Raw genomic sequence first — 72,089 nt, 5'->3', positions numbered from 1 at the left:
CGCATATGTTTGCTCAAGCAATGTTTGCTCTTGTTTCTTTTTTTTTTCCTATTGGAGGCAATGGCTATAAGATGTCCGCACATGACTGCCTTGTGAGCCTCCCATATTATATAGTCAGGTACCTCATTGTTATTGGGGTTAAGCTTAAAGTAATCTTTGAGGTGAGCTTCCAGGTTGGTGACTATGTCTGGGTCGGATAGCAGAGATTGGTTAAGAGACCAACGTTGTTATGGTGCTTTCGATATTATAGATAAGGTGATATATACAGCATTGTGATCTGACCAAGGGATAGGGAGAATTTTAGCGTCAACTAGGTTGGAGAGCAGATTAAAGTGTATGAAACAGTGGTCAATTCAAGTTTGTGTGTTATACGGGTGAGAAAAAAAGGTGAACCCTTTTTTAATGGGGTGGGTTTCCCTCCAGCAGTGCGCCAAGTGGTAGGTTTGGAGGAGGTTGTTGAAATGTTTGGCTTTACAGAGATCTGAGGAGGATGGGTGCGGGTGAGTAGGGTTATCCCTGTCTAGGTGAGGTCTCAGCATAAGGTTTGAGTCGCCACAGACAATCAGAGTGCCAACGGAGTGTATCTCCAACAACTCCATTAGATGATTTAAGAAAGGGAGCTGATCTGTATTTGGTGCATAATAGGAAGCAATGGTTACTTCGGTATCTTGGATGGTTCCCAGTAATAAGGTATCTGCCCTCTGGGTCTGCAATTTCTTTCTTGCAGATAAAATTAACTGATTTTCTAAATGCTATGATGATCCCTCTTTGTTTTGTTATAGCGTTAGTAGCGTAAAACTGTGGGAAGGTGCTGTGGAGGTATTTGGGGGCATAACCAGCAGGAAAGTGCGTTTCTTGTAGGCAGACGATGTCTGCATGGGCTCTGAAGGTTGAGAAAGCTTTTGTGCATTTCATCGGGTAGTTTAAAGTCTGAACATTCAGGGATAAAATGTTAACAGACATTGTTCTGGATGTAGAGGGTTACATAACTTAGTTCACATGCTATAAACAAAAAAAGTGGAGAGCAGTGGTAACTCGGCATAGGAGAGGGAGGGTGGGGGGTATCAAAGAGAGAGAAGGTTGTGTTAGGTGGAAAATGGAGAGAGGCTATCAAAAGAGCAGATAGCCTCAGAAGTGTAAAGAGATGCTGGGAAGCATCAAGTCGCGCCCGTGGGGTGCCAAGCATTTGACTCTCGTCGGGAGCCTGTGGGAGCACATAGTGGTTCGGGAGTAGCAAAGTAAGTTGCGGAAGTACATTCCGCCATGTCACCAGTGCCGATAGTACGTGTTAGGCGCACTATGATTTTAACTCATGCGGTCTGTTCGATTTCCACTATTTAAGAGAAGTCATCCCGTCAACCCCCGAGGGGTCCCACGAGGGAAAATGCCGCAGTGGCGGACCCAGCCAACGCGCGATGGCCAGGACGGCATGCATAACTTATATCCATCATGGGCCCCCCCGGGGGACAGGCGCGGCGCCCACCACCCCACAACAATACCCAGAACACTAAGGGGCAGGTCACCCCACCAGCCCCCCGAAGGAACCCACGAGGGAAAATGCTGAAGTGGCGGACCCAGATTTGACGTCATTCTTAATACTTTTATAATTGTGGAGACCTGTGCTGTTTTAGCATTGACATTACGTATTTGAAATTTGGACACTGTTCTCTCACAGCAGCGGTCATTTTTAATTACCTGTTGGTGCTGATTGTTTTTTACAGAACTGATTACCTACCTGTGTGGATTTCCACAAAACATGCACTGTTGGTGGGCCTTGAGGACAGGGTTTGGGGAACACTAAGTTAGAGCACAAACTCTGATCAGCAAAACACTAAAACTACCTGGCTATCTGTGTATGTTCCCCCTTGTACCAATGAAACAGCTCTGATCCATTGAGTCCTGAAGCCCCCTTAGGACCCCTGAAATTATCCTCTGGAATCTGACACCAAGACATTAGCAGCAGACCCCTCAGGTCATGTAAGTTGTTCACTTTCTGCTGCTTTCCATTGACTGGGGCTATTGTAATGAGATAATCAGTATTATCCACTTCACTGTCAATGGTGTACTGTCATACAACCCTTCAGCAATACTCTGCATTGAAAAAAAAAAAGTCCCTTATTTCAGGTGTTCCTTGTTGGCTTCCATTCAATCCTAATCTAACCAGGGGGTCACAAATAGTCTGACAGCCTCTACCCATAAATCCAGAGTTACTCAGCAATAAGGAGATTCTTGTTTATGCTTTCTTCTTTGGTGAATACTCAAAACATAATGCAATATATTCTTTCACTAAGAGTGAAGAGAACTCATCATGATCCATTATTAAAGCTTTCTGGTAAGCCTCAATCTTACATGAATTTTAAATGTATCTAACTGGCAATTGAAAAATCACAGTGGAATTATTACTGCACAGCCACAATACACATCTGTCTGACATAATCAGGGTGAGGTGCTTGATTTATAGACAAGGGCCTCAATTCACTAAACTTATCTCCTGTCTTTAATAACTCTTCTAGAGTTGTTACCATGGTGATAAGGCATGTAGTATTCAGGAAACATTTTACCTCAGGCAAGCCTAAAGTTAACTCTTCTGTCTTTAAATTAACTCTCCAATCCTTAAAATAACTCTAGAGTTAAAGACAGGCTGTTAATTAGCTGCATATGAAAATACTTACAGAGGAGGTAAATTAACTACAGAGGAGGTAAATTAACTACAGAGGAGGTAAATTAACTACAGGAGAGGTAACTTAAAGAGTAACTGTCAGGCTGCAAAAGCTAATTTAAACCTCTATTCTCCTGTGTTAAACAGTTTAGAAGGAAGCCAAAAAGGCAATACTGCAGTTAAAAATCTCTCTTACTTTAGATGTTTGCTGACAGCAAGGCTCCGTATTCCCAGGCTCCTAAGGAGGACGCAAGCCGAATAACAGATACTGCAAAGCATTCTGGGGCCCTCCCCTGGCTGCTAGTGAGGCTCAAGTTTCAACAGCATGTAACAGTCTAGCTCACAGCACTAATAAATCTCGGGCAGAGTACACTGCAGGAGTCCGCTATTGTTCCTAGCCACATGGCTAATTAATATTCACTGCACAGTAGTGTTATTCATTACCAGCGTTTGTGAGAGTGGAATCATCAGGAAGCAGGCAGGACATGATGACACATTTGGCTTCATAAGAGACAGACAAACATGGAACCTGCCATGAGCTGTCAGGAGCATCATTCTCTGCAAATACTATATAAAAATTATGTGAAGTACAAACATGGACAGTGAAATGCATATGTAATGTAAGTACAGCCAATCTTTAGCTACTGATATATGTGTTTATTTTCTCTGAGACCTTATACCTAACAGCTCCTCTTTAAGGAATGAAGAGGTAAGATAACTCTCTCACGTGTGGAGGTAAGTTTTCTCTTGCCTTATTATCTCTAGCATGATCTTAGTGAATTGAGGCCATTGTCTGTTTAATTATTTCACACACTAGTATCTGAAGGGTAAATATATTGCATAAATATGACAAATCACACCCAAATTATTTTGACGATACTTGAAAATTATGCTGAGACTCAAACATCACTGCTACACCTCTGTATAGAGAACACGTGTCGAACTCCAGGCCTGGAGGGCCAGATCCATGCCAGTTTTTAGGATGGACTGAAAAAGAGAGGAATGTGTTCTACCAGATGGACCACACCTTTCCTGATTCAGACCCATCAATTAATTTGAGCTGTGCCAAAAATGTGTGAGGACCTCATTCCTAGTAGGACCAGTTTGACATACCTGGTATAGAGGAGAGGATCCAAACACTTGTCATGGCTGCCACAATGCTTTCAGTGCCGTTAAAACTACAAGGCAAAGCTACTTCAAATAAGCACAGAGGTATGTTCATGCAGAATCCAGATACCTCTGCGCAGTGTTCAATCCTCTTCTAATATTGATTGTTGGGTATATACTATCTACATTTGTTATTTGGGGGAGGGGAATACATTGTGACTAAGTGTTATTTGGGGGACACACAGGGGGTACTTCCTGTTTATATCATTGTGAATGCATGCTGTCTAATTGTGTTTGGGAAGGGGGGCACTTTGCTGATTTCTGGAGCACTTTACATCAAGGAAACAGTGACCGACAGCTACAGATAAGGTTCAGTGAGAAGAGAAGTTCAAAGGGTCATTAGCTCTGCAAACCACACTCTGTATTTTGAACTATAAGACAAAGAAAACTGCAAATATGACAATATGATGCAATGCTATAAAATGCCATACAACTGAAAATAAAAATATGAGACTAATTTCTTTGCTACTAATTTTCTATTCCTTATCCTTTTTTTTCGCTTCAGTGTCACTTTTTAAGCTGACACTCTGCCTAATTATGTTGTTTTGGGGGAAGAGGAAGTGCCTGATTACAATGTTTGGGAGAATCTACTGCCTAATTGCCTAGGTAATATGCCTGTTTAATAATGAAAAAATAATATTCCAGAAGTGATTTTTGTGAATAGTATGTCCATTGTCTATTTTAGGCTTGGTTTACACTTGCGCGAGTGGCAGCTTATCCGCACAGTAGGGTTAGCTACATCCAGGAATGTATGTGTCCTCTGCCTGAAATCATTTTGCAAGTTGGTGACGTTTGTAATGGAAACACATGGGACAAACCTGGGCACAGTAAACATTTGACATGTCTGAATGAGTTCATGCTTTCCTATGGGAAACCATGGGTCTGTTCTGTGCATCTATTGGTCCACTGCTGCCCAGTGCCCACTCTAGGAAACGGTCTGGCAGCTAACCTGCAGAGCTTTATCACTTCTCACATATCAGTTTGATGATTAGTGATTAAAATCTAATTCTCTCAATTCTTTCTATTGGTGGCCAGAGATGCCCTTAATATTCTGGCATCCTAGCAACGCCCCTGCTATCTACACAGTAAAAAAACAAACAACAAAAAACAAACAGTGTGGCAAATTACTAACGCCAACCCTGAGCTCTTCCCAGCCCTCTCTCACTTTAGAAGCTGATATTAAGCAGAGGATTGCCACAATTTATATAGGCTCTCAATAGCCATCAGCAGTGGGGCTCTAAAGTGGAGGCTACAGACTAATCTGTCTTCTGAGACCCTTAAACATTAGTATGAAAAGCTTAGAATGAAAAAAAAGAGATGGTTTTGGTAGAGTTTGACTTTTGAAGTCTGCATGGTTCTTCCCCTGGAACCCATCTAAATGGGCATGTGCACACCAAAAACCTCTAGCAGATCCACAAAACGCTAGAGGTTTTTGAAGCTGTTTTCAGAGCAATTCTAGGCATGTTTAGAGAGATTTTCTAGCTTTTTTTGGAGCGTTTTTGTGTAGCAGATTTCATATATTGTTACAGTAAAGCTGTTACTGAACAGCTTCTGTAAGTAACAAAAACGCCTGGAAAACCGATCTGATCTGGCGTTTTTCAGAGCGGTTTTCCACTTTCCTATACTTTAACATTGAGGCAGAAATGCCTCAGAAATCTAAAAAATGCTTAACCCCGAGTTTGCGTTTGTGGACAAAACGTACCGCTCTGGTGTGCACCAGCCCATTGATATACATTACCCAAGCAGTTTTCAAACAGCTAGTGTTTTTAAAAACACTCCAGAACCGCTCTGGTGTGCACCAGCACTATCAACAGCTTTGATATTAGCATAGTGTTTCTTTTGTTGATTGTGGAACTCTGCTCGTCTGGATTAATCTGGCTCATTTCTTATAAGTCTTTACTACCTGTTTCTTGTAGTCCTTTGTCTTCCATCCTCTTCAAGCACATCTACTCAACTAATGTTCATGCTGTTGGCTTCATTTCTATTTACCGTATACACTCAACTGGGGGTGCGCTGACATGGGTGACATGGATAGTCACATCGGCCACAGCAGAAAGATCCTTGTTTGAATTTGTGGGTTGTATTGGGAACCGGGGATCTTTCCATGCCTACTTTGTAGTTTTATAATAGAGACATATTGGGGGTTTACTTGTTTTTCGGATCCAGCTTATGTCCATTCTAAATGTCCATACTAAGTTTTTATTGCTTTAATTTGCAATCCAGTCTGGTTTTTGTAAGTATATATCAATTAAGCTATTGGAAGGGTTGTAGTCTTTTGAATTAACGCAGATGTGTCGTAACGATCGGTGTAACGCAGAGAGGATCTGATTACCGGTGATCTGCAGTATCACCGAGAATACAGATATATACCCGATTATTGATGATCTGCAGTATCACCGATAATCAGATATATCTCTAACCTCTGGACATCTGAGTAATGAGAGTGTTTGGTGTAACAGGAATACTTTGAGTAATGCACCTGAGGAGCAGGTGCCCAACAGTAAGGAGTACTGTACAGAAACACGTTCCTTCCGCAAGCTTGAACCTCTCCCGAGGGTGGGGTCAGACTAAGAGGAGGAAGGACAGGGTGTGAGTGACACCAAGGAAGGATGTCACTCACAGGTCTGTGAGCTATCTCTAAACTGAGGAGATAGCTCTCGAGGTCGGACAAGCCGGGTCGGCAACAGACAGACAGATCAGGGACAGAGACAGAAGACAGATGCGGAATCCTAAGACAAGCAGAGTTCAGTAACAGAGAATCAGATATATCAAAGTACCTAATCAGAGATCAGAAGAGTAGTCAGGAAAGCAGAAGGTCATAACAAATAATCAACAATGCCTAGTCTTGGGTGTGAACTCCGTGATCCTCAACACCCTGGAACTAGTCTGATATATAACAGAGTGATAATACAGTTCCCTAGTCTTGGGTGTGAGTTCCTTGATCATCAACACCCTGAAACTAGTCTGAAGTATAACAGAATGGTAATACAGTTCCCTAATCTTGGGTGTGAGTTCCTTGATCATCAACACCCTGGAACTAGTCTGAAGTATAACAGAATGGTAATACAGTTCCCTAATCTTGGGTGTGAGTTCCTTGATCATCAACACCCTGGAACTAGTCTGAAGTATAACACAGAAAATATCACAGATACTGACAAGGTCTGAGTGCTACCACGTAGTGATCGCAACGCCAGACACCAGAGAAATGACCAGCACCCAGTATATATACACCAGCGCTCTTCAGCGCCTCCCCTAAGTGCTGAACCAATGAAACCTGATAGAATTGTCAGCTGATCGGCTGTATCAGCTGACACCCTTCTGACTGTTATAAAGGCTCTGCCTTTCAGCGCGCGCGTGCGTCATTCTGAACCTGTGTGGACTATCAGTCCCAGCCACACCAGACATGTATTGTAATGTATTTGTTGGTTTGAACGCGGAGCCGACCGCACCGCTGTCAGAGCATGCGGCAGTTCCTCCGCGTTCGGCCATACTGCTGATGGCAAACCTCCGCGTCGGACGTGGAATCCGCTGCCAAGTTCACTGGGCATGTGGCGGTTTCTCCGCGCTCCGTCAGGCTTGTGGATGCAGGCCCATGCGCGCAAACAGTCATGTTGAACGCGGAATCAGCCGCCTTACTCTGAATACTTGCGGCGGCTTTTCCGCGATTTCTCACATGTATTTTCTCACATGTGTGTGTTTTCAGGTGTAACTAAGGACCGATTGGTCTAAAATATATATGGTAACTTGTTTCTTTCAGTGATCCATTAACCAAGCATATGTGGATAGCAGACAGACTGAATGAGTAGTGCAAGGTGCACAAATCTTGCATTGCCTATGTTGGTGGCATTTGATTACTAAAAAAAAGGCATTTTGTTTGCCACCCTACTGTATCTACAACAGATTCCATGTTGGTTTCTAGCCATACAAATGGCTCTGGGGATGGAGGTTTGGATTGAAGCTGTGGAACAGAAGCATCAAACATTCTTCCACTGTTATCCACAATGTCCTATTCAAAGAAAGAAGTTTTTGCGAGACACCCACGGCTATAATTACTAGGTAACTCCAGGTGGTGTTGATCCAGGGATTTTATCTGATTGCCATCTGGAGTTGAGAAGGATTTTTTTCTTTTTTGGGGCTAATTGGACCATGCCTTTAAGGGATTTTTTTTACCTTCCTCTGGATCAATAGGGATATGTGAGGGTGCAGGCTAGTGTTGTATCTTATTTATTGGTTGAACTTGATGGATGAATGTCTTTATTTTTTAACCCAAATAACTATGTAACATACTTTAGGACTCTTCTGACATGCTGAGCAGTGCCTGGAGCTTCTTGGAGACAGTCTAGGCTTGAGCTGGCTCCCTTAAAGATGGCCAATCAATAACCCGGCACAGATGCTGGCTTTAAAAGAGACACTGAAGTCTCATTTTTTTTACCTTTTTTTTCTTATTCGTCTTTCTTCAGCATTAAATTCTAAGCTGAATCGCCACATCCCTGTGGCAGAAAGAGTTATTTATAGCCATGAAATTGGTGTTTCAGGTGTGTGGTTCAGACACTGCTGCAGCCAAAGAGATCAACAGTACTGCCAGGTAAGTGGTATTGTTTAAAAGGAAATAAATATGGCAGCCTCCATATCCCTCTCACGTCAGGTTTCCTATAATGAAGGATTGTGGTGGATTTCTAACCACTTGTAAAAACTGTTGAGACTGAATAAAATATTTATTCAGTCTCATCAGTTTTACAAGTGGTTAGTAATCCACCACAAATATTTGCTGATGATATAAAAAGAGTCCATTTATATTTGGTATAAAGTATCCACAGGACTGTACATTGTAAATCTAAAAAATACATTACAGAATAAATGCTTAAAGTGGACCTGAACTCAGAACTTCCTCTCTGCTCTAAAATATAAACATACTAACTTTTAAAGAAAAACCTTTCTTTGTTACAGCTGATACAAATCCTACAATACACCTGTAGTCTGTCTACTTCCTGCTTTCCTGGAAGCAGACATATTGTTAACATCCTGTGTTTACCAATTAGCTACTCTGCAGTGGAAGCCAGTTGATTCAGCTGACATCAAATTGCAACTTGTGATTAGTCACAGATGAGGGGTAATTAGAGAGGCTAAACCCTCTAAGTACATACATGTAGGGATGGTCGGAAATGTCGATTCTCGATTCTGCAGAAATTCCGATTTCCGCCATTGCCGATTACAGATTTCACAGATTTCCGATCGCTTTCCGATTTTCGAATAGTGATATTTAATTTTTGTTTACATTTTGTGCATTCTCTGATTGGCCAAATACTTTCTAGTTGTTTCTGCATTCTCTGATTGGTCCATTTGATTTCGAGTTCTGTGATTGGACTATACTTACCAAATTGCAGTAATGCAGTATTTTCTGCAGAAATCCAATTTCCGAGTTCTGTTTTCCCGAGTTCCGATCATAAATTTGGAAATTTCAATTCCCCGAAATGCGAATGAGCATCCCTACATACAGGGTGTATTTCTCTATATTTTCCTTCTGTCCTGTGCAAGAGTTCAAGTCCACTTTAAGTTGAAAGCAAGCCAGCTGTTGATTATAAGCCTGGTGGGATGGAGTCCTCTTCCTCTTCTGTGTCATGTTTTTGTCATCTTGCATTTGTAATCTATACCCCTTGCTGATTGATTGTACATGTACAGCTCTGTGTAATATGTCAGCACTATGTAAATAATGGATTAAAATAATGTGTGGCTGAAAGGTTTTACATCGTGAAGCATCCAGCTATATGCTGCTGTAATTGTTCACAATAAAATCCTTGCTGAGTGCTTGTTTGAGATAGTTTGATGAAGATATACTATATATTCTGTATACTTTTGGTCTGCGGTGTACATCATTTTCTGCCTGTGAACTTTATGATGTTGGTAAAACAGTTATATGTAAAAGTGACTGTTAATAGGAACATAAAAGATATGTACATTTCTAGAAGTTCAGGCGGCTGTACAGCTGATTTGTTTTGTGAATACTAGGAATAGACCAGTTGTTTTGCAGGTTTGGAAATAGTCCATTACCCCATCTGCACCTCCAGGTAGATTTTAAAATGTCAGCAACTGTGCAGCGAAATTCTAACAGTAGTAATAATGTAGCTACTTTCCAGTAAGTATAGATGTAATTTACAGTTAATGGGTGCTGCTTTGCTTAGCTTGTTATAAAGCAAAGTAGAAGGACTTGCCAAACATTTGTATTATTGATAGTTGTGTTTTAGTTTGTTCAGACTTTTTAATTGTTTCTTTTGTATGTAAAATTAATAAATAACAATATTTAGAAATAAAGCTAATTCCTGGATTACAATACTCGCTGGGCAGTTTTACTAAAATTTCCAGCTGGAGAAGATAAAAGGTAGCCAGAAGATTAAATAGATTCTTAAATAGAATCGAGGATGAATGAAATACTCTGTTTAATCAATGAAAAGTGATTTGGTATCGGTCTGAAAATCTGAATTCTGTAAATTCTGTATATTGAGCAGGATGGAAGATTTCAGTTTATAGTTGAGAGGAATCAGCTGTCATTTTAGGTTGCTTGTAGTGTGGAGTAAATATTACTATTTGCGAACATGCGCTTTGATGGAGATTTCTTTTCACCTTCGAGAGATCAAAACACATATTTGATAATCGATTGGGTAGATTTCTTCCAAATTATCAATCTTCTCAATATACTGCTAATAGGCTTTGACTGATTTCTCCTTGATCAACCTGACATTTGATTGGGAAAATGAATGATGAACACATGACTAGCTTTTGTCATGCTCAAGACCTTTCCTGTATTTGTTAATAAATTGTCTACCAAACACCAGGTTCACTTGGGGACTAAATAGCCCTATAAGGGTATTAAAACTTAATTGCCTTTAATATTAAAAGTAATATGTATACCAATCAAACTAGGAGAAAGAGAGACTGGGAGGGTCCTTGTTTACCCCCCCCCCACCACCACCACCACTCCAAACAATGTTTCATGGAGCGGGGTGTAACTATCTCCCAGGTCCCTTTTAAGAATACCTCGCACTTTAAAACATACAAAATCTCACAGCTTGGCTTGTTTGTGACACGGTGATCGATCTGGGAACTCAGCATTGTATCACCACTCACCACAACAAAGTAAAGTCAAACAACTGGCTAACTGGTCAGCCGGGGTGGTGTGGAGGATCAGCTAGACCTTAGTCGTGCTCATACATATATGCAGTGAACAAAAAAAACCATGAAACCTGTGACTCAACATGTATTACTGTAAAGGCGTCCTCCTCAGTTGTACAGGTACATAGCAAATCCCCCAAACAGTCACCACCACCCCCCATAAAGCTCAAGTCATATAGCCCAGCTCTGACACTACAGTGTCCCTTTAAAGGGACTCTGAGCACCTCTCATGAGCATGCCTTTAAGACTCTGACCAGTACTGCAAAGTACTTGAAGATGCATACCTTTCTGTAGTGTGTGCTCTCTTCTTTCATTTTATCCCTGAATCGCCATTCTACACCAAATAGTTTTCATTTGATTTCAATTTAAAAATCGCGGCTGCCATCTTGGCTATGTTATAACTTCCGGGTCACCACTGTCTTCTCTGTTAGAGAAGTGCATCACTGAATGAAGCAGGAAGAGGAAGTGACACGCATGGCCATTGCAAGAGGCTCCTCCAGCGTTTTGTCTGAGCGGTTTGCAAGCGGATTCATGCGTGTTTTTGGTCGCGTTTTGCAACATTGTATTTTTTTGCTCAGCGGCTGCGTAGCGTTTTGCGTTCCTCGTTTTTATCCTGATTGGTCCTGTGAATTATTTTTCATTTTGTTACAGTGTGCTGAACCGCAAAACGCTAGCAAAACCGCTCAGTTTAAGTTTTTATCTAAGCGTTTCCGCTAGCGTTTCAACACTTTACATTGAAGCGCTAACGCTCCCAAAATGCTGCACGTCCTGCGCTTGCGTTTCTGGGAAACGCAAACGCTCCTGTGGAAGTTGCCCCATCCATTAACATTAGCCCAGCGTTTTGGCAAAGTGCTAGCATATCGCAGCGCTGCCAAAACGCTGCCAAAAGCACTCCTGTGGGTTCCAGCCCTAAAGGAGCAACCAATGTGACTGCAGGGGGACAACCACTACCTTTCCCTCCTCCAATACAGGGTCCATACACCAAATCAGGTGGGTTTTTTTGGCTAATGGCTACTCTTGTTAACGGGTCAATGGGGAGGTGAAAAAATGGGATCACCTTACGATATATAAAACTTTGTTACGAATACAATAAAATGGAAAAAAAAATAGGAGGTGATTTACCTCTCCAATGAAACTAACAAGGATAAACAAAGATTTTTATTTTTGCACATGCAACACGTTTCGTGGGTACTCGCCCACTTTCTCGGGCCAGTGACAGTGCCACTTTAAATAAGCCAAAAAGCCAGAAGCGACTCTTGTTATACTGTAGGTGTAAAAATCATAATGGCCAGACTTGTTTTATGACCCTTGTGACTTGGGCCCCAAGGTTGTGATGGTCGCTAATGGGAGGGGTGTGAAAATTTGGGGGTCCCATCAAAGATTTTCATGGGGGGCCCAGGATTTGTAGTTCTACCCCTGCTTCCTATATCTACATATTGTGGTATATAGATATGTAACCTCACCATCCCAGTGATGCTTAGCCTAGGCTATGATGTCACATGGCCTTCTGTCCCAGTGCACTCTGGGATGCTGTTACCGCTCACTGCACAGCAAACAAACATTCTGCAGTGATGCACCTGCCAGCAGTAAATATGTCACCATCTGTGATAAATTTAAAAATATAAATCAGGGTGAGTGCAGATTTTACAGTGGGCAAACATTGCCTAAATGATTTATAAATTAATATTGTACAAAATAAGCAATTGTTATTAAATGATATCTTTTAGGCTAGAGAGCCAAGCAGTTTGGGTTACAGTTAGTGTAAGGTTAGTGTCAGATGTAGGCCAGTGAGGTGGGGAGGTAAAGGTTAAGCTATGTAAATAAGCAGGACTTTTATCACCCAAGATGATCAGTCATGATTCCTTGAGTCAATATCTGGAAAAAGTACCGATTTTCTTGGTCGTCTTTTCAGTGATCTGCTGTGTTGAATCATAGGCAAGGTTACAGGATCAATGGCAGGAGAGCACTGAGGCAGCATTAATAAAAATATGATTAACACCAATGTGTTGTGCACAATTAAATGGTGCCATAAGACAGACACCACAAACCAATATAAATCTGGGTCAAATCAGGCCAGATAGTAAATGGATTAAAGCAATCCCATTAGTTTAGCTCTATGCATCATGACAATGGAGTGATGTAACCCCGGTATGGGTCAGCTATGCTTCTATGTCCGTATTTTATCAATAAAGCTTTACCACCCAACCAGTGCAGCAGATTATTCTTCATTTTGTGAGTGGCCTGGGGTTGGCTAACCCTTATCCTGCTCCTGGTGGGTTCTATGTGGTTGTAGCGCTGTCATCTATCCTCTTGTAGATTTTTACTGCCATCTGTGTAAGTGACAGCAATATATGAAAAACAATTATAGTGCATTTTATCCTGAGACAAATATGCAATCTTTATGTATGCATACATTTGTATTTTTACATTTTATATGATCGTGGCCCTTTAAGGACTGCCTGGCCCCATAATCGAAGCGATGGCGACTGTTGTGCCTCTTTCAATACATTTTAAGAAATAACCAAAAGAAAGTTACTGAAGTCGGCTACAAGCTTACATGGTTTGACATCAACATTGAAATATATGAATAATATAATGGCTTTGCTATGTGTAGAGGTGGATAAATGCCTACTGCCCAGTAGTTATGTCGTTAATTAGTAGGTAGTAAATCATAACAAAATATAGCATGCTGCAGTGCTTCAGGGCTGCCATCAGGGAGCACAGGCACTGGTTAAGTTGCAAGGCAAACCACCAATTTTATTCCATCCCCGGTACAGACAGATAATTAACAAGCTCGCTCACTTCCTCAAAGTCCAGACACCAAGTAACTTAAGTCACAGTAGACACAAGTAATACCCAACAGATAAACTTGCCACCATTGAACCCAGAGGCACAGTGAGTCACCTACCTGATAACCCTGGTGGCTGCCAAATCCTGCATCTAGTGCCGACCCTCCACTTTCTCTTATGCTTTTGGTACAGGGAGTTACTGAGCACATGGCCTACAGTGAAGAATCCTAAGAATTACCCTTCTGGATGTTTTACTGTCAGTAAAGTGAATGCTACTGTATGCAATTACTCCCTGACCTCACCCACCTCATTCCTCTGCTCCCTCTTCTGGCAGGATCAGCTCTGTGGTCACAAGAAAGGTTGGCTCATGCCCCCTCCCAGCTCCTCTCTGATTGTTTCATCTGGATCATGATGGGATAGAGTTTATCGACTCACAAAACAGATGTCAATTCTAAGTCATTAGGAAATGTGTTGTAGATATAAAGCTGAGATAAGAAGTGTGGCAGTTGTTTATAGACTCATAACTCCCCAATTAATTCCCCAGAAACATGGGGTTATTTAAAGAAATATGGGCAATCAGCTATGTAGTTACTGTTCAATGGAAATGTCCTAATGCGTTTCATGAACATTTGCCAACTACCTCTGAAGGTCTATAAATAGAGAAGTGTTATCTTTCATTTCCAAGGCACCAACACAAGACAAAAGTCAAATACAGTAGAGTTCAACTAACTAGCAGTCTCAACCAATCAGCAAAATTACCGGCAGTATTCACAGTGGTTAAGGTCAACTTCTTAGGCTGTTTGTGGCCTCTGCTGTGCTTAACCTTTCATCTGCCCTGCCTCAGCCTGCTAAACTTGGGCTGCCTAGTGCAGCTCAATGCAGAGTGGGACAGGGAGCGCTTTCATATTTACCTGATCTGGATGCAGGTTCGGCTTTCCTCTTCCATCACCAGGGTCTGATGATCTGATGATTAGGGTCATCTCCTCTTCCACACTGAGCGGCAATGTAATTTCGACATCATCTTCTGGGTTCCGATCACTTGTAATATCGTGATCGGGACTTGGAGGATGATGTCAGCATTACAGTGGCCGCTCCGTGTGGAAGGGGAAACCACCTCTGTAATGCTGACATCCTCCTTCAGGTCCCGATCACATTTAATATCATGTTAGTAGAAGAATACAGAGCGACACACTTGTCTTTTGTCTGCACTGTTCTGAAGAAGGGGACCCTGAGTGGCCCCGAAACAATTGTTAACTTATGTGTTGACGTGATCTGGAAATAAACTACGCTCATTGAGAAGCTGGTGTGCTGACCGATCATCTTTACTACATTTAATATCATGTGATCGGAATGATGTGGTGATGGTGATGTCGGCATTACAGCAACGCTCAGTGGTGGAAGAGGAGAGCTGATCCTGTACCCGGATCAGCTAAATATCAATCATTCCCTGCGCAGCTCTGCATTTTGCTATGAGGCCCCATGATATCTAGCCAAGCCCCTGGGGTGAACACAGGGAAGAGGTTAGGTGTGTGTGTTAACCATTGTCAACCCTCCCCAGTTAGCCATATGAAAACAGGTAAATGGGGGGGAGGGGGGCTTAGGATAATTCTCTTGATTACAGAAATACTGCACAACACTGGTACACTTGAATGCTAAATTTGTCATCCATTATCAACTGCAAAAGTATGTAAGACAAGAGTTCCTATAAATATACTATCATTAGCCTGATTTATGAAAGCAAGAGAAAGAAGTTACATTGGCTTCAATTCACTAAGCATTACCACATTCAGTAATGCACAAAACAGCTATCTAACCGAACATGTTTCCAAACACAAATGAACTAAAGGTGGCCACTAACGATACAATCTTTTTCATCCAATTTTACCAAAGCTATGTAGTATAAGGTTAAACTGAGTTAAAGGAATACTATCAATGCCCAAGTGTTCTAAAATGACAATGTACAAATGTCTAAGTAGCTGTGTAAACATTTTCCTACTTTTCATGTTAAATATCAGAGGCAAAAGCTGTAATTTATTGAGGGTAGGATTTAGCTATGTTGGGACAAATCAATTGCAGAAGGGGTGTCTGCTTCAGTGCACAGCCAGAGTTGCATATCAGACTACAGAAAACCAATATCAAACATCAAACTCTGAAAGCAAAAACAGTATGAAAAGCTGTGACAAATAGTTACATTTCCTCTGCTCTCTTCAGACACGTCAGTCAGAAACACAGGACACAGAAGTTGCAGCTGTTCTCTCTGTCACACACAGAGTTACACATAGAGTTAACTGATCAAGTGTGAGAGGAATTTCCCCTCTCCGCATGGCTCATTCTGCCGTCAGTTTTGGCGTCAGTAAAGTTTGAAAGTATTTTGATAACCGTAAACAAAGAGATTGCTACTAAAATGTATACACCAGTACTTAGCAGCACTTCCCAAACAATTCCTGTGTCAATTGAAAAAAATATGTGAATCGATAGTAATCCTATTGAATGGATCATTTAGGCAGTTACCTTATATTACATAGAAATGGTAAGATTGGATGAAAAAGATTGTATCATTAGTGGCCAGCTTAACCACTTAAGGACCGGGCTACTTTTGAAGGATCTGTGCTGGGTGGGCTATTCAGCCCACAGCACAGATCTTATTTGCAGCAGGGCAACCAGACTTCCCCCCCCTCCCCTTTTTTTCCCTACTAGGGGGATGTCCTGCTGGGGGGGTCTGATTGCCGCCACTACCTGCGTGTTGCGGGGGGGCTCCTCAAAGCCCCCCTCCGCAGCGATTTCCGGCCTCGTTCCCTTTTCCCTCCCTCCCCTCCTTCCCCTGGGCGGCGCAGGACGGTAATCCGCAGGACGCGGCAGCGCCGTATGATGTAAACACCGGGGATTTCTTCCCCGCGTGTTTACAATTAGCCTGCGAGCCGCGATCGGAGGGTCGCAGGCTGTTCACGGAGACACCCCCTGTGAACTGACATGGAAAGGCCGCTCGTCCGTGTAATTCCACTTATGACCTGCCGCCTGTTGGCGTTAGGCGGTCGTTAAGTGGTTAAGGCTGTTACGCATCATACTATTTTTTTTTCTATTCAAGAATTATGATAAATTTTCCAGATTGACTATAATTTTTGTAACACCTGACCAGTGTATCACACATCAGTTAATTTTTTTTCCAATTATGAAACAAATGATCGAAAACTCCCGAAAACTGCTTGGGTTCATAATCAAATAATTGACAATCAATCCTACACCATCAATTTTCTGAAAAAAGAATCAGAATTTTCCGCCGCTCCCACTCACTCGACTGACATTGAAGAAAAATGGAAAATTTCTCACAAAAAAATAATTAAAACTTTTAATTTTTCTGTACAACTGATCATTTTTATCAAAGATCAAGAAAATAAAATCTTTTTATTGTATTGTGGCCACACATGAATGATAAATGATTATAAACAATCTAAAAAGATTGTTTGAATGCTATTTATTCTATTCAATAAGATTTATTATCTATTTATTACTTATTTTTATTTAACCACTTGATGACCCACCCTTTGCCCTCCCCTTAAAGACCAGCGCTGTTTTTAGTGATCTGTGCTGGGTGGGCTCTGCAGCCCCCAGCACAGATCAGGGTGCAGGCAGAGTGACCAGATCGCCCCCCTTTTCTCCCCCCTATGGGGATGATGTGCAGGGGGGGTCTGATCGTTCCTGCCTGCCTGAGGTTCGAGGGGGGGGGGCACCTCAAAGCCCCCCTCCGCAGCGAAATTCCCCCCTTCCCTCTCCTACCTGTCATCCCCGGTGATCCGGGCTGCACAGGACGCTATCCGTCCTGTGCAGCCAGTGACAGGATGTCCCCTGTCACATGGCGGCGATCCCCGGCCGCTGATTGGCCGGGGATCGCCGGTCTGCCTTACGGCGCTGCTGCGTAGCAGCGCCGTACAATGTAAACAAAGGAGACATATGTCTCCTACGTTTACATTTAGTCTGCGAGCCGCAATCAATTGAAAAAGAAGACAGTTAATTGATCACTGTCAACTTTTCAGTTAGAGTTTTCGTAAATGTAATCATTTTATGGAATTGAAACATCCCTTTAGGCTGCTTTCACGGTGGGACGTTACAGGTGCACGTTAGAGCAGCCTGTAACACACTCCACCGCACAGCAATGAAAAATCAATGGGCTGTTCACAGTGCCCACGTTGCGTTACACAGTAACGCTGCACGTTCGTTTGAAGTGCAGCATACTGTGCGTTCTAGCGGCTTAAGCTGCGTTAGACTGTATGCACATGCTCAGTATGGGTTTTTTTTTAATTTCAGGGGCGGAGAGGAGGCGGGGAGAGGCCGCTACGTTGCCAGGCACATGGCTACTTGACATTCACTGCACTTGCAGTGTTTACTTCTTGGAGCGGCCGCTGATTGGCTAGCGGGACCACGTGATGCGGAGAGCTCCGCTCACGTGGTCTCCGCAGTGCCTCCGACAGAGCAGGCGCACCAAGAGCTGCTTGTAACGCGACTCTTGGTAGCGTCCTGCTCCAACACTACCAGGCGTTGCGTTGGGGCACGTTATGTGCCCTATAACGTCCCCTAAATGCAACATCTTGGTGAGAAAGCATCCTTAACGATCACAGTTGAGATTTGTGTGAAAGGCATTTTACTTGTCACGTTTGGTTCACTTCTAAAATTAAAACAAAAATACAATATATTATTAATACAAAGCAATTTTAAAATTTATTAAGTTATCTTACATTCTGCAGCCATAAAACGTTTTCTGCACATGGCAAATAATGCAATATTGCAACCACAGCAACAGTATATAACTTGGTGAACAACACACACCAAATTTCCTTTTAACAGCCCTGGGTGGATCATGTGCAGACACAGTAATTTACCACTTCCTCTCTCAGATGATCTGTCTTTCTCACATATCTCTATGATAGAAGAAAGCGAGTGCAGGGATGCTTGATTATCTTTGTAATGCATATAGTTGCCCTGAGGCAGGGAACACACTTGACTTTCAGTTTTCCGCGCGCGTTTTTCTGCATACTTTTTCTGCACACCAAGTGTGTTTCCATGCAGGAAAACGCATGCGTTTTTTTCACAGCAGCTGATGTAATAGATAGAGAAAACTGCCAAAATGTGCAGAGTCAGGATGCAGAATGTCAGTTTTTTTTCTGCGCGTGAACAACTCAGTAAGTGTGTACTAGCACATTGATTATCATGAGTTCTCAGTTTTTCTGTGCAGAAAACGCGCACGAAAACAGCCAAGTGTGTTCCCTGCCTCAAGGAATCATTATTTTAGTTACACTAGTTTAAAAATGCTGAGAAGCTTATCTGTAGCATTTAAGCTACGTTCACAGTGGTGCGTTGCATTGGAAAATATAATTGCTTTGCTGACGCAATGTGATTATATTGTAATGATACATACACATCGGTATGTTAGAAGTGCGGTGCGACTGATCTGTTGGCATAACGTAATGCATGCAGTGCATTAGCCGTACAGTGAAACATACTGTTCTTTCTATCCACTGTATGCTTCACTTCAACGTACGATGCAACTTTTACCCTCTTTTGCACAGTTTTTACAGGGAATGCAACTCCCCACTGTGAGAGTAGCTTAAATGTTAGCAATATGATAATAAGGTTTTCAATCTTAGCCAGCTGTATACTTTTAGAAACCCCATTTTTTATCTTTCTCTGTATGCAATACTGGAAACAGTCCACTGTAGCATCATGGCATTGTTATTATGGAACTTTAGGGAAAGAGAGGATTTGTGCAGGAAATTCATCCTTTTGCATCAGTCCTGACTCCTCCTCAGAGACCAGACAAAGAGTGTGTTCAATGCTGAGCTTAGGCCCGGTTCACATTGGCGGTCGCTGTCCGGAATCGCCGTGCCGGAGTCGGACCGCATGCGGAACGGACGGAACGGACGCACGGCACAGCAATGAAAGTCTATGCGTCCGTTCACATGCGTCCGTTCCGTCCAGACCGGAGCCGGACCGGATCCGGACTCCGGCGTAAGATCCAACATGCGCTATTTTTTGGTCCGGCTCCTCCGGCAGACGTATCCGGAGCGGAGCCGGACTGTTGCATCCGGCCAATACAAACCAATGAGAACCGGAGAGCGCACAACACACTGGCCGTAAAAAACGGACGCTCCACCCCACCTCCCATGCTTCCTCCATGCTACAGCGGCCATCCTGGACGGGGACACATGGGCCCAGCGCCCACAGAGTGGAGCAGCAGCGACCTCACGCTGGAGCTCCCCGGCAGCAACATGTCCGATACGTCTGATAACGAGGAGGTGAGGCCCTACAACGACCCCAGAGCTTCTGCCGACCTCCCAGACCCCAGGTATTATTATACAGCTTGTTATCTCAAACGGATCCGGACCGCAACCGTGTTCATACCGCACGGAAAACGGATGCAAACGGACCGGATCCGGAACGGATCCTGATAGGAACCGTACGGATCAGGTCCGGTCCGGATCCGGTGCGGTCCGGACATCCGTTCCGGTTTTTAAAAAAACGCAAGTGTGAACGGGGCCTAAGCTGAGTCCAGGCATTGCTTGCCTCTGATCTTTGCATTTTAGAATATAAAAAACTATGCAGTTCAGTTGGCTCCGTTGTCAAAGATCAGCAGCAGGTGGAGCTATCAATATATTTAGTACAACATCATTTTTTCAGATGAGCTAAGAAAAGCTTCCCAATTTTTTTCTATGGGAGCTTCAGGTTCATAGCTCCTCTCCTGGTTCTGCTCAACGGCATCAATTACTCTGAAGGTGGCCAGATATCTTATGGTCAGGCACATCGAAGGGCACCAGAGTGTCGATACTTATGCTAGAGCAACAGAAAACACCTCTGGTGATGGCTTATCTTGGGGAAACATTAGTGATCACACTAATGTTTCCTACAAGATTATTGGCAGCCAGGTGGTATCTTCTGCTTTAATAGGCACTCCTTCTAGGTTGTACCCTGATCTGACTATTTCTCAGGTCTATCAGTAATAATGTCTCTTTTATGCATGGAGAATATTATTTGAAAATAAATAAATCTTATATCACACATTCTGGTAACCCTTGGTTAGCTCTGCAGGTTGTATGTTACTTGTTGAAGACCATAAGGGTTCGTTTCCACTATTGCGGTGCGGAATCGCCTGGATTTCACCGCTGATTAAATCGCATGCGGATGCGAATTCTCATGCAAATTCGCATAGGTGAGGGTATATACGATTTTAACCATGTCACTGCCTGTGTGAATTTAAATTGATACCTATGGCAACCATTAGTATGCCATAGGTACCAGCAAAAACCGCATGGGGAAAACGCATGCGATTTCCCTATTAAATACATTGTGTGCGATTCGCCTGCATTCCACACGCAGGCGAATTCTGCAGGGTGTTCCGTGCAGATTTTCTCCGCACAATAAAACGCTCCCGCAGACGCATAAGTGGAAACAGGCACATTCACTTATATTGTCTGTGTGAATCCGCATACGCAAGACGCATGCGGATTCGCGATAGTGGAAACGAGGCCTAAAAGAAGCCCTCAGATAAGCAGAACCTACATATAGGCGTCAGTCCAGAATAGATACTACAGTGTACCATTGTTGCATTATACATATTAGTGTGCTTATATTAATATATAAAACATTTTCCAAGTTTGTGCAATCTTTGTTTAAAAAAGCCCTTACATTTCAAGCTGCTTAATAGTATTAGTTCTTGGACTTCCAGGTCCAGCTGAAGTCCTCTTATGAAATCTACTTTACATTCCAAAGTCGTATCATTATTTGCTTGATCTGCGTGGTCTTTCTTCATATGGAGGCACTGGGTCCGGACAGATACTAATACAGGAGTCACTCGATGCCTTGAGGATTGCTTCTTCATAAGGAGGAGGCAAGCAAATGGTGAAAAAAGAGGCATCTGGAACCAGTGTACAATACTGGAAAGGCTCTGTGGTCCAGGATAACGTGGAGAAGAAGTCCATTTCTCTTTCTGGAGCGTTTTCCTGAAAACTTATAGCAAAGATCTGGCCTTCTGAGATCTTACGTCGACATCTTCTGTAAAGGAACAGCATACAGAACCCTATGACCAGTAATGCTGTTGTAGGGAGGATGATGCACAGGAAAGGCTGAAGGTCTTCTTTGGTGGAATTGATTTCGTTGGAATGCTTGCTCTGCATGAGAAGAAGAATATAAATTTTACCAATGTGTATACTGATAACATCTGCGTTCATTTAAGAACACAAACTGAAGTGAATTATTTCTGTTCTACACTTTATCAAGACACAGCAAGCTATCAAAGAAAATACTGTAGGTCTCATGTGTTAGGCCTTTGCTGTCAAATAGAGGCATTGAGCAACATGTGCAGCTTATGAGCTTATCCAAGAAGGGCCAGTAAATGATTTTGACAGGAAATCTGATAAAGGGCCCTTTCAGGCTTGCAATATGTGTACTTGGCATATCAAAGGACTTTGTATGCATATATCACACTATGCTTAAAACCTGGTACGCACCTTCAACTTTGATTGGCCAATCACTGACCAGTTTTACCACCTCTATGTAGTATGAGAGTTTATCTACACAATCTGCGCACAGTTTTCAATCTGTTGACCCTTATGCTACATGGAGGTGGTAAAATTGGCAATTCAAAACTGAAGGCATGTACCGGGTTTAATTCCTTACACATACTATCCTTAAAGAGTCCCAGCAGGTCCCGAGGAACATATCATACAAAGGATTACCTTTATTAAATGTTTGTACCAATCAACAGCAAGTTCCTCTTCTTTTAGGCTGGTTTCACACCAGGATGTTGCGTTTTAGGGGACGTTATGGTCGCATAACGTGCCCCTAACGCAACGCCTGGTGGTGCGGGTGAGGACGTTAGAGTGAGCCGCGTTAGGCGGCTCTATCCGCATAAGGTCTATCAGAGTGGCGCTTATTGGCCGGTGGGACCTCTCTGCATCTCGTGGTCCTGGCGGCCAATCAGCAGCCGCCAGTGCAGTGCATATTAAGTAGCCATGTGCGCGGCTACTGTAGCGGCATCTCCCCGCCTCCTCTCGCCCCCCACTGAGCATGTGAAAACAGTCTAACGCGGCTTAGCTGCGTGTAAAGTACTGCATGCAGTACGTTATGTAGATGTACTGCGTTACAATGTAACGCAACGTGGGCACTGTGAACAGCACATTGATTTTTCATTGCTGTGCGTTGGGGTGCGTTACAGGCTGCTCTAATGTGCGCCTGTAACGTCCCACTGTGAAACCAGCCTAAGAGTACATGGCTTCTCTGCAGAGTGAGGGCTAGTTCACACCAAAAATAGCTAAGCATAATCGCAAACACTTAGTGCTTTTCGTCTCCCCCACAGGAAGTACACTTTGAACTGTGTGTGTGTGTGTATATATATGTATGTATGTATATATATATATATATATATATATATATATATATAATATATATATATATATATATATATATATATATATATATATATATATATTGTAACGATCGGTGTCAGCACACACAGAGAATCTGATTATTGGTGATCTGCAGTATCACCAAGAATACAGATATATACCCGGTTATTGATGATCTGCAGAATCGCCAATAATACAAGTATAACTAACCTTCTGGACACCTATATAGTGTGAGTGTTTGGTGCAACAGTAATGCTTTTCGTCTCCCCCACAGGAAGTACACTTTGAACTGTGTGTGTGTGTGTATATATATGTATGTATGTATATATATATATATATATATAATATATATATATATATATATATATATATATATTGTAACGATCGGTGTCAGCACACACAGAGAATCTGATTATTGGTGATCTGCAGTATCACCAAGAATACAGATATATACCCGGTTATTGATGATCTGCAGAATCGCCAATAATACAAGTATAACTAACCTTCTGGACACCTATATAGTGTGAGTGTTTGGTGCAACAGTAATGACTTTGAGTGGGACCACCCGAGGAGCAGGTGGTCCTTGGCAGTCTGAGAAATACCTCCCTCTGGGAAGTGCGAAGACCTTCCAACAGCCTGAGACTTCCAAAGGGGTGGAGACCCAGGCTGAATAGCAGGAAGGCCCTGTGGCTAAGTGACACCTAGAAGGTGTGCGTCACAAGCAGGACTGGAGACTAATCTCTCAATGGAGAGGGATAGCTCGCAAGGTCGGGCAGGCTAGGTCGGCAACACATGGGCAGATAAGGTACAGAGACAGAAGGCTGATTCGGTAACCAGGGACAGGCAGGGTTGGCAACAGGTAATCAGATATGCGTAGGTACCGAATCAGAAAGCAGAAGGATAGTCAGGAATGCAATAGGTCATAACAGATATCAAACAATGCCTAGTCTTGGGTGTGAGGTCCGTGGTCTCAACACCCTGGAACTAGTCTGAAGTATAATACAATGGTAACACAGTATCCCTAGTCTTGGGTGTAAGGTCCGTGGTCTCAACACCCTGGAACTAGTCTGAAGTATAACACAATAGTAACACAGAAGTAATCTGGCTCAGTGTGAATTCCCAGGTCCTCCTGGTTCTAACACACTGTGGGATCTGACTATGGTCTGAGTGCTTCACGTAAGTGTTCGCAACGGCAGACAACTTGAGACTGACCAGCAATAACTATATATAGAGCGGCGCCACCCATCGCTGCTCAACCAATAGCCACTCGCTCTGAGATCAGCTGATCCCTCCTCGTTTGTCCTCTCAGCGCGCGCATTCTTCAATCTGTGTGCACTAACAGGCCCAGCCACATCAGACGCACGCTGCCGCGTACAAACTGCCGAGCTGGACACGGAACCAGCCGCCTCGCTGCCAGTCCGCGCGGCGGCTTTTCCCCCCCCCCCGAGGAGTGGACTCTGGACACTTCCCACCAGGCTTTCCAGGATGTGAGTCATGGAATTCCTTCTTTAATTACTCTGCGTGCATGCGACAATCTGGCACCCAAGTTCCCTCCTCTATGCCATATCCCTTCCAGCGAACCAGATACTGCACGGAGTTCTGCACTAGCCGGGAGTCCAGAATCTTTTCTATCTCATACTCAGGTTGGTCATCAATCAACACAGGGGGGGGGGGGGGGGAGCGGAATCCACGTGTACTGCCGGCTTAAGCAAAGACACATGGAATGATCTTACACCTCGCATGCTGGTAGGGAGATCAATAGCATAAGTGACATTATTAATTTTTCTGGTCACTGGAAAAGGACCTATGAATCTAGGGCCCAGTTTGGGTGACAGTTGTTTCAGAGCCAAATGTCGTGTGGACACCCAGACCAAATCCCCTGGAGAGAATTCCCATTCTATGGAACGTCTCTTGTCAGCCTGTTTCTTCTGGTTCTGAAAAGCCTTCCCCAAATTTCTTTTAACCATTCCCCAAATTTGTTTCAAGGCCCTCTGCCAATCCTCCAGGGCTGGAAATGGAGTAGATGCCACTGGCAATGGGGCAAACTTGGGTGACCTTCCCGACACCACCTGAAATGGGGAAAATCCTGAAGAGGAACTTTTCAGATTGTTGTGTGCAAATTCTGCAAATGGCAAAAACTTTACCCAGTCGGTTTGTGCATCTGCAACATAACATCTAAGAAACTGTTCCAGGGACTGGTTGACTCTTTCAGTCTGGCCATTGGTCTGTGGGTGGTAGCCTGATGAAAAGGAAAGATACATGTCTAACTGATGGCAGAATGCCCTCCAAAACTTAGATACGAATTGGACTCCCCGATCTGACACTACATTTTCCAGAATGGCATGCAGCCAGAAAATGTGCTGGATGAAGAGATCAGCCAATTCCTGGGCCGAGGTGAGTCCTTTCAGGGGGACAAAATGAGCCATCTTACTGAATCTATCAACTACCACCCAAATGACCGTCATGCCCTCAGACCTGGGGAGTTCCCCACAAAATCCATGGACAAATGGGTCCAAGGTTCACTCGGAACTGGTAACGGCTGCAACGTTCCAACAGGTGCCTGACGGGAGGGTTTGCTCCTAGCACATACTGCACACTCTCTTACAAACTCCTTACAGTCTGTTGCCAATGACGGCCACCAAGCACATCTAGCAAGCAGGTCCTGAGTTCTGGTGGCCCCAGGATGCCCAGCATTCTTGTGGGAATGAAACAGCTGCAACAGTTGTAGGCGAAAAGGCAATGGCACAAACAGAACCCAGTCAGGCTTCCCCTCTTGAACATCCTGTTGGAATGGACTCAGAGTGACAGTCCAGTCTTTCCAGGTCTCAGTGGCTGCCAAGACCACCTTCTGAGGTAGAATGGTCTCAGGGGCTGAGGGCTGTGCTGTCTCAGGCTCAAAAAACCTGGATAAGGCATCGGCCTTGATGTTCTTACTACCAGGGGTATACGTAATTACAAATCTGAATCTCGAAAACAACAACGACCACTGGGCCTGTCGGGGGCTAAGTCTCTTAGCGCCCTCTATGTACTCTAAATTTCCGTGTAAACTGTGATGGTGTGTTCTGCCTCCTCTAGCCAATGTCGCCATTCCTCAAAGGCCAACTTGATGGCTAGAAGTTCCCGGTTGCCGATATCGTAGTTTTTCTCCGTGGGTGAAAACCTACGGGAAAAATAGGCACATGGGTGGATTTTTCCCTGCAGACCAGAACGCTGAGACAATACAGCCCCCACCCCTACCTCTGAGGCATCAGCCTCCATGAAAAGGGAAAGGTGACATCTACATGTCTCAATATGGGTGCAGAACAGAACAGTTTCTTTAGAGTGGAAAAAGCAGCATGGGCCTCTGTGGACCAGTGGTGAGTATCTGCCCCTTTCTTGGTGAGACTGGTGAGAGGCGAGATTACCGTAGAGTACCCCTTTATGAACCTCCTGCAGTAGTTGGCGAACCCCAGAAATCTTTGGAGTGCCTTCAGTCCCACAGGCTGAGGCCACGCCAAGACAGCAGAAACCTTTCCAGGGTTCATAGAGAGGCCAGAGGTCGAGATAATGTACCCCAAAAAGGCGACAGAGGTCACTTCGAAAATGCATTTTTCCAATTTGGCAGACAGCAGATTCTGTCTCAATTTCCGTAACACAAACTTAACATGTTTCCTATGTTCTGAGAGGTTGGATGTAAAAATCAGTATATCGTCTAGATACACCAAGACGAACCTGCCCAACACCTCCCTGAACACCTCGTTAATCAGCTCCTGGAAGACGGCCGGGGCGTTACACAACCCGTGGGCATCACCAGGTACTTGTAATGCCCATCGCGTGTGTTAAAGGCCGTCTTCCATTCATCACCGTCCCTGATACGTACAAGGTTGTATGCACCCCTCAAATCCAGTTTCGAGAAAATGTTTGCATTGGTGACCTGAGTAAACAAATTGTCAATTAAAGGCAAAGGATAGCGATTTTTTTTTTACTGTAATCTTATTTAAGCCCCGATAATCAATGCAGGAACGGAGGCCTCCATCCTTCTTTTTCACAAAAAAGAATCCTGCCCCTGCTGGTGACCGAGAGGGACGAATAAAACCTTTAGCCAAATTTTCTCTGATGTATTCTTGCATAGCCAATTTCTCTGGCCCAGACAAATTATAGAGATGACCTCTAGGGGGCATACAACCAGACCTGAGATCGATGGGACAATCAAAGGGACGGTGGGGAGGAAGTTTATCCGCTGATTTGGGACAAAACACATCAGAAAATTCTGAATACTGGCTTGGCAAACCTTCCACCTGAATCTTGGTGTTACCGAAGGTTACCTTCGCTAAACAATGATGATGGCAAAGGGTAGACCAGCTAGTTAGCTGACCTGAAGCCCAATTGATCTGAGGGGAGTGAAGTTGTAACCATGGCATGCCAAGAATGATCGTGGAAGTTGTCATCCGCAAAACCAGAAATTGTAGACTCTCTCTATGTAACACCCCCACCGTGACCCTTAACTCTGGGGTCTGAGACAGAGGGTATTTACTCTGCAGAGGAGAGTAGTCTACTGCAGTGACCAGAATCTGTTGATTCAAAGAAAAAATAGTAATCCCCAATTTCTTCGCAAATTCGTAATCCATAAAGTTGGCTGCTGAGCCAGAGTCTAGGAAGTCTAGTCTAGAGAGATGAATCTACCTGGCTATCTGGGGTTCTCTTTGGACAACTGTTGAACACAAAAGACAAGGCCATGTCTGGCTACATATCCGTAAGCAGTGGCTGCATGGTGTAATGGTTAAGGGCTCAAATCTCAGCTCTGTCTGTTCAGTAAGCCAGCACCTATTCAGTAGGAGACCTTAGGCAAGTCTTCCTAACACTGCTACTGCCTATAGAACATGCCCTAGTGGCTGCAGCTCTGTTGCTTTGAGTCCGTCAGGAGAAAAGTGTGATATAAATGTTATTTGTCTTGTCTACTTTTTCTCTTGTATTGAGCATAAATGGTAAATTTTAGGCCAGCTTCAGTTACTACTGTTGTGGTACAGTGGTTAGTGTGCTTGCCCACCACACAGTGAGACCCAGGTTCAAATCCCAGCCAATGTGAGTTGGCTTTTATGCTACAAATCCTTAAAGGGAACCTAAACAGAGAAGGATATGGATTTTTCCTTTTAAAATAATACCAGTTGCCTGAATTGCCTGCTGATCCTGTGTCTCTAATACTTTTAGCCACAGCCCCTGAACAAGCATGCAGATCAGGTGCTCTGACTGAAGTCAGACTGGATTAGCTGCATGCTTGTTTCAGGGTGTGATACAGCCACTATTGCAGTCACAAAGATCAGCTGGACTGCCAGGCAACTGGTATTGTTTACAGGAAACATCCATATCACTCTCAGTTAAGGTTCCCTTTAAGCAACCTAATGTTTCTATTGCATTGAGCATGAATGGTACATTTTAGGCCAGCTTCAGTTACTACTGTAGTGGTACAGTGGTTAGGGTGACTTGCCCACCACACAGTGAGAGCTGGGTTCGATACCCAGCCATAGTATGATGTAAACTGGTTTTTGAAATAGTATAATTCCCTGGCAGATGAGACCCTCCTCCCTCCGGTAGGAGGGAATAGGTAGAAGAGTAGAAGGGAGGAGGGAGGAGACCCACAAGAGGCTAATTAAAATCTCCCTAGCAGAGTGTGTAGCAGCTGTCCCATAACTAATTAGTGTAGGCAGACAACTGAGTCAAATGGTATAAGGACCTTGCTTGGAGGAGGGAGGGTGGGTGGGCTTAAAGCAGTGAGACCAGTGTGTTTGGCAATAATGTGTCTGCTGACAGTGATATGGAGGGTCAAAGTTTTGCTCAATAAAGCATTATGGGGCGGATTGAACTTCCGCAAAAGTTCCCCTGATCCAGGCGCACACGAACCCCCAAATTTTGCCTGGAACCGTTCGCAGGCGAACTGTTCGCGACATCTCTAATTGCTTCCAGTACAGGAAGAGTTAAAGGGAATATCCGAGCTCATAAAAAAAAAAACATCTACTACATGTACATGTTGGCTGTAAGGGGCTGGAGGAAGCCCCGGGTAAGTAGATGGTTTTTTTTTATGAGCTCAGACATTCCCTTTAAGAAACTTCAGTTGTTATCTATGCAAAAGAGTTTCTCTGAGCTCTACAACCAAACTTGGTCAGCTAAAGTGTTGTTTTCTGAAGCACTTCTATATCAAAGAAACAGTGAAAGATAATGTCAGATAAGATTTTACTGCAGGGAAGTTCAAAGGGGTCATTAGCTCTGCTTTATTTCATAGTTTAAAATGCAGAGTGTAGTATATAAACTGAAAATATTAGAGAATGATGCAATGTTATAAAAAAGCTATAGAACTGAAAATAAAAATAGGAGACTTGTAACATCTGAAACTATGACGGCTGCGGATACGCAGGCTATACCCACCGCCGCCTTTGTTCCCTGTTCACAGGCCTTATCCGTCCCGGCGGCATCCAGCACGCCGGGAACGGCATTGTCTCTTGCTCATAGGGTCTCTGTATCGCGCGGGCGCTCACGGAGACAGGACCTTTATGCTGGAAGAAGGCACGTCAGCTGACCTGCCGGTTGGCTGATGTCAGGAGTGACTCGCGCTGCTCGGATTGGCTGATTGCTAGAGAGTGTGGCGCTGGGCTCTCCTCGGCTTCTTAAGCCTTCACAGATCATTGGCAACTCGTCTGCTGTTGCGAATACACTCGTGTTAGCGCTCAGACCTAGTGAGGTTCCTGTTGATGATAGATGTATATGCAGTGTTTGCGATATACATCTATCTATAGTTAGTTATTATTACATTGTACTCTGATAACCTGTGTATGATTCTGGCTACTCTATGACCTTGCTATTGCTAAACGATTCTGTACCTCTGTCTTTCTGACTTTGGTTGCTGAACCTCTGCCTGATATTAACTATCTCTACCTGCCTGTTATCGAATCTTGCCTGTCTGACTACTCTACTCACCAGTGGGCCCTAGCCACTGGTGAGGTGCTCTAGCTATTAGAACCTACCAGCCCCTCTGGTAAGGTTCAGACTTACTTGCAAAGCTCCAGTGACTGTTAGTACCTTACCAGCTCCTCTGGGAAGGTCAAGTTAAACTATTCAGTCATTTGTGCTGTTAGTACCTTACCAGCTCCTCTGGTAAGGTTTAGCCAAACTTTTTTAATTCTTTCATTATTAGTACTTTGCCAGCTCCTCTGGTAAAGGTATTGTTATTTGTGTTGGTAGACCCTCCAGCTCCTCTGGAGAAGTCTATACTGTTGCACCAAACACCACACCTTACTCTCAGCTAGCTATACTAGTATAATTGGTGATACTGCAGATCACCACATAATTAGGTATAGCGTCTGTATTATTGGTGATTCTGCAGATCACAAATAATCAGACGTCTAAGTTGCAGCACCCAATCGTTACAAGACTCTTTTCTTTGCTACTAATGTTCTATGAATTATCCATACTACACATACAATTCATACGTTTTTTTTCACTTCAGTGTCACTTTAATTAATGTTATTTTGAAATAACAATATCAGCTATTTTCTTAAACCTTTTGCGGATGTAGTTAATTGAACTTTTGGCCTTTGTTATCCCTGTCAGGGTGTAGATTGCAATTTCTGATCGCCAGGTGGTCCCATCCCGTTGCTCTTTCGCTGCTGCAGTCCGCTTGCTCAGCTGTCTAATGACATCTATGCTACGTATGCCTGTCAGGAGCCGATTTTATTGGCTCCTGACCCTGTGATCACTGTCAGCCAGTCACAGTCATTACAGTACGAATTTGGGAGAGGGGGGAGGGGGAGGGGGCGGTCAAAAGGCCCAGGTCCCTAAAGGGAATGTCCGAGTAGGGGAAAAAAATGACATTTACTTACCCGGGGCTTCCTCCAGCCCCTTGCAGCCGACATGTCCTTTGCAGCAGCTCCACTCCCAGCCGTTGGCTCAGGTCCCCGCCGGTTCAGAGGCTGACCTTGCGAGGTCATCTTTTACTGTGCCTGTGTGAGCGCCGCTGTCAATCACTGGCAAGTGGAGTGGAGTGTACTGCGCTGGCACACCACATGTGAATGATTGACAGCGGCGCTCGCACAGGCGCTTTTGAGGACGTGGACGTTTAGATGCATGGACCCCGGGCTGGAAGCGGAGCTGCAGCAAGGGATATGTAGGCTGCATGGAGCCCAAGGTAAGTAAATGGTCATTTTTTCCCCCTGCTCGGATATTCCCTTTAGAGGAAATATCTGGGCTTTATTGAAACACAAAGTGCAGATTCTAGGCTAGAAATTAAGTGCAGTTTGTACTTATGGCTTAAAGAGGAACTGTCACGAAAATCTTAAAATTGAAAACACATACAAATAAGAAGCACTTTTTCTCCCATTATAAAATGAGCCATAACCTCCCTGCTCGCTGCACAGTTTTTTGGCAATTGGATGGAAAAACTGCCATTCAGTAAGTGCTTTAACCCTCCTCTTATGTTAGGGTCAGAACCGACCCGTTTTCAGGCTTTGAATGTCTATAAGTATCACATAAATTTATTTATTGCATCAATATTTTTTTACTTTGTCAGGAACCTCTATTTGAACAATGTAATAGAAAAATAATCCTTTTAACTAAATTAGAAAATACTGTGGTGAAAATTATGACGTTTATGGTGTTAGGGTCAATTCTGACCCAGTTATGATATAGGATTATAGAACACTAATAAGTGCCAAAACAGAGATACTAGAGCAAAATCTGACAAGCTTGCTCCCATAAGGGATGTCTGGGAGAAATGGGTTCAGCTCCTTCCACTAATGTTTCACCCTGGGCCTCAGGTAACAGTAGATGAACGTTTGATCCCTTTCCATGGAAATTGCCCCTTCCGGCAGTATATGCCCAGTAAGCCAGGCAAATACGGCATAAAAATCTGGGCAGCCTGTGATGCAAAAACAAGCTATGCATGGAACCTACAAATTTACCCCGGCAAACCCGAAAGTGGCATCCCTGAGAAAAAACAAGGACTTGATATGACTACTGGACTGCGGGGTCACAATATCACATGTGACAATTTTTTTACCAGCTATGACCTTGGACAAGAACTTCTCAGGAGGAAACTTACCATGGTAGGCACAATAAAAAAAAATAAACCTGAGCTGCACACTGAAATTTTGCAAGTGAAGGACAGAGCTCCACTTTCTTCAAAATTTGCTTTTACAGACACCACCACTGTTGTTTCATATTGTCCCAAAAAAATAAAAATGTGATACTTATGTCCACTTTTCACAAAGATGCAGCTGTGTCATCAAGAAGTGACAAAAAGCCCACAATTATCCTGCATTACAATAAAAACAAAGGGGGAGTGGACAACCTGGACAAGCTGACTGCTACCTATACTTGTCAGCGAATGACCAGCGGATGGCCGATGGTTGTGTTTTATAACATCCTAGATGTGTCTGCATGCAATGCATTTGTGTTATGGACCCACATCCACCCAGGTTGGAACACAAAAAAGAATAACAAGCGGAGAATATTTCTCGAGGAGCTAGGAAGTTCCCTTGTCAAGGCCCACATTGAGCAAAGGAAACGGGTGTCTCGAGATCCAATCGCTGCAGCCATGATCAGACAGATGCAGAGTTCATCAAGCACTCCATCCACACCATCAACAACACAAAGAGAATCAGTGCCAGCATCCTCATCATCATCTAGCCTTGCCACAACATCAACCAGCACAGCCACAACTCCAGTGATGCCATCTGATTCTAAAAGAAAGAGGTGTCATGTCTGCGTTCATTTAAGAACACAAACTGAAGTGAATTATTTCTGTTCTACACTTTATCAAGACACAGCAAGCTATCAAAGAAAATACTGTAGGTCTCATGTGTTAGGCCTTTGCTGTCAAATAGAGGCATTGAGCAACATGTGCAGCTTATGAGCTTATCCAAGAAGGGCCAGTAAATGATTTTGACAGGAAATCTGATAAAGGGCCCTTTCAGGCTTGCAATATGTGTACTTGGCATATCAAAGGACTTTGTATGCATATATCACACTATGCTTAAAACCTGGTACGCACCTTCAACTTTGATTGGCCAATCACTGACCAGTTTTACCACCTCTATGTAGTATGAGAGTTTATCTACACAATCTGCGCACAGTTTTCAATCTGTTGACCCTTATGCTACATGGAGGTGGTAAAATTGGCAATTCAAAACTGAAGGCATGTACCGGGTTTAATTCCTTACACATACTATCCTTAAAGAGTCCCAGCAGGTCCCGAGGAACATATCATACAAAGGATTACCTTTATTAAATGTTTGTACCAATCAACAGCAAGTTCCTCTTCTTTTAGGCTGGTTTCACACCAGGATGTTGCGTTTTAGGGGACGTTATGGTCGCATAACGTGCCCCTAACGCAACGCCTGGTGGTGCGGGTGAGGACGTTAGAGTGAGCCGCGTTAGGCGGCTCTATCCGCATAAGGTCTATCAGAGTGGCGCTTATTGGCCGGTGGGACCTCTCTGCATCTCGTGGTCCTGGCGGCCAATCAGCAGCCGCCAGTGCAGTGCATATTAAGTAGCCATGTGCGCGGCTACTGTAGCGGCATCTCCCCGCCTCCTCTCGCCCCCCACTGAGCATGTGAAAACAGTCTAACGCGGCTTAGCTGCGTGTAAAGTACTGCATGCAGTACGTTATGTAGATGTACTGCGTTACAATGTAACGCAACGTGGGCACTGTGAACAGCACATTGATTTTTCATTGCTGTGCGTTGGGGTGCGTTACAGGCTGCTCTAATGTGCGCCTGTAACGTCCCACTGTGAAACCAGCCTAAGAGTACATGGCTTCTCTGCAGAGTGAGGGCTAGTTCACACCAAAAATAGCTAAGCATAATCGCAAACACTTAGTGCTTTTCGTCTCCCCCACAGGAAGTACACTTTGAACTGTGTGTGTGTGTGTATATATATGTATGTATGTATATATATATATATATATATATATATATATATATAATATATATATATATATATATATATATATATATATATATATATATATATATTGTAACGATCGGTGTCAGCACACACAGAGAATCTGATTATTGGTGATCTGCAGTATCACCAAGAATACAGATATATACCCGGTTATTGATGATCTGCAGAATCGCCAATAATACAAGTATAACTAACCTTCTGGACACCTATATAGTGTGAGTGTTTGGTGCAACAGTAATGCTTTTCGTCTCCCCCACAGGAAGTACACTTTGAACTGTGTGTGTGTGTGTATATATATGTATGTATGTATATATATATATATATATATAATATATATATATATATATATATATATATATATATATTGTAACGATCGGTGTCAGCACACACAGAGAATCTGATTATTGGTGATCTGCAGTATCACCAAGAATACAGATATATACCCGGTTATTGATGATCTGCAGAATCGCCAATAATACAAGTATAACTAACCTTCTGGACACCTATATAGTGTGAGTGTTTGGTGCAACAGTAATGACTTTGAGTGGGACCACCCGAGGAGCAGGTGGTCCTTGGCAGTCTGAGAAATACCTCCCTCTGGGAAGTGCGAAGACCTTCCAACAGCCTGAGACTTCCAAAGGGGTGGAGACCCAGGCTGAATAGCAGGAAGGCCCTGTGGCTAAGTGACACCTAGAAGGTGTGCGTCACAAGCAGGACTGGAGACTAATCTCTCAATGGAGAGGGATAGCTCGCAAGGTCGGGCAGGCTAGGTCGGCAACACATGGGCAGATAAGGTACAGAGACAGAAGGCTGATTCGGTAACCAGGGACAGGCAGGGTTGGCAACAGGTAATCAGATATGCGTAGGTACCGAATCAGAAAGCAGAAGGATAGTCAGGAATGCAATAGGTCATAACAGATATCAAACAATGCCTAGTCTTGGGTGTGAGGTCCGTGGTCTCAACACCCTGGAACTAGTCTGAAGTATAATACAATGGTAACACAGTATCCCTAGTCTTGGGTGTAAGGTCCGTGGTCTCAACACCCTGGAACTAGTCTGAAGTATAACACAATAGTAACACAGAAGTAATCTGGCTCAGTGTGAATTCCCAGGTCCTCCTGGTTCTAACACACTGTGGGATCTGACTATGGTCTGAGTGCTTCACGTAAGTGTTCGCAACGGCAGACAACTTGAGACTGACCAGCAATAACTATATATAGAGCGGCGCCACCCATCGCTGCTCAACCAATAGCCACTCGCTCTGAGATCAGCTGATCCCTCCTCGTTTGTCCTCTCAGCGCGCGCATTCTTCAATCTGTGTGCACTAACAGGCCCAGCCACATCAGACGCACGCTGCCGCGTACAAACTGCCGAGCTGGACACGGAACCAGCCGCCTCGCTGCCAGTCCGCGCGGCGGCTTTTCCCCCCCCCGAGGAGTGGACTCTGGACACTTCCCACCAGGCTTTCCAGGATGTGAGTCATGGAATTCCTTCTTTAATTACTCTGCGTGCATGCGACAATCTGGCACCCAAGTTCCCTCCTCTATGCCATATCCCTTCCAGCGAACCAGATACTGCACGGAGTTCTGCACTAGCCGGGAGTCCAGAATCTTTTCTATCTCATACTCAGGTTGGTCATCAATCAACACAGGGGGGGGGGGGGGGGAGCGGAATCCACGTGTACTGCCGGCTTAAGCAAAGACACATGGAATGATCTTACACCTCGCATGCTGGTAGGGAGATCAATAGCATAAGTGACATTATTAATTTTTCTGGTCACTGGAAAAGGACCTATGAATCTAGGGCCCAGTTTGGGTGACAGTTGTTTCAGAGCCAAATGTCGTGTGGACACCCAGACCAAATCCCCTGGAGAGAATTCCCATTCTATGGAACGTCTCTTGTCAGCCTGTTTCTTCTGGTTCTGAAAAGCCTTCCCCAAATTTCTTTTAACCATTCCCCAAATTTGTTTCAAGGCCCTCTGCCAATCCTCCAGGGCTGGAAATGGAGTAGATGCCACTGGCAATGGGGCAAACTTGGGTGACCTTCCCGACACCACCTGAAATGGGGAAAATCCTGAAGAGGAACTTTTCAGATTGTTGTGTGCAAATTCTGCAAATGGCAAAAACTTTACCCAGTCGGTTTGTGCATCTGCAACATAACATCTAAGAAACTGTTCCAGGGACTGGTTGACTCTTTCAGTCTGGCCATTGGTCTGTGGGTGGTAGCCTGATGAAAAGGAAAGATACATGTCTAACTGATGGCAGAATGCCCTCCAAAACTTAGATACGAATTGGACTCCCCGATCTGACACTACATTTTCCAGAATGGCATGCAGCCAGAAAATGTGCTGGATGAAGAGATCAGCCAATTCCTGGGCCGAGGTGAGTCCTTTCAGGGGGACAAAATGAGCCATCTTACTGAATCTATCAACTACCACCCAAATGACCGTCATGCCCTCAGACCTGGGGAGTTCCCCACAAAATCCATGGACAAATGGGTCCAAGGTTCACTCGGAACTGGTAACGGCTGCAACGTTCCAACAGGTGCCTGACGGGAGGGTTTGCTCCTAGCACATACTGCACACTCTCTTACAAACTCCTTACAGTCTGTTGCCAATGACGGCCACCAAGCACATCTAGCAAGCAGGTCCTGAGTTCTGGTGGCCCCAGGATGCCCAGCATTCTTGTGGGAATGAAACAGCTGCAACAGTTGTAGGCGAAAAGGCAATGGCACAAACAGAACCCAGTCAGGCTTCCCCTCTTGAACATCCTGTTGGAATGGACTCAGAGTGACAGTCCAGTCTTTCCAGGTCTCAGTGGCTGCCAAGACCACCTTCTGAGGTAGAATGGTCTCAGGGGCTGAGGGCTGTGCTGTCTCAGGCTCAAAAAACCTGGATAAGGCATCGGCCTTGATGTTCTTACTACCAGGGGTATACGTAATTACAAAATCTGAATCTCGAAAACAACAACGACCACTGGGCCTGTCGGGGGCTAAGTCTCTTAGCGCCCTCTATGTACTCTAAATTTCCGTGTAAACTGTGATGGTGTGTTCTGCCTCCTCTAGCCAATGTCGCCATTCCTCAAAGGCCAACTTGATGGCTAGAAGTTCCCGGTTGCCGATATCGTAGTTTTTCTCCGTGGGGTGAAAACCTACGGGAAAAATAGGCACATGGGTGGATTTTTCCCTGCAGACCAGAACGCTGAGACAATACAGCCCCCACCCCTACCTCTGAGGCATCAGCCTCCATGAAAAGGGAAAGGTGACATCTACATGTCTCAATATGGGTGCAGAACAGAACAGTTTCTTTAGAGTGGAAAAAGCAGCATGGGCCTCTGTGGACCAGTGGTGAGTATCTGCCCCTTTCTTGGTGAGACTGGTGAGAGGCGAGATTACCGTAGAGTACCCCTTTATGAACCTCCTGCAGTAGTTGGCGAACCCCAGAAATCTTTGGAGTGCCTTCAGTCCCACAGGCTGAGGCCACGCCAAGACAGCAGAAACCTTTCCAGGGTTCATAGAGAGGCCAGAGGTCGAGATAATGTACCCCAAAAAGGCGACAGAGGTCACTTCGAAAATGCATTTTTCCAATTTGGCAGACAGCAGATTCTGTCTCAATTTCCGTAACACAAACTTAACATGTTTCCTATGTTCTGAGAGGTTGGATGTAAAAATCAGTATATCGTCTAGATACACCAAGACGAACCTGCCCAACACCTCCCTGAACACCTCGTTAATCAGCTCCTGGAAGACGGCCGGGGCGTTACACAACCCGTGGGCATCACCAGGTACTTGTAATGCCCATCGCGTGTGTTAAAGGCCGTCTTCCATTCATCACCGTCCCTGATACGTACAAGGTTGTATGCACCCCTCAAATCCAGTTTCGAGAAAATGTTTGCATTGGTGACCTGAGTAAACAAATTGTCAATTAAAGGCAAAGGATAGCGATTTTTTTTTTTACTGTAATCTTATTTAAGCCCCGATAATCAATGCAGGAACGGAGGCCTCCATCCTTCTTTTTCACAAAAAAAAATCCTGCCCCTGCTGGTGACCGAGAGGGGACGAATAAAACCTTTAGCCAAATTTTCTCTGATGTATTCTTGCATAGCCAATTTCTCTGGCCCAGACAAATTATAGAGATGACCTGGGGCATACAACCAGACCTGAGATCGATGGGACAATCAAAGGGACGGTGGGGAGGAAGTTTATCCGCTGATTTGGGACAAAACACATCAGAAAATTCTGAATACTGGCTTGGCAAACCTTCCACCTGAATCTTGGTGTTACCGAAGGTTACCTTCGCTAAACAATGATGATGGCAAAGGGTAGACCAGCTAGTTAGCTGACCTGAAGCCCAATTGATCTGAGGGGAGTGAAGTTGTAACCATGGCATGCCAAGAATGATCGTGGAAGTTGTCATCCGCAAAACCAGAAATTGTAGACTCTCTCTATGTAACACCCCCACCGTGACCCTTAACTCTGGGGTCTGAGACAGAGGGTATTTACTCTGCAGAGGAGAGTAGTCTACTGCAGTGACCAGAATCTGTTGATTCAAAGAAAAAATAGTAATCCCCAATTTCTTCGCAAATTCGTAATCCATAAAGTTGGCTGCTGAGCCAGAGTCTAGGAAGTCTAGTCTAGAGAGATGAATCTACCTGGCTATCTGGGGTTCTCTTTGGACAACTGTTGAACACAAAAGACAAGGCCATGTCTGGCTACATATCCGTAAGCAGTGGCTGCATGGTGTAATGGTTAAGGGCTCAAATCTCAGCTCTGTCTGTTCAGTAAGCCAGCACCTATTCAGTAGGAGACCTTAGGCAAGTCTTCCTAACACTGCTACTGCCTATAGAACATGCCCTAGTGGCTGCAGCTCTGTTGCTTTGAGTCCGTCAGGAGAAAAGTGTGATATAAATGTTATTTGTCTTGTCTACTTTTTCTCTTGTATTGAGCATAAATGGTAAATTTTAGGCCAGCTTCAGTTACTACTGTTGTGGTACAGTGGTTAGTGTGCTTGCCCACCACACAGTGAGACCCAGGTTCAAATCCCAGCCAATGTGAGTTGGCTTTTATGCTACAAATCCTTAAAGGGAACCTAAACAGAGAAGGATATGGATTTTTCCTTTTAAAATAATACCAGTTGCCTGAATTGCCTGCTGATCCTGTGTCTCTAATACTTTTAGCCACAGCCCCTGAACAAGCATGCAGATCAGGTGCTCTGACTGAAGTCAGACTGGATTAGCTGCATGCTTGTTTCAGGGTGTGATACAGCCACTATTGCAGTCACAAAGATCAGCTGGACTGCCAGGCAACTGGTATTGTTTACAGGAAACATCCATATCACTCTCAGTTAAGGTTCCCTTTAAGCAACCTAATGTTTCTATTGCATTGAGCATGAATGGTACATTTTAGGCCAGCTTCAGTTACTACTGTAGTGGTACAGTGGTTAGGGTGACTTGCCCACCACACAGTGAGAGCTGGGTTCGATACCCAGCCATAGTATGATGTAAACTGGTTTTTGAAATAGTATAATTCCCTGGCAGATGAGACCCTCCTCCCTCCGGTAGGAGGGAATAGGTAGAAGAGTAGAAGGGAGGAGGGAGGAGACCCACAAGAGGCTAATTAAAATCTCCCTAGCAGAGTGTGTAGCAGCTGTCCCATAACTAATTAGTGTAGGCAGACAACTGAGTCAAATGGTATAAGGACCTTGCTTGGAGGAGGGAGGGTGGGTGGGCTTAAAGCAGTGAGACCAGTGTGTTTGGCAATAATGTGTCTGCTGACAGTGATATGGAGGGTCAAAGTTTTGCTCAATAAAGCATTATGGGGCGGATTGAACTTCCGCAAAAGTTCCCCTGATCCAGGCGCACACGAACCCCCAAATTTTGCCTGGAACCGTTCGCAGGCGAACTGTTCGCGACATCTCTAATTGCTTCCAGTACAGGAAGAGTTAAAGGGAATATCCGAGCTCATAAAAAAAAAAACATCTACTACATGTACATGTTGGCTGTAAGGGGCTGGAGGAAGCCCCGGGTAAGTAGATGGTTTTTTTTTATGAGCTCAGACATTCCCTTTAAGAAACTTCAGTTGTTATCTATGCAAAAGAGTTTCTCTGAGCTCTACAACCAAACTTGGTCAGCTAAAGTGTTGTTTTCTGAAGCACTTCTATATCAAAGAAACAGTGAAAGATAATGTCAGATAAGATTTTACTGCAGGGAAGTTCAAAGGGGTCATTAGCTCTGCTTTATTTCATAGTTTAAAATGCAGAGTGTAGTATATAAACTGAAAATATTAGAGAATGATGCAATGTTATAAAAAAGCTATAGAACTGAAAATAAAAATAGGAGACTTGTAACATCTGAAACTATGACGGCTGCGGATACGCAGGCTATACCCACCGCCGCCTTTGTTCCCTGTTCACAGGCCTTATCCGTCCCGGCGGCATCCAGCACGCCGGGAACGGCATTGTCTCTTGCTCATAGGGTCTCTGTATCGCGCGGGCGCTCACGGAGACAGGACCTTTATGCTGGAAGAAGGCACGTCAGCTGACCTGCCGGTTGGCTGATGTCAGGAGTGACTCGCGCTGCTCGGATTGGCTGATTGCTAGAGAGTGTGGCGCTGGGCTCTCCTCGGCTTCTTAAGCCTTCACAGATCATTGGCAACTCGTCTGCTGTTGCGAATACACTCGTGTTAGCGCTCAGACCTAGTGAGGTTCCTGTTGATGATAGATGTATATGCAGTGTTTGCGATATACATCTATCTATAGTTAGTTATTATTACATTGTACTCTGATAACCTGTGTATGATTCTGGCTACTCTATGACCTTGCTATTGCTAAACGATTCTGTACCTCTGTCTTTCTGACTTTGGTTGCTGAACCTCTGCCTGATATTAACTATCTCTACCTGCCTGTTATCGAATCTTGCCTGTCTGACTACTCTACTCACCAGTGGGCCCTAGCCACTGGTGAGGTGCTCTAGCTATTAGAACCTACCAGCCCCTCTGGTAAGGTTCAGACTTACTTGCAAAGCTCCAGTGACTGTTAGTACCTTACCAGCTCCTCTGGGAAGGTCAAGTTAAACTATTCAGTCATTTGTGCTGTTAGTACCTTACCAGCTCCTCTGGTAAGGTTTAGCCAAACTTTTTTAATTCTTTCATTATTAGTACTTTGCCAGCTCCTCTGGTAAAGGTATTGTTATTTGTGTTGGTAGACCCTCCAGCTCCTCTGGAGAAGTCTATACTGTTGCACCAAACACCACACCTTACTCTCAGCTAGCTATACTAGTATAATTGGTGATACTGCAGATCACCACATAATTAGGTATAGCGTCTGTATTATTGGTGATTCTGCAGATCACAAATAATCAGACGTCTAAGTTGCAGCACCCAATCGTTACAAGACTCTTTTCTTTGCTACTAATGTTCTATGAATTATCCATACTACACATACAATTCATACGTTTTTTTTTCACTTCAGTGTCACTTTAATTAATGTTATTTTGAAATAACAATATCAGCTATTTTCTTAAACCTTTTGCGGATGTAGTTAATTGAACTTTTGGCCTTTGTTATCCCTGTCAGGGTGTAGATTGCAATTTCTGATCGCCAGGTGGTCCCATCCCGTTGCTCTTTCGCTGCTGCAGTCCGCTTGCTCAGCTGTCTAATGACATCTATGCTACGTATGCCTGTCAGGAGCCGATTTTATTGGCTCCTGACCCTGTGATCACTGTCAGCCAGTCACAGTCATTACAGTACGAATTTGGGAGAGGGGGGAGGGGGAGGGGGCGGTCAAAAGGCCCAGGTCCCTAAAGGGAATGTCCGAGTAGGGGAAAAAAATGACATTTACTTACCCGGGGCTTCCTCCAGCCCCTTGCAGCCGACATGTCCTTTGCAGCAGCTCCACTCCCAGCCGTTGGCTCAGGTCCCCGCCGGTTCAGAGGCTGACCTTGCGAGGTCATCTTTTACTGTGCCTGTGTGAGCGCCGCTGTCAATCACTGGCAAGTGGAGTGGAGTGTACTGCGCTGGCACACCACATGTGAATGATTGACAGCGGCGCTCGCACAGGCGCTTTTGAGGACGTGGACGTTTAGATGCATGGACCCCGGGCTGGAAGCGGAGCTGCAGCAAGGGATATGTAGGCTGCATGGAGCCCAAGGTAAGTAAATGGTCATTTTTTTCCCCCTGCTCGGATATTCCCTTTAGAGGAAATATCTGGGCTTTATTGAAACACAAAGTGCAGATTCTAGGCTAGAAATTAAGTGCAGTTTGTACTTATGGCTTAAAGAGGAACTGTCACGAAAATCTTAAAATTGAAAACACATACAAATAAGAAGCACTTTTTCTCCCATTATAAAATGAGCCATAACCTCCCTGCTCGCTGCACAGTTTTTTGGCAATTGGATGGAAAAACTGCCATTCAGTAAGTGCTTTAACCCTCCTCTTATGTTAGGGTCAGAACCGACCCGTTTTCAGGCTTTGAATGTCTATAAGTATCACATAAATTTATTTATTGCATCAATATTTTTTTACTTTGTCAGGAACCTCTATTTAAACAATGTAATAGAAAAATAATCCTTTTAACTAAATTAGAAAATACTGTGGTGAAAATTATGACGTTTATGGTGTTAGGGTCAATTCTGACCCAGTTATGATATAGGATTATAGAACACTAATAAGTGCCAAAACAGAGATACTAGAGCAAAATCTGACAAGCTTGCTCCCATAAGGGATGTCTGGGAGAAATGGGTTCAGCTCCTTCCACTAATGTTTCACCCTGGGCCTCAGGTAACAGTAGATGAACGTTTGATCCCTTTCCATGGAAATTGCCCCTTCCGGCAGTATATGCCCAGTAAGCCAGGCAAATACGGCATAAAAATCTGGGCAGCCTGTGATGCAAAAACAAGCTATGCATGGAACCTACAAATTTACCCCGGCAAACCCGAAAGTGGCATCCCTGAGAAAAAACAAGGACTTGATATGACTACTGGACTGCGGGGTCACAATATCACATGTGACAATTTTTTTACCAGCTATGACCTTGGACAAGAACTTCTCAGGAGGAAACTTACCATGGTAGGCACAATAAAAAAAAATAAACCTGAGCTGCACACTGAAATTTTGCAAGTGAAGGACAGAGCTCCACTTTCTTCAAAATTTGCTTTTACAGACACCACCACTGTTGTTTCATATTGTCCCAAAAAAATAAAAATGTGATACTTATGTCCACTTTTCACAAAGATGCAGCTGTGTCATCAAGAAGTGACAAAAAGCCCACAATTATCCTGCATTACAATAAAAACAAAGGGGGAGTGGACAACCTGGACAAGCTGACTGCTACCTATACTTGTCAGCGAATGACCAGCGGATGGCCGATGGTTGTGTTTTATAACATCCTAGATGTGTCTGCATGCAATGCATTTGTGTTATGGACCCACATCCACCCAGGTTGGAACACAAAAAAGAATAACAAGCGGAGAATATTTCTCGAGGAGCTAGGAAGTTCCCTTGTCAAGGCCCACATTGAGCAAAGGAAACGGGTGTCTCGAGATCCAATCGCTGCAGCCATGATCAGACAGATGCAGAGTTCATCAAGCACTCCATCCACACCATCAACAACACAAAGAGAATCAGTGCCAGCATCCTCATCATCATCTAGCCTTGCCACAACATCAACCAGCACAGCCACAACTCCAGTGATGCCATCTGATTCTAAAAGAAAGAGGTGTCATGTCTGCCCCAGCAATAAGGACAGAAAGACACACACATTATGCTTCCACTGTAAAAAATATATCTGCAAAGAACATGCTAAAAGTGTCAGCTTTTGCCACACATGCATCTAAAAACACCCACACAAACACATGCAAGTTCTTGCACAAAGATGCTTTGAAACTAGTACTTGATTTCTATTGGTTTGCCTTGCTTGATTGTGTGTTTGACCTTCCAAGTCTACATTTTGTATTATTACTTGCTTTTCATTGTTTATGAATGTTTTATGTAAAAAAAAAAAAAAAAAAAGACTTTTGGCTATATTCTTGAAGTAAATATATATGGGTCAAAATTGACCCTAACACCATCAATGTTATTATAGTTAGTGTTATTAAAATAAAAATATAAAAAAAATATTTAAGAGATGTGTTCAAATACTCCTCAGCAACATTCTGGTGACATAACAACCTTTTATTTACTTATAATATTCTATTTAGGTTTATTTTACCATTTTTTAAATTTGAAAATGAGAAGTATGCTATCAAAAGAAAGGTTAAAGGGGTCACACCAAAAATAAATTAATATAAAACCAATAAATAAAATAAAACCAATCTTTTCAAGGATAAAGAAGCCTAACAAGGTAACCAAGAGGTAAGAAACAAATTGGATGATAAATATTTGTTCAGAGGGTATTTTATGGCTGATTTAAGACACGGGTCAAAACCGACCCGTTAACATCATGGATAGTAACAGAAAGCTAACATAAGAGGAGGGTTAAAAAATAAATAAAAACCCCGAGAACCCCTCTATGAGAAGATGGGCTAGTCCAAAATCTGTCGGTAATGACAGATTTCTACTACTTACTGTAAGTGACAGCAACATAGGAGAAAAGTAAGTTATGGCTCATTTTCAAATTTTAAGATTTTCGAGGCAGTTCCTCTTTAAACTGAAGTGCAAAAGTAATGTTTAATAATAGCAACACATGGAGAAGGGAAAACTGATGCCCAAGGGAGCTGTGCATGAAAGAGAGGGACTACACTAAATGCATGGATACATATGGAAGAGGGGGCTGCACATGGAATGGGAGGGGTACTGCTGCACATGGGAGCCACAACATACTTGGCCTAGGGGCACCAAAAGAATAAATCCAGCCTTGTTGACTATCTGTACATAGTTCTGTTGCAAGCTTCCTCTTCAGGCATGATAAAGAACTGGATCAGAGCTGTGTCAGTCCTTTACATCAGGTGTTTTGTGGCTACACGTTATGGGTGTGAAGATTCTGATGTTCACACTTGTGTTATGACCCTTGCAAGATGGGCCCCAGGCTGTGAGGGTCATCAAGGAGAGGCAAGGGAAAGGGTGTGACCATTGGATCGGCCTCATCAAAATGATGCTGGTGGGCCCCATGATTTGTAGTTATGCCCTTGCAACAATGTGCTCTGAACTTTCATTTTCATGACATTGCTTTATTATTCTGTGTTTACACATTACAGCAGAGTCTACACGTCTGCAGAATTATCTTGGCACAAAGAAAGAGTAATACTGTAATAACAGTCTGGGGCTAGAAAAATAGGTATTAAGATTGTAGTGCTGGGATTAAACTTTCCACACAGGCAGGAGAATTCCCAGATGGCTTCAAACATGGCGCCCTTCAGAATGAAATTTGTTAAAGATTTTGGACAAAAAGTAGAAATAATAAAAATTGCACCCTGCAGAAAGAAAACAGAGACAACAGGAGCCCAAATGGTGCAGTATGTCACAGTACCAGAAGTATGTAAAATACTCACAAAGGTGGGTTACAGAAGGGCAACCGACCACTAGAAGCAGGTGGAGGTGTATAACCCCAACTCCACTCGGGTGACCAGACAGAGCTGGTGATGGTTGCACTCTTGATAAAAAGCAATCCTCAAATTACCTAAATTGGTCCAAGAGGGTTGATCCCCCTCCAAAAGGAGGGAGAAGGCACAGGATAAAGGGGAAAGAGGCACCCAGAGAAGATAAAATACGTTTATAGAATTTTATTGCACTGGCAACGCATTTCATGGGTGCATACCCACTTCCTGAGGAAGTGGGTATGCACCCACGAAACGCGCTTGCCAGTGCAATAAAATTCTCTTTATACGTGAATTTGTCTTCATTGAGGTAAGCCACCTCACTTTTTTTCATTTTATTTGTTTTTAACATATTTTATCTTCCCTGTTTCCCCTTTATCTTGTTATATAGTTTATTCATCATGTCACTTTTGTCACTGTAATTACCAGTTCTGTGTTGTTTTGTACCGCATGTTTGTTTCTTACTTTGTACAGCACCACAGATTATATCAGTGCTTTATAGATCAATAATAATAATAAAAAAAAAAAATAATATACTGCTGATAGATATCACTGCTTATATATACCCCAGTGGTCTCTTTCATCTTTAACCACTTGCCGACCGCGCACTCATAACGCGCGTCGGCAAAGTGGCATCTGCAGGACCAGCGACACAGATCTGCATCGCCGGCTGCAGGCTAATTAATCAGGAAGCAGCCGCTCGCGTGAGCAGCTGTTTCCTGTCATTTCACGGCGGGGGGCTCCGTGAATAGCCTGCGGGCAGCCGATTGCGGCTCGCAGGCTAAATGTAAACATAAGCAGAAATAATCCGCTTTGTTTACATTTGTACAACGCTGCTAACCGTAGCAGCGTTGTACCAGATCAGCGATCCCCGGCCAATCAGCGGCCGGGGATCGCTGTCACATGACAGGCAGGAGCCTGTTAGAGGCTGCACAGGACAGATCCGTTCCTGTGCAGCCTCCGATCTCCGGGGAAGGGAGGGAGGAGAGGGAGAGGGGGAATCCTGCGGTGGAGGGGGCTTTGAGGTGCCCCCCCCCCGTCAGCCACACGCAGGCAGGAGCGATCAGACCCCCCCAGCACATCATCCCCCTAGTGGGGAAAAAAGGGGGGTGATCTGGTCGCTCTGTCTGGTGTTTGATCTGTGCTGGGGGCTGTAGAGCCCACCCAGCACAGATCTACTAAATCAGCGCTGGTCCTTAAGGGGGTAAAGACTGGGTCATCAAGTGGTTAAGGTCTCTTGCAATAACCAAACTGTTAATAGGCACAGTTTTCAGGGGTCTTGTGGGAAGATGGGCAGAGGAGAAAAATGTATTGAGAACATATGTGATCATTACACTGTCTTTTCAAAGCTACCTAATCTATAGGCATGCTCCTTATCTACTGGCTAGCTAGTCTGGAGCATCTTCCATTGAACCTGATCTGGCTTTCTCTCAGCTGCTAAATGACAGCAGCGTGTTGTAGCATTACCTTAAAAGGTCCATCCCATGAAGGGAATTTTTCAAATGTAACAGTCATTATATATGGATTGGTAATTTGAGACAACCTAGTTTCTATAATTCGAAACCCCACTAGGCCAAGATCATAGCCTTGGAATGGTTATGCAAATAGCGCTTTAACTTTGCGACAAGTTTCATCCAATTACCCCAAGTTTGTCATTAAATGACAGTGCTGGTGCCATCACATTACCGCATTCCCTTCTGTCCTGAAACAAAGCCTAGTACAGGGGCCAGATACTTGCGTACACTTTATGTACTCCCTGCTTCACCAGCTTGGCAGTTTTCCATGTAGCCACAGAGATAATACAAAAGAAAAGGGAGGCTAAGCACAGGCGCTAGGGAATACTATGAGGAAAGCTTGTTGAATGGTATAAAAAGTCTAAAGAGCTAGATTAAATGCATTTTTTTTGTGCTTAAAGAATTTCCTGAAACTTATTTTTTTTTTTTCACATTGCGTTTGACTGTTTATATTTTTTTTTCCAGTCTATCAGATTGTTCTGCTTTTAAAATGTCATTGTAAGAGACAGGACATACAATATTGGCTGATATTCCTATCAGTTCTGCTAATACACCACGGAAAGATAAAAATATGCCTGGTTATGCTGTCTGCCACATCTCCTGATTATTTCCTGTTATTGTCTATAATACGAGTTGCAAGAGGCATGTTTTCTATGTATTGCGGTGACAACACTATTAGATTATAGTCTAGAAAACATTATGAACATATATCAGATTATATATACAGTATACTGTATATTTTGCAGCAGTGTACAAATGAGACTATGCAACACTATCCTGATGAATCAATAAGTCACCATTCAGACTTACAGCTCATTGTTGGATATATTAACATTACTGCTATTGTAATGACTATAAGTATAGTAAACAGCAAAATATGTGTATTAATAAACACAATCAAGTATTTATTTTTTGATTTGTGCCATTTAAAATGTGATTTAATAAAAAAAAAAATTTTGAAAGGTTATTGTGTAAAGCAGTATACTGTAGACAACAATGTAAACAGTATAAATGGCTTGACACGGCACGGATTGTTTTAATAATGTAAATTACTATTTTGGTCCATTTACTTAAATCAGGTGATACACTTTAATTTGTTTTCCATTTATCTACAAATGTATCAACATATTTGGTAAAATAATCTATAGTGACTAAACTCCAATTATTTCTGACATATTTCTAGTATTTTTTTTTAATTCTTAATTTGCATTGTTAGTGATATTATTATTATTATTATTATTATTATTATTATTATTAGGTTAAATCGTTGTTGAGAGATAGAGACTTTTTTGTTTTGTTTTGCACAATCTAGCCATTTAATCAGCTCTTTTACTCACCATATCAACCCAGCTATTTCCTGTTATTAACTTAAATTCTACCCATTAGTACATTATGGATAAGCAGTCAAGACCTCACTCAATTAACTGCAACCAAAATGTAAGTCAGCTTATTTTTTTAATTATTAAATTATCCACCAACTCCTCTATGAAGTACTAACCCAACAAATGTGATCTGCTCATTATTATTACTCCTACGGAAAGTCGTATGGTACATAGTAATGGAATATAGGTTCATGCATTAATCCTTAATGACAGTCCGCAGTGCTGAATATCCTCTAACAACTATCCAGCTAAACAAGTGCATCCTTCACTCACGTATAAATGCCTGTTTACCATGACCACATTTATGCATGCCTTTAAAATGCTGATCTTCAAATCTTAATACCGTGTCAAGCTTTTTATCCTGCACTGCTTTGTAGTTGCTATTTTTGGACATGCAGCGCAAATTCAGCTTCTTGCACACAGTTCCTTTATATATAGTGTGTAGTGCAATGCAACAATAAATAACAAAAACAAGCTTTGACTATGTTTAGTAAATATAACCCTTCATAATAAACAGAAAGGGCACACCAAATAGTCACACCAAAAAAGTCACACAAATGTCAAACTATTAATTATGCATAAAGTCTTATGATTCCAGCAACATTTCTTTAGCCTTTTTCCTTTAACTATATTTCAGTCATGTATTCTGCAACCAACTTTTTCAATGTTTTCATCTTTGCACATTAACCCCTTTTAGCAAGACATCCATCCAGATGATACAATAACTGAGATTTTATATTATTGTTTATGAAATCAATAACAAAGTACATAACCACTAATTTCACATGTTGCTAATCTAGTTCTTAGAATATCAATCAGTTATATCTGCCCTCTATGTATTTAGACATATTTATTACATCAAATGTTATTGTTTGATTAACCACTGATGAAGTTATTTACCTACCTGCAGTTTTGTTTCGTCGAGGGGTAATCCAGGTTCACTTGTCATCCACTCATAGCTGCCCCTGCCTGCATGTCCAAATTTACTCCAGCTGCTGTCCAAGAGCCACCGCATTCTTTTAAATAAAGCTGTGGCTGTTGCCTAAATTCCAGTCTCCAAGATGCCGACTTTCCCACAATCCCTCTCTTTGCCTGCCCTGTCAAAGCTGGAGGCCTGAAAGCTAATGATCATTGGTATAAGTTACCTTATGTTATTAACAACAGTGGAGAAAAAGTGTGGCCAGACTACACTATCAGCCCAACTCAATCTCTCTGGATTTGTTACGGTGGCCTACATTACCAGAGAGCTGGCATCAGGTATCAGGGAAGGGCAGAGCTCTGATTGGATGATTCTCTGTAGAAGGATTATTAAAGGAGAATTTGCCAGCACATGGTCTAATTCTGAACAGATAACCTTCTACATTTAGATTGTGGAGTAAATGAGATGCTGTAACAATCACCCAGTGCAAGAGAGATACAATAAAACTCTGTGTATTTTTCCCCTCATAGCATGTGAACCATTGATGTAAACAGTGAAGTGTTGTACAGGGAGGAGCAATAAAGGTCAGAGGCAGCAAGGACATGGGCTAAGTGACATGCTGAATTATTTAGAACCATTAGCATTTAGATGTTAATGATAAATCTGTGGAAAGCTTTTAGCCTATAAAAGGTTCTCGCTATTTGGAAGATATGATTACGCGCAGACTGCAAAAAGTAGAGTCATGTAATACCAGTGCAAACAATATTCCTTAAAGAAAAGGTTTAACTCATTGTAATCCAACATTATTCTTGTGCCTATTCTGTAGTCACAAACCTATATTTCTGGTCACTAATGGTAGCCATGCATCTAGCGATGTATGGGCAGATTCGATCAAGAGACAAATCTCTCTCTTATCGAATCTGATAAGAGAGATCTGTCAGCTGCTCATACACCACAGGCTGATTCCCGATCAATTTCAGCATGAAATCTCTCGGGAATCGGCCTTGTGCGCCGCATACGTCGCATGGCCGCCCAGGCGCTGTACCTCCCTAATGTAAATGTCCCCCTAATGTAAATGCCCCCGAATAAAGTGTATACATTACCTCTCCGCGGCCTCCGCTTGTCCCTCGCAGGCTTCCGGGATCCATGTCGGCATACACGCGCACCCCACTTGGTTTCCTAGTAAGGGTGTGTGTGTGACGTCACGTTCGCCCTTACTAGGAAACCAAGTGGGGCGTGCGCGTTTGGAGAGGGGAATGCTTCTGGAGGAGCAGGGGGACTAGTGCAGGCTGTGGACAGGCAATGTATATACTTTACACAGGGCACCAGGGGGACAGTTAAATTAGGAAAGACAGCGTCAGGGGTTTCACCGCGTTCGTCGATTGTCGGAAAATTGCACGCCGTTACCACCGTGCACCTGATCGAGCAACATCTTGCAGCATGCGCGATTGAGAATGCAACCAATTTTCGTCCCGAAATTGGTCGCATTCTCGGTCAGGCATGCACTTGGTGGCACAGATTTTCATCTGATTTGGTTATAATAATCAAATTGGCCAAGTCGCCTGATGTATGGTCACCTTTACCGTTTTTTTTGTGTGTCATCATCTTACATGTTATCAGTTTGCTTGGCAGGACTTGCATTTCAAGATTGTTATGGTTAATTATGTAATTATATTAAATCAACTGCAGGAAGTTATGCAGTAGCAGCAGAATAAGGTTTAATGGCAAGACCCTGCGCCCTAAGAAATAACTATATAGGTACCCATTAGCCCTCTTCTCCCCCCACATACCCCCCTGGCAGAGCAGTAGAGCAGCCTTATGCATTACCTTCCTCCAGCGGCGAGGCAGGTCCTCCTCACTCATGTGCAGTGCAGCGCAGCACTGTGTACCTGTCTCCTTGCCGCTTCAGCCTCTGCATGTCATGTGACATGCATCTGGAGCAGTAAGGTGACTCTTTATGGGGAGTGAGGAAGACCTGTCCTGTCTCCGGACACAGGTAATGTATACACTCTGCTGCATTTTAAGTAAAGGAGCAGACCCCCTTAGACTCTGGGCCCTCTGTGATGGCAATTTGCGGGGGGTCACCTATGGATAGACTTACTAGAAGAGCTGGATCATCCACAAAGCAAACCTAGGCAGCTGCCTTGGGCCTGGAGAGAGGCTAGGGGCCTGGCGAATGCTAGCCCCCACCAAATCTAACAAAAAAAAAGCCAGGTGACCATCAACAGTGGACAAAAACTGCTATCTTGTTTACGGCCCCATTTTGTCTTAATTCTTTTCTGCTTACTAGTCACTAGCAAGGCCTGACTGCAGTGGAAATTGCAGCTGAACCTGCCCCCATAGTGATTACCACATGACTACATGAGGACTAATTTGTGACTGTTGGGTAAAGAAAGGGGAGCGTTGAGCCAGCAGTTTGTGTTAACTATCCATTGCAACAGGTACTTTCAATAAATGTAATATAGCAGAGAAGAAAGATTTTGTTCACAGTATTAAATACACCTTTTCTTTTCTAAAATATATTGTAATTATTTGCTTTAACAAATTAAAATTTTAAAGGAAATTCCAATCAAAACTTGCATGTTTCTAGTTTTGGATTTACCGGGTAAGGATAAGAACATTTATCACTATTTATTGCAATCTGTGTTAATTTTCGAGGCCTTATCCTTACTTCCTGCCCTAGTACAGGGCTGACTTCCTGTCCCAGCACAGGGGACACCAAGAACAAGGCATAGGGTGGAATGACCAAGACATTTCTAAAAACAGTTTTTAGTAAAGTAGGGAAGAGTGAAAATAGAGTAAATCCCGCTGATGGGGACACAGACAGCAATAAATTAAATGCGCAAGAAGTTTTAAACTTCCCACTTTCACTTTATCCAAAATAATTGCAAATTTTGATGGGGTACAAGCCTGGTCCATGCCCAACAGAATGGTGCTTCAGTTATATTGGGGTAGTCACTAAACTGCTGTAATCAGAAAAACGTGTGTAAAGGCTTATGTACAAAGAGTAGAGCACCGAGCATGTTAGGTGTTTCAGTTAGACTGGTTTCACACTGTAGGTGCTGTGTGTGAACTGCAATGGAGACTAGACAAACATGTTAATTCAAAGCCTGCATGCAGCGAGTTCGATTAATGTGATCTGTTACAATGCAGAGATGTGAACAGGCCTCATAGAATTGTTGAATCGTATTTTAGTTGACATGCAGAATGCTTCTGCAATGTAACTGATACAATGTGAAAGGACCCTTGTTTCATGTTTCGGTTAGCGTCAGATGTTTTGGTTATAGGGTTAAGGCCCATTTCCATTACATGCGGTGCAATGTGGTCACATAGCCGGATCGCACCGCGGGTGGCCTGAAACCAATGTACGGCAATGGAACAGTTTCCATTGCATGCGGAGCGATCCGATAATCTGCAGCATGTTGCAGATTCTCACACAGCTGCATCCGCCTGCCATCCCCTCCATACATACCTCCATGATGCGAACAACAGCAGAAGTGATGCGATGCGACTAGGTAGCCGCACGAGCATCAATTCATAGTGGAAATGGGTCCTTAGTGTTAGAGGACAGGGATGGGAAGGGTTAGATTACTGCTGGGGAAAAAAAACTAAAAAAAAAAAAAAAAAAACTGTCGCTAACTGAACAAGGATATATTTAATACTAGCTGATGGCCTGGCATTGCCCGGGTATGTACTTGGCCGGTGTTGGCTCTGCCCACTTTTTCTAACCCTAACACACAATTACTTAATTACTCAATGACTTAGTTTGCGAGCTTTGTAGTGTTTGGCACCAATAATTTGCATTGAAATGAAATAAATCTGATTGGCCCCACCCCCTTTTCTGAATTTGATCCCCAGTCACCCAATGACCAACTGTACCAGGTTTGAGGCTTGTTCCATTAACATTGCAAGAATGGCAGGAATTAAATATTCCCCTTGAAAATCAATAGGTGAATTTTGATTGCCTTTTGTAGGCTCCACCCACTTTTCTGAATATAATCCCAGTCACCCAGTGGCCAACTGTGCAAAGTTTGAGAACCCTACCATAAACAGTGTAAGAATGGCTGCAATTTACATCTTCCCAGTGAAATTTGTGTTTGTCTCTGCCCACCGATGACCCAGCGTTGCCCGGGTATGTATTTGGCTGGTGTTGGCTTTGCCCACTTTTTCTAACCCTAACACACAATTACTCAATTACCAAGTTTGTGAACTTCGCAGTCTTTGTCATCAGTAATTTGCATTGAAATGAAACAAATCTGATTGGCTTTTTGTGGCTCCACCCCCTTTTCTGAATTTGAACCCCAGTCACCAAATGACCAACTGTACAAGGTTTAAAGCTAGTGCCATTAACAGTGCAAGAATGGAAGCAATTAAATATTCCCCTTGAAAGACAATCAGAGAATTTTGATTGACTCCACTCGCTTTTCTGAACATTAATCCATCCCAGTCACCCAGTGACCAACTGTGCAAAGTTTGAGAACCCTGCCAGTGTAAGAATGGCTGCAGTTTACATTTTCAAGTGAAAATTGTATTTGTCTCTGCCCACTGATGACCCAGCGTTGCCCAGGTATGTATTTGGCTGGTGTTGGCTGCACCCACTTTTTCTAACCCAAACACACAATTACTCAATTATTCAAAGAACAAGTTTGTGAGCTTTGTGGTCTTTGGCATCAATAATTTTCGTTGAAATGAAACAAATCTGATTAGCTGTTTGTGGCTCCACTCCCTTTTCTGAATTTGATTCCCAGTCACCCAATGACCAATTGTACTGGGTTTGAGGCTTGTGCCATTAACATTGCAAGAATGGCAGGAATTAAATATTCCCCTTGAAAATCAATAGGTGAATTTTGATTGGCTTTTGTAGGCCCCACCCACTTTTCTGAATATTAATCCCAATCACCCAGTGACCAGCTGTGCAAAGTTTGAGAACCCTACCATAAACAATGTAAGAATGGCTGCAGTTTACATTTTTCCAGTTAAATTTGTATTTGTTTTCCACCAAAGTTTTGGTTATGAGGATAAAAAGTATCCTATAAGTTATTCCAGGTAATGTACTATGTGTGTGCCAAATTTCATTCAAATCCTTTCAGCTATTGTTGCGTGATTGAGTAACAAAACATCCAAACTTTCGCATTTATATTAGTGAGATTATATTACCAATATTCTCAGTATTATCTCACGCGCTCTCGCTCCGGCCTGCAGGCATGGCTATGCCGCCGGAGCGAGAGCGCGTGAGCCAAGCGTTCCTCCACTAACATACCACACTACTATCTGGCCGGCCAGAGAAGATCTGTGAGAGCGCACCCGGAACTAAACAAGTGATGGCAGCGTGTATCGCGGGACGCCGCGAACACAAGCCTGGAAGTGCGGTGGTGAGGCAAAGTAACAAGAGGTGGTGAGTGCTGCATTGCAGCGTCAGTGATTACAAACCAAAGCGGACTGTGCAGTGTCTCATTCCTATCAGCCTAAGAAGGTTTAATAAACGAAGCTGTAAGGAAGCAGAGTGTTGTTCAGCTATGGAACTTTGATACTGTATATGAAGAAATAAGGCACCTTTGGAGAGTTGATGTGGAAGCTTCCATTACTATTTACTTAGGGAGGCCTGTTTTCATTGCAGGAGTAAACTGACAGCTGCTGTTTGCATAGACTTACGATCTGGCCATACGATTGTGTGTGTGTGGTGTGCATGGGGAGCGCTCCAATCCACATTGGCAATTGTTTTTAGGGGGGAGGGGGTTGATTATTGAGGTGATTGTGCTATCTTGTTATTTAATACATTTTGTTATGTATTGTGAGAAACAGGTTCTCTAGTGTTTTTGATTAAAGGAATACTATCGATAACCAAGTGTTCTAAAATGACAGTGTACAAATAATGTCTAAGAGGCTGTGTAAACATTTTTCTACTTTTCATAGTAAATATCAGTGGCAAAAACTGTAATTTATTGAGGGTAGGATTTAGCTATATTGGGACAAATCAATTGCAGAAGGGGTGTCTGCTTCAGTGCAGAGCCAGAGTTGCATATCAGACTACAGAAAGCAAATATCAAACATCAAACTCTGAAAGCAAAAACAGTTACATTTCCTCTGCTCTCTTCAGACACTTCAGTCAGAAACAGAGCTCTCAACAGCTGCAGCTCCTGTGTCCTGTCTCTCTCTGTCACACACAGAGTTACACATAGAGTTAACTGATCAAGTGTGAGGGGAATTTCCCCTCTCCTCATGGCTCAGTCAGCCGTCAGTTTTGGCGTCAGTAAACTTTGAATGTATTTTGCTAACCGTAAACAAAGAAGTTGCTACTAAAATGTATACACCAGTACTTAGCAGCACTTCCCAAACAATTCCTGTGTCAATTGAAAAAAATATGTGAATCGATAGTATTCCTTTAAGTTTATTGGTACCTTGTTTCTCCTCCATTGGAGTATATGCACAAATCATTAACTTGTTCACCATAATTAATTTGTTGACATTTGTGATTTAACTTACTAAAGCATAGCTGTCTTTGTGGGTGACACTGCATAGATAGAACCCACAGATAGTTGCCAACCCGGCCTGCTGGTATTTGTAGTCCCACACTGGCAGCACACTGTATTACCATACAATTGCATATCTTTTCACTGCATTTGTAATTTAACTTACTAAAGCATACCTGTCTTTGTGGGTGACACTGCATAGATAGAGCCCACAGACAGTTGCCAGCCCGGCCAGCTGGGATTTGTAGCCCCACACCGGCAACACACTGAATTACCATACCATTGCATATCTTTTCACTGCATTTATGATTTAACTTACTAAAGCATACCTGTCTTTGTGGGTGACACTGTATAGATAGAGCACACAGACAGTCGCCAGCCAGGCCAGCTGGGATTTGTAGTCCCACACTGGCAGCACACTGTATTATACCAGAGCATACCTTTCCTCTGTACCCGTGTGACAGCACACTCTGGGCTGGTGCACACCGAGCGGCTTTTTGGGCGTTTTCAGATCCGCTTGCGGCTGCGGATCCGCTTGGTCAATGTATGTCAATGGGGTGGTGCACACCGGAGCAGGCTGCGTTTTGCAGAAACGAAAAATGCCTGGGTGAGGCATTTTTTGGATTGTGGATGCGTTTCTGCCTCAATGTTAAGTATAGGAAAAACGCAAACCGCTCTGAAAAACGCCTGTTCAGAGCGGTTTTGCAGGCGTTTTTGTTACAGAAGCTGTTCAGTAACAGCTTTACTGTAACAATATATGAAATCTACTATACTGAAAACCGCAGCAGCAATCCGCAAAACGCTAGCAAAACGCCATAGAAAAATAAAAAAAAGCGTTTCAAAATCTGCTAGCATTTTGCGGATCTGCTAGCGGTTTTTGGTGTGCACTAGCCCTCTATTATACCAGTGCATACCTTTCCTCTGTACCTGTGTGACAGCACACTCTATTATACCAGTGCATACCTTTCCACTGTATCTATAATTGAAAATACTATACCATAGCTCCCTTTGTGGGTGACACTGCATACAGCCCACAGAGAGACAGTGACAGTTAGCTAGTATGTTCTGTATTGCTGAAACCACCCCAAAACAAAAACCCTTTTGAGGGCTCATAGTCTATTTTTTTGTTTGTGTGTGTGTGTGTGTGTGTGTGTGTGTGTGTGTGTGTGTGTGTGTGTGTGTGTGTGAGAGAGACAGACACTGCATACAGGCCAGGCCACAGGCATTGCTGGGCTTTGCAGTTCTACTATAGTCTTCTATCTATTACAAGCCAGCACACTGTCTATCATCATAAGCTGTGCTTAGCTTCCAACTGTATCTGTTATTGATATCTGTGTGGGTTACACACTGCATACAGGCCAGTCAGTTGCTGGCCCTTGTAGTTCTACTATACTATTGCAAGCAAGCCAGCACACGGTCTATCATAAGCAGTGCTTAGCTTGCAACTGTATTTGTGATTGAAAGTACTATATAGGATATCTCTCTCTGTGTGGTAAAGTACACAGCCCAGTGATACACAGACACGCACAGCTGCTGTGTATTCGACACTGATTGAGTGCCTCTTTGTGATTACACACACGGTCTACCACTATTGAATATTGTTAGTACTACTGCATACTCCCTCCCCCCCCCAATATGGAAAAAATAACAAACAGAGACAGGGGCAGGCCACCCGGCAGGTCTGTTCGAGGTGGTGCTGACATGATTTCGTGCGACCCTCGACCAAAGTACAGTGTTTGGAAGGCACGCACCCTCAACTCCCAAGATTCTGCAGACATAGTGGATTTCATAACACCTCATCTTCCTCAGCTTCCGCATTGAACCGTGACATATCTTCCTCCTCCTGCTCTGATGCGGGCACACCACTTAACGCTCAGCCGGCAGCCACCACCGCTACTACTAGCACCACAGCCGCTCCACATCAGATGCCGCAGGAGTTATTCTCACATGATTGTGGGGAATTAACTCATTCACAACCATTATTCTTACAAGTTGAAGGTGCTGAGGAAGTTACACCACCTCATATGTCTGAGTTAGGCGTCACTATGGATGTAAGGTGTGAGGATGATGAAGTACCTGTTGTTGGTGCAGTTTTGGAGGTGTCTGATACAAGCAAAGCTGTGGAGGAGGATGATGATGATCCTAATATGGATCTCACATGGGTTCCAAATAGACGAGATGAACAGGGGACAGTTCAGAGGGGATGTCAGAGAGGAGGAGATGAGTTGCTGTAAGAAGCAGGGGGAGCACGTTGCAAACAGCTCATGGCAGTGTCCGCAGCCATGTATCGCCACCTAGGGACAGCCTGCCAGCACGCCCTTCAACGTCAGATGCTGCCACCACCACAATGCTGTCAACCCACAGCTCACCAGTGTGGAGTTATTTTTGTGTCTCTGCCTCAGATTACTGCAATGCCATCTGTACTATCTGCTACCAAAAATTGAGTCGTGGAAAAAGCAATATCCACCTAGGAACATCAGCCTTACAAAGGCACTTGATCAAGAAGCACAAACACCAATGGGATGAGAGCGTGAGGAAAAGCAGCACGCAAACCCAAACCCACCCTCTTCCTCCTCCAGGTGCAGCATCTTCAGCCACTTTATCCTCTGCTGCCCTTGCACCTTCACAGCCACCTTCCTCCACTCCACCTCTCACCTTGAGCAGTTCCTGCTCCTTTGCCCACAGGAGCCAGGTGTCCATTAAGGAAGTCTTTGAGCGGAAGAAGCCGATGTCTGCCAGTCACCCCCTTGCCCGGCGTCTGACAGCTGGCCTGGTTGAACTGTTAGCCCGCCAGCTGTTACCATACAAGCTGGTGGACTCTGCAGCCTTCTGAAAATTTGTGTCGATTGGGATACCACAATGGAAGATACCAACGCTCCTCTTGTTTGACCGCCTGCTATAACAGAAGAAAGCCATCAACAAATTTCTGTACAACTAAGGTCAGGCTTTGGGGAGCTGGAGATTTTCTGGCCGAGGTACTGGACACCCATGCGTAATGCCTGCAGGCTCATGCGTCCGTTTGAGGAGGTGACAAACTTGGTGAGTCATAGTGAAGGTGCCATCAGCGACCTGATCCCATACGCTTTCTTCCTTGAGCGTGCCGTGCATAGAGTGGTGGATCAAGCTGTACAGGAGTGTGAACAGGAAGAGGAGGAAGAGTTGTTTGAACCATCACCAGAACAAGATTTGTCATCGACACCTGCAGCATCACAGAGGAGGGGGAGAAGGAGGAGTCGTCTGGGGAAGAGTAGTCAAAGGAGGAAGGTGGCTTTGAGGAGGAGGCGAAAGAACGTCCGCAGCAGGCGTCGCAGAGGGCTTCTGCTGCTCACCTTTCCTGTGGTATTGTTCGTGGCTGGGGGGGAGGAGGAGAGCCTACCTGATATCACTTAGGAAGGGCAATAGGAGATGACTAGTAGGTCGGCATCCAACTTTGTGCAGATGGGGTCTTTCATGCTGTACAGCCTGTTGAGGGACCCCATATAGAAAAACTCAAGGGGAATGACCTGTACTGGGTGGCAATGATACTAGACCCTCGGTATGAGCACAAAGTGTCAGAGATGTTACCAAATTACTAGAAGGCACAAAGGATGCAGTACTTGCAGAACAAGCTGGCAAGTATGCTTTACAGTGCGTTTAAGGGTGATGTCACAGTACAATGGAAAACAGGTTCCAGTAATCCTCTTCCTCCGCCTCCTCCCATGTCCACGCAGGCAAGGACAGGATGCTCTAGCGAACAGATGGTGATGTTGGACATGCAGACTTTCTTTAGTCCAACGTCTAACCTCAGCCTTTTGGGATCCACCCTCCAACAACACTTCGACTGGCAGGGAGCCGACTACCTGGCCTTAAGTGCAGATATAGACACTCTGAGCAGCGAGGAACCCCTGGACTATTGGGTGCGCAGGCTTGACCTGTGGCCAGAGCTGTCACAATTCGCCATCGAACTTCTGGCTTGCAACGCCTCAAGCGTCCTGTCAGAAAGGACCTTCAGCGCAGCAGGAGGCATTGTCACTGAGAAGAGAAGTCGCCTAGGTCAAAAAAGTGTTTAGCACCTCACCTTTATTAAAATGCATGAGGTATGGATCCTGGAGTCAGTCCCCACACAGCATCTCTGCCTGCAGGCCGCTTGTCTGCCTTCTTCGCCACCACCAACAGAGTCCAGGACTCTAGGTGGATTCCTAAATTTTTAAGGCCACTGCTAGCAGCGGCTGCCTGCTACCACAAAGAATAATAATTTTTCTGGTGCGTGTACATGCCTAATTTTTCTGACTGCACTGCGGCTGCAACAACAAAACAAAAGGCATGTGCATGTGTCAATTCCCCTTTGTGATCGTTACCTTGCCACGGTGAAGGGGCTTGTGTATCGCAATGAAGCAATGTCCTATTTGAGTGTGTTGGGGGGCACACCCAAGATAATAAGGTTGTTGCTTTTATTGTGGACAGACCAAATTAAATCAGCTGGACAGTCACTGTTGTCATTGACCTACCTCAGCCCGACCATATAGGCTGGAAAACCGCCATCACGCACACCAGCACGGCCATCACTACACAAACAGCTGTTTGCATGCATTACACAGTGAGTTTGGTCTGTCAGTGTGAAGCAGTACACTACTTACACTACTTGATCCATGTATACACATGCAAGATGTTTTCAAGCACTTTATGCCTCCAATTTAGGAATGCAATGTGATTTCTGTCCTTTAGAGATTATAACCCTGCTCTGCGTCAATTCTGTAATTTTCCCCGGTACTTTTGGCGTGTATCCCACTCCGCCATGCCCCCCTCCAGGTGTCAGACCCCTTGAAAGATCTTTTCCATCACTTTTGTGGCCAGAAACAGTGTTTGTAGTTTTTAAAGTTCGCCTGCCCATTGACGTCTATTGCGGTTCGCCGAGTTCGCCAGTTAACGGACTTTTGCAGAAGTTCGCGTCCGCAATCCCAAAATCTGAGGTTCGAGCCATCTCTAGTCATAAATCCTGAACAAGCCTGCAGATCAGATGTTTCTGACTGAAGTCTATAGTTACTATGTGAGGATTTATGTAAACACATTTCTGTATCTAACATCATTTGATTCAAGCAAACCTGAAGCGAAAATAAACTTATGAGATAATGAATTATAAGCGTAGTACAGCTAAGAAGTAGAACATTAGTAGCAAAGAAAAGTCTCATTGTTTTCAAGTACAGAAAGAGTTAAACTTCAGTCATCTATGCATCATTAGCTTTGTTTCATAGTTTAAAATACAGAGTGTGGTTTGTGAACTGCAAATATGACAGAATTAAAGCGGGCTTCTTGGTGCAAACAGCGAGCCACGTAGCGCGAGTTCAGCGCGGCTGTAGCAGCAATTCTATAGCCCGCCCCCCCCCCCCCGCGTACATTGAATTTTGGAATCTGGACCCCAAATTACTTCTCGACTCTGAGGGGGAATAGTAATTAGCGCTGCCCAGAATTTGTGCGGCAGCAGGGTGAGCTGTCTTTCGGCTCTCCCTGTGCCCAAATTAAGGTGGCTACAGTAATTGTATACGACAAAATGATGCAATGTTATAGAAAAGAAAAAAAGAGCTATACAATGGAAAATAAAAAGGAGAGACTCTTTTCTTTGCTACAAACATTCATTATCCATAATGCACATGCAATTCATTATATCATAATTTTTGTTCGCTTTAGGATTGCTTTAAATAACTGCTAGCTGTAATATCCCATATTGCACATTCCCATTTTGCTCAGACCTCAGACCTGAGTTGTACTCATTCACACGGTATACAATTAGTATCACGATATGACTGACCAATTTCTTTTTCAAGCAGAAAATAGATGTATGATTATGCAAAGTCATTTTCTATTGAATTTTGATTCAGGTACCTGTACTTATAAATAAATAATACAAAACTATATAGGCTCCAACTTCTGTTTTTGTTTTGCATATGAATAATTGAAATGTGTAAAAATAACTTGTTTTGTCCTTCAAAGAATCATGCAGACTTCAGGGATTCATTTGTCTTCTATGTGAAAAAGTATGTCAAGGCCACAGATGGCAATGGCCCTGAAATTTTAACAGTTTATCTCCACTTCTCGGTTTAAAACAGGTAGTTGTATAAATCACTTGGGGAAAGTACCGATATTTTTTATATTAGGACTAAAGTCAAATAAAGAAAGCAAATAGTAAAGTAGTTCCAAACCAAAATCTTGGGTCAGCTATTGTCTAAACCGGGGCTCCTCATATGGGCATTGCTAGCCCCAAAGATCAGTGGCACGTGCCCCGGATCTATTCTGGGGTGCCCCGGACGTCCCCCAGGCAGGGTCAGCTGTGGTGCCTCAATGGCGGGGGTGCTAGGAGCTGTGGTACATCAATCGGGGGTATACTAGGCACTGTGGTGCCTCTATGTGGGCATACTGGGTGCTGTGGTGTCATGCTGGGCACTGTGATGCCTTTATAGGAGCATGCAGGGAGCTATGGTTCTTCCATGGGAGCATGCTGGCAGCTGTGGTGCCCCAATGGAAGGCTCCTGGGAACATGGGAAGGGGTCCACTAGACAGTCAGGAAATGCTATAGAGGAGCTTTCAGATAACCTGGCAGCAGGCTAGCCCGCCGGGCAGAAAGCCAGACCAGCCAGCACAGAAGCCAGGTAATTCTGCCTAGTTATATTTAAATGACACAGTCTATTTATGTGATATGCTGTATTTTGTTTTGTTTTTTTGTATTAATGGAGAGGGAGCTTCATCCAACATTCTGCTGGGCAGGCCTACATAGACCATTGTAAATTTCACTGTAAAGTTCATGTGAATTTGGTTCCACCCTTGACCACATTGACATTATGATGCATAGCCACACCCCTTTTCCAGCTGGAGTGCCCAAAAGTGCCCCGGGTCTCTAACAATCCTAGCAACACCCCTGCTTTTTAGACAACAAGCCAGTTTACCGGAGACCCCACTCGCAAAACTAAACAAAACTTTTGCTGAATTCTCCTAGATAATCCTATTCCTAACATTTGCATAGAGCTTTTCTCCTGTTGGACTCAAGAGCTGCAGCCACTAAGCCAGCTCAAGCAGCCACCCTGCAGTGTTCCACTTCTCACATGTACACCACTTTGTATTGGTCTTTCACGTGGAATTCCAATAAAATTGATTCATGTTTGTGGCAGTAATATGACAAAATGTGGAAAACCTCAAGGGGACGAATACTTTTGCAAACCACTGTATTTATTATTTTTTACTCATGCTCATAGAAGGTGCTTTTCTTTGGTGATACAAAACTTACCAATAACAGCACCTCTGTGTCCCTCGCAGCACTAGCGCCAATCCTCCCACGTCTGCCTGGATGGAGCTGCATGAAGACCAGAGGTGATGCGGTTGGCCTCATATAAAGTAAATCCACTGGCGTGCATCATTTCAGAAGATTGTAAAATCGTGTGCACCGGCACAGTCATGGCCTGTGGGCTGCAAGTAATATATTTTAAAGGAGACTTTGTGTCAATCAAAAAGTCTCTGTGGGCTGAATCTGGTCCACAGGCCATTGTTAAAATGCCCCCAAGCTTAAACTATGCATTATATCTGGCGGTTTTCGAGCTGCTGACCATGCAATGAAATCCTGTAAAGTCTACTGTAATGAAGGACTAACTACCTGGCAAGACATTTTCATAGTAAACATAAAAAAGGAAAACAAACGAGCAGTAGAAGACTAATGCAAATAATAAAAATGATACTTCCGCTTTAAGTAAAATCATTGTATGCTATGCTAATGGAATCAATCTCACACCAGTATAAGGATGTAAAGGCTGGAATTGTTCTATGTGCTTTGATGCTATGTTATGCTCTGATGGGCAGTATACTTATCTCCTGTCCCAAAAGACCTCAAATGATCACAGCTGCTGCTGCCCACATGATATAAATTATTCAGTTCTATGGATTTGAGAAATACAGTGCAGCACAATGGAGGTAAGGTGGATGAATCACATTCAGCTATGAAATATAATTAATGCTATATGGATAAAGAGGTAATTCAATTATTATTTTTCAGTTGTGGGAAACCCACTGTTTGAGGTAGTTTTCCATAGCAGAATGCCAGTTCCCTCAGTACTGACAACAAGTTCCCCAGCCTATCCTTGTCTGAGCCCTGAGGTGAGCTGGAAGGTCTGGTTTGCTTACAGAGACCTATGCTGGCATGTAGATCATTCACACCCATCTGTGCACCTTGGGTCCAGTGATTTGGGTGCTTTACACCAGCCAGAGTAACTGATGTGAGCAACAAGGCTGTGCAGTTACAGATCCAGATCCAAGTGCTCTCAGGCTAGTTGTCAGGAAGTTTAGACCAGCGTTTTTCAACCAGTGTTGCCTGGTGTGCCGTCCTCTTATCCCCCTCTCGCCCGTCCCCGCGGCCGCCGCTGTTATTACCTTAGCAGCGGCCGCTCTCCCCTCTCCAGCGCATGTATTTATTCTAGCAGCGTATCTCCCGGCTACTCTGTATGTGATGCGCAGGAGGCAGGGCTCGGTTACCATAGTAACGGCGATACATATCGCTGTTACAGGAAGCCGCTGCCCTGCTTCCTTCCGCATCACACAGAGCAGCCAGAGATACGCTGCTTGAATATACACGCGCCGGAGAGGGGAGAGCGGCAGCTGTTAAGGTAATAACAGCGGCGTGGACGGGCGGGGGGCACTATACTGGCTATCCTGCGGCGCTATCCTGGGGCACTAAACTGGCTATACTGGGGCACTATACTGGCTATACTGGGGCACTATACTAGCTATACTGGGGCACTATTCTGGCTATACTGGGGCACTATACTGACTATACTGGGGCACTATACTGGGGCACTATACTAGCTACACTGAGGCAACTAAACTCCCTACACTGGGGCAACTATGCTAGCAATGCAGCCGCAGCCCAGCCCCCTCCCCCCCATAGCCTGCTGCGCACGGCACTGTGCACTAGGTCGCACAAACAACCGGGGGCCGCATAACACCCCCCCCCCTCCCCCGCCGTTCCCCGGAGAAAAATTTGGTCAGACAGTGTTCCCCGGGCCGGAAAAGGTTGGGAACCACTGGTTTAGACTATAACGGCATAAACCAGTCAACAATGGGAAAGTGTTTAGAATAAGTAGTTGGGGTTTCACTAGTGAAAGGGTTGCTGGAAAGGTGTACAAAAAAGACATGATGGAGAGTGTGTGCTGACCTTTTAACTGCTACAAAAACACTGCTGTGGGAGGTGAAAGGAGACCGCTATAGCTCTCCTTAAGCACTACATAAATATAGCACTACATAAATACATACATTCAGGGTTATATTTTTTCTTTCTAAATTGCAAATCTGTTTGTTGGACTCCATTACTAAAGAGGAGACTTGTTTTGGGTTTAAATGAAACCTGTAGAAATCACAAAGGGGAAAAGAGGTGCCTAAAGAGTATAAAATTATTTAGAAACTGATAAGATAGAAGGATACAATAGAGGTCCCTTACCTCAAAGGCTGACACTATATGTATCTGTAACAAAAGCTTCAGACAATGGTGACGCCTCCTCAGGCCAAATTTATGCCTAAAACATTCACACAACATACTGAGGGCTCGTTTCCACTATCGCGAATCTGCATGCGTCCAACGCATGCAGATCCGCACATGTAATACAAGTGGATGGGCCTGTTTCCACTGTAGCGTTGTTGAGGTGCGTTTTTTTCAGCGTGAAAAAAACGCACAAAAGAGCCAACGATTTCGCCTGCGTCGGGAATCCGTGCGAATCGCCGCTAATGTATTTAATAGTAAAAACGCATGCGTTTGTTACATGCGTTTTTACCCGCGATTTCGCGTGCGATTTCGCACCTTTTTCAATTTTATTTAGCCCTGGCAGTGTCATGGTTAATTTCGCATGGCACCCTGCCATGCGAAATCGCACGCGAAATCGCGGGTAAAAACGCATGCGGAAACTCATCCGCATGCGTTTTTACAAGCGTCGGAATGCGGCCGAAATCGCGTCGCAACAGTGGAAACAAGCCCTGAGACATTTGCTCCATGCTTCAGTTATTGCAAGCCACAATACTATTAAACATTTTTAGCATAGGTTACAAATTATTATTATTGATTTATAAAGCGCCAACATATTCCGTGGCGCTGTATAAAGTATGAAACAAACATGGGGTACATAATAATACAGACAATAGTGTACACCAAAATATAAGATACATAATTAGATACATAATACAAAGAATGATACAAAATACAAATTATAGAATTGGTAATGACAGTGATAAAATTAACATAATGAATAAAATGTATAATGGTTACCAAGACACAAAAGGGGGAGAGAGCCCTGCCCTTGCGAGCTTACAATCTAAAGGATGTTACAAATATGTTAATGTTCATATAATAAGCATAATGGTTACAATAAATTGGCTAGAGAACGCTGGTGTCACTTCTGCCATATAGACGTGATGACGTTACATCCACGTTGCGCCAAGGGTCTTAATGGTGATAATGTCATAATGGCATTGTGATGTCATTCCACTCTGGTCACCTCTTCCCAGTTCCGCTTACAAAATGTATCTCGATCATCTTTCCTCCCCTGGAACACTCTCCCTCAACAGATCTGTCACTCACCCACACTTACCCTTTTTAGGTGCATCCTGAAAACTCCCCTCTTCAGGCAAGCATACTGTCTCACTTAGGACACCATGGCAACGAAACATTATTTTACCATCTTATACACCGCTTCCCTTCACCTATTGTCCTATCCCCTAACCCTTTAGACTGTAAGGCTCATTGGCCAGGGTTCTCTTCCCATGTTGTCACACAATTCTGTTTAACGTGCGTCTATATCTTCCACCATTACGTAAAAACCTGCAATGGATTTATTCACTGCACAAGCTGTAATCCACCATTGTCCTGTAAGCCGGAGGACAGAGCAAGCTGGCTGGAGACGGAGGACCTGGAGCCGCCACCTGGACAATAATTGTTCCGCTGGCACTTATTACTTGGTTGAGGGGGGAGACACAAGGGAGTGTGGCCTGACTCCGTTTTACTTTGCCTCCGCTGCTGCCATCATTTTTTTTATGGAGGCCCCTCAAAGGATTCTCTTAACCCACTGGACCCCTCCATAACTTTAGGGGGAAAACTGCCGGATAGGCCAGCACACTGAGCTGGAGGCCTCACATTTGTTTCTGCATTCCCAGTATGTGGCACAACAGTTTCTACATTTCACATGTGTGGTAACAGTTTCTAACCAGTTTCTGCATTTCACATTTGAGGTAATGGTTTCTGCATTTCACATCTGGGGTAACGGTTTTTGCATTTCACGTCTGTGATAAGGGTTTCTGCATTTCACATCTGTGATAACGGTTTCTGCAGTTCCAGTAATTTGCACAACAGTTTTTACATTTCACATGTGTGGTAACTGTTTCTAATCAGTTACTGCATTTGACATTTGGGGTAATGGTTTCTGCATATCACGCCTGGGGTAAAGATTTCTGCATTAGACTTCTGCGGTAACGGTTTCTGCAATTCACATCTGTGGTAACAGTCTCTGCATTTCCCATCTGGGGTAACTGTTTCTAAATTTCATATGCATAATAAAGGTTTTTGCATTTTACATCTGTGGTAACTGTTTCAGCATTTCATATCGGTTGTAACTTTTAGCATTTCACATCTGTGATAATAGCTTCTGCATTCCCAGTATGTGGTGCAACAATTTCTAAACTTCACATGTGTGGTAACAGTTTCTAATCTGTTTCTGCATTTGACATTTGGGGTGACGTTTTCTGCATTTCACATCTGGGGTAATGGTTTCTGCATTTTGTGGCATATGTGGCATAGTGTTTGTTTTATTAGTTACGTCTTGCTAGTACTGAGTTGGACTCCTTTTTGCTTTTGGAACTGCCTTCATTCTTCATGCCATTCATCAGATTTTGGTTAATATTGACACAATAGCATTAGCCAGTGTCTGCAGATTTATTGTCTGCACATTCATGATGTGAGACCACAACATCATGGGGAAACACCGCTTTATTTTTTTTTGTGTGGGGGAAATGCGGCCTTATTACATGTGTGTTTTGGGGAAAACCATTGTCTAATTAGGTTCACTTTGCCTAGCTGTATTTTGGGAAAAAACTCAGTCTTGTTGAGTTACACTGTTGCATTACAATAGGCAATACCCATGTCATGACCATGTCCATTTTTTTGCCGCCCCACCTCACTCCTATGCCCATTTTTTTTTACTGTGGCACACTTGGGCCTTGATTCATCATTCTCTTTGAGATAACTTTTTCCAGTTTGTTAAATTACCGAATTCGAAGTTTAGCGATTTCTAGTTGTATTCATCAAGGTTTTTCCTCATTCGGTGTGAATTCGATAACAACTCGGTAAACCATTCGGTAACGTGTCGATATTCCCATTTTACAGCGGTAATTTAACACAAGGCCATAAGATTCCCATGGAATTGTGGGTAAAAGGCAGTCCTTTGAACAATACGTAGCAACATTCTGAATAGGGCTTAACACCTGGACCAGGATTCTGTAAGTGGCTTGGGACAATCCCACAATTTGATAGGAGCCTTTTCTAAAAAAATATAGTGCAGCTAGCAAATTAGTTAACCCTGGCACTGCCTGTGTTCTCTTACAAGATGATTCAAGAGAAATGCAGATGTCCTGTTATAGCAAATAAATCTATTCTCTTGCAAATTGATATGGTTCTAGACCTTATTCTTGCCCTTCTGTGCCTTTGAATCACTCTCAGCTGATACATAACCACTTCAAATGGCTCCATCTGCTCTGTCAGCAATGATCTGACAGGGATAACGACAGAGCAGTGAAGGAGATAACTAATCCTAAATGTAACGCTAAACCACGCCCACTTTAATTTTCATGAATTGCACTCTCTTCCGTTTTAACGCATCACTAACAAATTCTTACCGAATTATTACCGAATGCTCGCTAACAGCTGTAGATAAATTTGATGAATCCTGAAATCAACTTAACAAATTCGGTATTTTACCAAACTGTCATTAACCAATTCGATAAGTCTTGATGAATCGAGGCCCAATGCCCCGAATCTTTCAGGCTCTTAGCAACGCCCCTGCTACTGATTATTTTCCTAACCTATATTTGTGTCAGGGCTACAAACCTATATTTTCTCTCTGACCTATTTATTTTAAGGATAAACCAGCTTGGGCTCTAGCAATGTACTGAGATGAGCAAAGTACTAGCAGCTAGTCTGCAGACAGGACTGTATTATCTTGTTATTAAGCAGAGCCCTGGATTAAATACCTAGAAACTCAGCCAAATATCACAGCAGCGGCCTTTTTCAAACTGCCAGTTCCCCTTTGGCCTAGGAGGACAGATTACAGGCATAAATAAAATCAGAATCCTTCTGTCTAGCAGGGTTAAGCAGATAGAGGATGGTGGCATTCTACAGTACACGTAGAACAAATATCATGTAGCTGAACATGGATCACAAAGCTGCTGCATTCTCCTGCACTACATTCAGTCATCTGTGATGTTGTGCCCTTCAGTGAAGATGTACCATGAATTCCAAGCTCGGCTACACAGACCAGAGGTCAGTTAATGTGCGATCCAACGGGAATCCCCGTTAGTTTGACAGTGCTGCAGGGAATAGTGGGGTTGGCTTTCTTGTGCTGCCTTATTAATATTACTGTAAGACAGAAATATACTTCTTTGGGTAGTAGTACAGTAGTATACCTATTAAATGAATGAAGCTGTGGCACAGGCTATTCTTACCCATAACTGGTTGAGCCGTTGTCAGTCACTTAAATTCAAAGTGCAAAAAAGATGCATTTTTAAATTTTAGACAATATGGTTTTCTTTATAAAGGAGCCGCCTTCTGGTGGATGCTAACAGGGATTACTGGGCTGCACGGTCACCAAACCATAGCATCCATGTAACTTGCGCTCTGTTAGGCTGCAGCTTCTGGCGATATGTCTTTGCTGGTCCTGCCTTCAACTTGATATCCAATCATTAAAGTGAACCCAATGTGAACATAAACTGATAAGATAAACAATTGTATTTATCTTCCTACTCCTAAAAATAACTTTTTTTTAGCTATCCCAAGGTTTTATTTTACATTTAAACATTTAAAAAGTAGATTGAATGTTTTGTTTTGTCTGCTGAGAAAAGCCTATTAAGTGTCCCTAAATGAAAATGCATGAACTATTGACCTTTTCCCATCTCCCTCTGCTCTCAGAAATTGTATTATACTAGGAAACTTTTATGGCTGTAATCTCCTTAGCAGTGATGTTTACTTTATTCCTGACAAGTTACCGACAAAACAGAAGCTGTCACTTCTATGCCTAAAAATTAACTCTTTCAAGCAGCAAAATAAAACAACCTTGTTGTTGATATGTTTTCCACTGTGCATACACCTTTATGTCTCAGGTCTTGGGTACACTTTAAGAGGGAGGCAAAGGTGGGAAGGCCAAATCCTTTAAAGCTTCAGTTTAGGGAAGAGGAAACTACATTTAAAGTGGATCCGAGATGAACTTTTACTCATTGCATAATTGTGTTCCTTTCCTATTGTTTATAGGGCATTCCTCAAGCCAAATACTTTTTTGTTTTTGTTTTAATACTCTAATTCCCTATAAAGTAAACAAGCCACGCCCACAGGTTTTCAGAGAGCCATTGTATAATTGTATCACAGGAAGAAGTAATCATATTATATTAAAGCTGATTGCAGCTAGATTTGCTGTATAAACTCTAAACTTCAGATAAGATATATAGACAAGTTACTTGTTATAGTTAGTTTTTCATCTCGGATCCACTTTAAGCCCTTTCCAGAGTGTGCAGTTCGTGTCAACACCGCTCTACCCGCCAATCACTGGAGTGTGCTCGATCAGGTCAGCAAGGCCCACAAAGTACAACAAGAAGGTCCGCACCAATCCAGGATTCCAGGAAATACTTTTATTTAGGACGTATCCAATATAGAATATGCACATGCATCACAACGCTGACATGTTTCGAGCTATCTCAGCTCTTAATCATAGCTAATTACAAAGTGGCAAAGACTCCTATAAATAGGAGGATGTCCTATACCAGCCACTCAGGACCCCACCCCGAAAGGAGGAGTGAAGAGGGTGGTCTAAGTGTGATGGACAGGTAATTACCTGTGAAAAATCCACTACAGAGGCAAACACACTATAAATTAAAATCAATATAAAATGCAATATAAAATACAGATAGCAACGTACCAGAAATGAATAAATAGGAATGTGGCAAAAAACACACAACAACGTGGTTGATCATAACATAACATAGAAGTATATAAGACATATGCGGACCCTGTCCATGGATGGAAAAATTAAGGTATATGCATATACAGATATTGGATCTATTACAGAATGAGGGCGGTCCGGCCCAAGGTCAACGAAAGCCAACTTTTGTGACCACCTATTCGACAGAGTACAGGAATGTGATCAACATTATCTCCAGGTATCTTCCTATTTTGGAGGGAGATGTGGGTCTCTCCCTTGTCCTGAAGGATGGTGTTAGATTTTCCAGCCGACGGGCTCCTACTTTAGGACAGATGCTCTCTCCCAGTTTATTTACATCTGGCGCCACAACAGACACTTGGCTGACAGTCAAGGGATCCTATAAGTGTGGGATCGCCACATGCAGGTATTGCCACTTACATAATAAGACCAAAATGGTTGTTTCTGCCTACAGTGGCCAAATTTATAATCTTAAACAGTTCATTAATTGTGGCACCTGCTATGTGGTGTATTTAATTGATTGCACCTTCTGTTCTGTACAGTATGTTGGGTGTTCCACCAGGCCTCTAAGGCAAAGAATAGCCGAACATTATCTTGGGGCAGGGTGGTCCACCACAAACATTTCAAACGTCGCCAGACACTTTAGGGAGGTGCATGGGGGAGACATGAAAGGTTTCCGGTTTCAAGGAATAGAGAGAGTTATGTCACCAAAAAGAGGGGGAGACCTATATAAAATCCTTCTCAAAAAGGAGGCCATGTGGATACATCGCCTGGGGACTAGGTTACCCCATGGCCTCAATGCAAGGTGGGACCTAGCGCTCATCACGCATTAGCCTGGTCCATCTTTCTCACCCTCCCTCCCTCTTCCCCCCCCCCCTCCTTCTTCTTCCCTCCCTTTCTTCCTCCCATCCTCTTCCTCCCCCCCCTTTTCTTCCCCCCCCCCCGTTCCCCTCCCCCCCCCTCCTTGCAAGCCCTC

General features: G+C 43.6%; 1 protein-coding gene across 2 annotated transcripts; it reads right to left on the bottom strand.

Moving 5' to 3' along the window:
* Positions 1–13,299: 13,299 nt before the first annotated feature.
* Positions 13,300–49,734, bottom strand: SMIM28 (small integral membrane protein 28). 2 transcript variants are annotated; one of them, XR_011031179.1, is made up of 3 exons: positions 49,432–49,734; positions 21,457–21,938; positions 13,300–13,323 (listed from the first exon to the last, which is right to left on the bottom strand). XR_011031179.1 is itself a non-coding variant. In XM_068279497.1 (2 exons), exons 1-2 carry the CDS (start codon positions 49,540–49,542, stop codon positions 21,549–21,551), a joined length of 501 nt encoding a protein of 166 aa, XP_068135598.1. In that variant the 5' UTR covers positions 49,543–49,734; the 3' UTR covers positions 21,416–21,548. The 2 variants fall into 2 exon arrangements, 1 of the variants encoding a protein (XP_068135598.1); XM_068279497.1 differs by lacking the exon at positions 13,300–13,323 and having other exon boundaries at positions 21,416–21,938.
* Between the last annotated feature and the right edge of the window lie 22,355 nt (positions 49,735–72,089).

Source organism: Hyperolius riggenbachi, chromosome 4 (assembly GCF_040937935.1).
Source record: "Hyperolius riggenbachi isolate aHypRig1 chromosome 4, aHypRig1.pri, whole genome shotgun sequence".
In the NCBI taxonomy this organism is placed as follows: Eukaryota; Metazoa; Chordata; class Amphibia; order Anura; family Hyperoliidae; genus Hyperolius; species Hyperolius riggenbachi.
The sequence above is the reverse complement of the archived record's forward strand: the minus strand, read 5'-3'. Positions and strand labels throughout refer to the sequence as shown.

Bases quoted from the DNA above. Each gene is read 5' to 3' on its own strand.
- SMIM28 (XM_068279497.1), bottom strand. From the start codon at position 49,542: ATGCGGTGGCTCTTGGACAGCAGCTGGAGTAAATTTGGACATGCAGGC. The intron at 21,939-49,431 runs GTAGGTAAATAA...CTTCTCATGCAG, and splicing joins TCGACGAAACAAAACTGCAG to AGCAAGCATTCCAACGAAAT.